A 63,646-nucleotide genomic window follows, 5' to 3' on the forward strand; every position below is an offset into this window, starting at 1 on the left:
TATTATTATTATTATTATTATTATTATTATTATTATTATTATTATTATTATTATTATTATTATTATTATTATTATTATTATTATTTATTATTATTATTTATTATTATTATTATTATTATTATTATTATTATTATTATTATTATTATTATTATTATATTATTATTATTATTATTATTATTATTATTATTATTATTATTATTATTATTATTATTATTATTTTATTATTATTATTATTATTATTATTATTATTATTATTATTATTATTATTATTATTATTATTATTATTATTATTATTATTATTATTATTATTTATTATTATTATTATTATTATTATTATTATTATTATTATTATTATTATTATTATTATTATTTATTATTATTATTATTATTATTATTATTATTATTTTTTATTATTATTATTTTATTTTATTATTATTTTTTTTTTATTATTATTATTTTATTATTATTATTATTATTATTATTATTATTATTTTTTTATTATTATTATTATTATTTTTTTTTATTATTATTATTTTTTTTTTATTTTATTATTATTATTTTTTTTTTATTATTATTATTATTATTATTATTATTATTATTATTATTATTATTATTATTATTTTATTATTATTATTTTATTATTATTATTATTATTATTATTATTATTATTATTATTATTATTATTATTATTATTATTATTATTATTATTATTATTATTATTATTATTATATTATTATTATTATTATTATTAAAACTATTTTTATAACACTTCATTAATTTATTTATTATAATTAAAAAATAATTAATTTAATTTATGGTTATCAAACATATTTTAAATTCGTATTTATTTTCAAAATTGATCTTAATATTAAATAATTAATCACAAACACTTAACTAATATATTTTACTACCAATTTATTAAATTAAGATAAAATATTTTATAATTTTTCTTACGTAGGATTTAGTAAATCACAAACCAAACCAAAAAAAAAAAAAAAGTTTCGCATCTATATATTAAATTTACATACATATATTTTTTTTAATTTATAAGATTTGTTTAAATCTCATTCATATATATTTATGAATATGGTTTAATGTTGTAACTAAACATATATCACGTATCTAACTTTCCGATCATCAAATATAACTTCTATTATCCAATAGTGACATTGAAATTACATACACCCCTCTTTAAAAAATATCATGTACACTCAATTCTACTTTAAAAAAAATATGTTTCATTACATTCATAATATTATGATAAACCTTAAACAACTAATAGGAACATATACATATCTAACCTATCAGATTGGATATATCCTTATAATTTATGAAATATAAATCTTTTTCACACTAGATCCTAAGTTAGGTAATAAGTTATAGGAATCAATTTCAACTCTCATTATCTCATATTTTTTTTGGTAGAGTTAGGATATTTCATACTGAAATTCAATAAACCACCTAAATATATCAATATTCTCTTCCTGACAAAAATAATCATGTTTACAATACATCACATATTATATTAAAAATATAATCATCATATACTTTTATTCATATACATACTTTTATTCATATATATTCTAACTCAATGTATATTTTATACCTATCATACATAATTTATATTGTATATTTTAAATTATACAAATTATCATCTAAATTATCAATTACATAATAACTCATTCACTCAAATATCAATTTTATCATTTAAAATCATATATTCTAACATAAAAACAAAACAAAATACTAGTAAATTTAATTATCACACGATAATAATAGTCAAGTATAATAGTTTGTAGGTATAACAATTTAGTAAAATATAAATAATTTAGTATTTAAAAATATTTTAAAACATGTTATTTAAAGTCTACAAAACATTGTTTTCACACCCAATCACTAGTTGTATTTGCAGACCAAATTACGCATATGTCTAAATTTATTGAGTGATATTATGCTTGTTCAACTAAATGTTCGTCTGTTCAGCAATCAAAATTTCTCAAATTTCCATTAAATTGAATTTTACTCAGTGAATAAATGGCACTCAAAATGAATTAAAATAATACTAAACTATTAACCTATTTCACTAAATATTAACTACAATTAAAAAGTGATATTGTAAAGTGTGGGTCATGAGCCAATCCAATAAGAGTGGAATTAATAAAAAATATGAAAGAAAACGATCCACATAAAGGGAATGAGAGTCGGACCAAGAAGGAATGACAACTAAGCTAGGAACCATTGTTTGGTGACTTTGGATGCTCTAGTTAAGACTGATCTATCTTGACTAGAACATAAAGATAATTAAAAATCAAAGAATTAACTTTTTATAATTAGATAAATAAATAAAATATTTTAATCTAAAAAAATCAAATATCGACCTACATAAATAAAAATAATAAATAATTATATTGAGAAAATAAAATAAAAAATATAAAAAATATGATAGTAAGTTACAAATCAACCTATCTCTACCCACTCCAACATGTGCTCCAACATGTTTAAACTTAGAGAGATATTAAGTGAGACATGTACAATTTATCTCACGTTTAAAAAAGAAAATTTATTTTTTTTAATCCAATTCAACTTGAAACAGTAATAAAGCAAATTGACTCATGGATATGAAATTTGAATCACTTATAAAATTTAATAATAATTATTTGACATCAATTTTTTTTCATATTTACAACTACTTTTAATGATAAAATAGGTAGTTAATGGGAGTATAAAAAATGACCGTGTGAAATTATTATAAATTTTCTATCCGTACTTTAAAGCATTGATTAGATAAATCATTTTGAACAACCTCTTCACAAGTCCAACACTATTAAATTTCAAGACGACAAAAATGAATAACTAAAAGAAAGATACACTTAAGCATGAGGACAAAAAATATGGTAAGTTTAACATCAATTGAGTTTTGATTAATTTGTAAATTCTTATCGGTTATAAAGGTTGAAATCTTGTCTTTCTTTTCTATTTAAAAATATTTTTCGGAATGACAATAGAGGCTAATTCTTTTAAGCAGCATATATCTTCTTTGTGTGTTCTCTGTTTTCTTTAATTTGATTTTGTTTTTTACTTTTCGTTCTCTCTGAGTAAAAAATGTGTAAAAATATACCATGTTTGACCTTGAACATACAACAACAATACGCTGTCTTAACATTAAAAACGTACCAAACACTATAAGCCTATTTTTGTTTTTAATTTTAATCAGACTCACATCAAACATTAATAAACATTTATAATCAGTAGATACTAGTTATATTGCTTTATACGTTTGATTAAAAAAAACAAATTGCGAGAAGCCAATCATGAATGATGAAGGTGACATTTGAGGAAAGAGGATAAACATTTGGTTGAGGAAGAAATGCAACATGACATATAATATGGATAAGGAGGAAAGAAATAACACACTTTATGAAACTTGCAAAAAAATATATTGACATCTTTAATAATATATATTAATAATTATTTCAATTTCAAGTTTCTTATATAGTATCATTAGGGTCAAACATTACCTTTGAGGTATTATCCGCTTTTGAGTTTCGTAACAGTTTTGTTCTTAAAAACGTTTCAAAGGATTGAGGAAGAAAAATGTATATGAACATTCATTGACCTCTACTCCTAAGAGAAGTGAAACTATTAAACATACCAAAACAGTAGTAAAAAAATATACAAGGTGATCTCTTGGCTTCCTTCTTGTTCATTATAGTAGTTGAGGGGCTGACAGGGGTGGTAAGGAAGATTGTATCAAAAGATATCATTCGAAGTGTGGAAGTTGGAAATAAAAAGATAAAGGTGAATATGCTATATTACGCAGATGACACTCTTTTTCTTTTTTGCAAAGATAGCACCCAAAATATAATGGCAATTAAAGCAATACTTTGTTGTTTTGAGATGACATCATATCTATGTGAATTTCTCAAAAAGCAAGATTGGTGTGGTGGGAATAAATCTACAAAGTTTGTGTAATTACGCGGCTATGCTCAATTGTGAGATAATGAAAATCCCCTTCACATATAGGGGGAATGGAGGTCGGAGGAAATCATAAGAGAGTTATTTTTTGGGAGGCAATGATTGGAAAAGGTTGGATAGATGGAAAGGAACATTTTTATCACTCACATAAAGGATTTGCATGCTTAGATCGATTTTGACTTCTACCCCCGTTTTATATGTATTTTTTTAAGATGTCGGTATCAGTAGTGAATACCATTAAGAACATACAAAGCAAATTGGGTGAAGGATACAAAGAAAATAGCTTGGGTAGCATGAGAATAAGTTTGTGACTCTAGGAAACAAGGAGGACTAGGGATCAAAGATATAAGGCTCTTTAACAGTCCTCTAATTGGGAAATGGCTATGGAGAATTCAAACAGTGAGGGGAGGTTTATGGAAAGAAATTATAGATTCAATATATGGTGGGTGGAGAGAGGTAGAAAGCAACCACATAAATACTAGGGAGTCCTTGTGGTGGAAGGATCTAAAGAGAATTTGGACTATTGAGGAATGGGGGAATAATTTTGAAGATAAAGTTACTTGGGAATTAGGAGATGGAAAGCTCATGAATTTTTGGGATGACAAGTGGATCAATGGAGATTCCTTAAAAACTAGATTTCCAAGGCTTTTTTCTTTATCTACAGCAAAAATGGTGAATTTTTCCTATGTAGAGTTATGGAACAACAACCAGTGAATCTGGAACATTGAGTGGATAAGAGTTTTATTTAATTGGGAAGTGGGGGAAGAAAGACAACTCATGGAAATTATTGAAGGTAAGAAACTGACAAAGGAACAAGGGGATTGTTAGGTATGAAAGCGGATGCGAAATTAGGCTACACAGTCATTTCAGCGTATAGGTGTTTAAGGAATGAGGTAGAAGGGGAACATAGATCCTTGTATGAATTCTTCTAGAGTATTAAAGCCTTACCATCGACACAAGCTCTAGCATGGAAGGTGTTGTTAGATAGGCTATCGACATGAGTCAATATAGAAAACAGAGGGTTAATATTGGTAAGGAAGTTATGCGTTATGTGCAGGGTGAAAGAGGAAACGTGAAATCATGTTTTCTTTAAATGCAACATAGCTTGGAAGGTATGGAACATTTGTAGCCAATGGCTAAGGGTGGAATATGCGTATCATTGGGAAGCTAGAGCACATTTATTGCAATTCAACTTAGGGTGGGCTTCAAAAAGGGTAAACAGAGTCTGAGGATGTATGTGGATCGCAATGGTAGGGGAAATATGGAATCAGGTCATCTTTAAGAATGGTAGAGTGGACAATATTGAGATTTTGACTTTGGCGCATCTTAAGGTGTGGTTCGGGATCACAAGTAAAGAAAACTTAGTTGATTTTGCATATTGACAATGGTGTATAGACTCAAAGTAGTGCTTGAAATCAATAAAAAAAAAGATGTCGTAGTAATGGACGAACAACTAGGTCACGATCTAGATCGTGTTGCAAGGAATGGACTATTTGTCTAGTAAACATTTGTCATCACAAGACTGGACAAGTGGTGGAGAGGTTTAGGTTTGCCATGTTCAAGAGTATGATTTGAGGGTTTAGGTGAGACAATTATAACTACAGGAATAGAAGTTCTAGGTTAAAAAAGGAAAGATTAGTTAATAGTAATGCTTTTGCTTGTTGTTTACTTGCCAATTATGCTAATTCTGTTAGGTGATCTTATTGGGTGAGTGATATGGAGTGCTTACTACTAATCTTAGTTTTTTGGTTGGAATGATGGTTTTTTGGTTGTTTTGTAGTGCTTGCAGATATGGCTTAACTCCATGAAAATCTTACAAGCTTGAGAATGTGTGTGCAAATGTGGGCGAATTGATGGTCACAGTTTGGGATTCAAAGACATATCTTAAGCTTAAGCTTGGGAAGAACATGAACCAATAGAAAAGAGCGGTAAAGTTGTTTTAATGCTGCAACAGAGCACTTGTGTGAAATTGGCTCAATTCTTAATAGTGGGTCCAATTCTTAATAGTGAAGGTAAGGGTTTTTTTTATAAAATTTTATTTATAATACCATGGACTAGGTACAAATGGGATGGTATTGGTTGAGATGGTTTTGTTGCATTAATGATGCATGTATGTAGAGTTATGCAGGTCTTTTTTAGGAGTCATCCTTTTTCTTTTGTTTCACAAGAATGTGTAGGCTTGCAAGTCTTTGGAGTTGCCTTGTTTGAATTCATGTTTTATTTAAGTTTTAGATCTCTATGTCTTGGAAGAAGGTACAATAGAATATTGGTTTTGCCAGGTATATCTTGAGAACTTTTCTCTTTCAAATGGTTTGATAGGTTTTTAGGAACTTTTGTCAAAAAGAAATGTTATATTTGATGTTTTGTAAAGAGTTGGATCATTCATGAAATGCTTTATTTATTTAATTCTATTAATTCTTTGTTGATAAAAATAATAATTAAAATGTTAATATAATTTGATTGTGTTATTTTGGTATCAAAATATATGTTGATTGTGTGTAGTGCATATAATTTGGGTGTCCCAACTAATTTTTTAGTGGAAATTATGAATGCATTCTAGTTTGAAATTCTCATACGTGAAAAGTATTTTGGAGAAGATTTCATTCCTAGTAGAAGACAAAAACCTAAGGGATTCTTAGTACACTCCAAACTGACCCACAAAGTGGAAAACAACCACAAACCAAAACCTAGTTTTATCATGTGTAGCAAAATGTTTTTCACTAATACTCGCAACTCGCAAGATATTTTTTAGTAATAAAAAAAGAGAGGAATCTTTCATTTCTAAAGAATACAATGGACCCCGTCATTACACCATTATATCCCATGAAAAATTTCACAATATTATAATTCACTTCTAGTTTTAGGATTCAGAGTCATATAATTCATAATGTCCACGTCATTTTAATTTTTATATACATGCTTCGGTAATTATTTCAATTTTGAAACAATAAAATCTTATGAATAATTATCAAGCATGTAAATAAGTCTTAAGGAACTAATCTCATTTAAATGAGTGTCAAATTAAATTTGGATGAAGAGTTTTATTACACACAACTATCCCAAGCTAAAAATTTTTTTTAATATTTTTAATTAATTAGTTATTTCATTTTATTTGAACTCAAAATATCACAACATTATAACTTTTTTTAACACAGAGTAGTTTCAAATAATATTTATAAAAATGAATCAAACTAAATAACGTCTCGTTTTTTCTGTTTCTATCACGGTACATATTTAGAAAATTATAAATATGATATAAAAATTCAAAATCTAATACACATTATATAGTTTTAAATTTCTGTAGGATAATTAAATTGGATCCATTGACTTTAAGTCTAACTCAACTCCATAGAATGGATGCTCATGAGATTGATGTTTACACCCACTTAAGTTGAAATCAAAATTTATAGTTTATATTTTTTTTGTCTAATCTATCGAATCGAAACATAAAATTATGATGAAATATCGACTTTAAAAAAAAAAAAATATCTCAATGCGAAATTGATTGTTGTAACTAGGTTAGTTTTCTGATTTAAGTGGGAACATGTAGGATTATCTTGTTGTGGCATTTCCCTTTGGTATCTGTTTCTTTCACCGACTTATCTTGATGTTTGGTCGTCCTCCAACAAGAACCTTACAATGTCAGAAAATTTCCACCAAACTCAAAGCGGACAACACTTCTGTCTCAACTCAAGAGATCCACATCCATCACTCCCTCACTTCCCCGCTCACACGCTTTCTCTTTTATCCTTCCCACTCAATTTTTCATTGCAATTATATAATTTAATATCTCTTTAATACTTACAATCTTTAACATACACATTAGCCTTCTTTTTCGAGTTTTTCATTAATAAATAAACCAATCAATTCATTTCGGGTAATTGGTCATTTTTTCCAAGATTTGAAAAATAGGTACATTTTGAGAAGCTTAGATAATTGGGCAACTTGTACTTCTAAATGTAATTTTAAAATGAAGAAATCATGTTTTCAAGTGTGACTTCATTTTATATATAATAATTTCATTTATTTTGTTCAAAGTCATGTTTGTGTTTTTTTTTTCTTCTAAAAAAAATTGAGGTCGTGCTTCTACGAAGCATGTTTTTATTTATTTTTTTAAATCGTGTTTGTTTAGATGTTTTTGATTTTTTTTTTCTGATTCTTGTTGAAATCGTTTTTGTTAGCATGTTTTATAATTTTTTATTTTTTAAAATCGTGTTTGTTAGTATTTTTATTTTTATTTTTTTAACTCATGTTTCTTAACATATTTTGTGATTTTTTTTTCATAATCAAATAAACAATTATGTTTTATTTCATATGCATGTGAAGTGAAACACCCTAATTCAATTTATGCAATTTCATTTTCAGATGTTTATCAATGTAGGGATATTACTTGGACACATATTTAACTATGCATTTTTTAAAAATGATGCTAAAGTTAGGTTAACATCAAACAAACCATTGGAATCTCTGAAGAAGAGAATTAGGTGGTTGATGTGATTTTTATCTATTTATTTTATAATTAAATAAACAATTATAAAATAAAAACAAACAAATAAAAATCACAAAACTTGCTAAGAAGCACGAGTTCAAAAAAGTTTAAAAAAAACAAAAAAAATTGCTTGATACAATGACTCCACTAAAAATTTAAAAAAAAAAAATCACAAAATATGTCTCCTTGCACAACTTCTAATGAAACAAAACTAGTTTTACTATCTTAACTACTTCTTTATTTTAAAGTCTTGCTTTCAACTGCCACTTCTCCAATAATTTTTTAAAAAATCTACCTATTTCTGCACCAGTTATGTAAAAAAGCCCTGTGGGTGAAATATCTTTCATATCTCTTCCAAAAATAAGAATGCGAGAGGAATCTTCTGTTTGAATGTTACATGTGAGGAGGTCCTTTTATTTCCACTACAAATCTTCTTTCTAAAATCTGCAATCTTTCATTGCTGAAAGGATGAGCCTATTCTTGGTTTTTTTTTATCTTACTTTTCTTTTCTTTTTCCGGAAAAGGGAAATATTCTCATTTTATGTTGTCTCCATCAATTTGTAGTTTTGTACCATATATTCTCACCTTATGAGTTCAAGTTCTTTGAACATGCATGAGCCAGCTGTCAGAGGTGGTTTTAATTTTTCATTAAATAAGCTCATTTTATCTCTTTAAAAATGGAGTCTGGTCCCCCATGCTATCTATGGGTTTCTAACACTGAGTTGTCATCCTTATTCGTGTTCATACGTATCATCATCATGTCGTGTCCCTTGTATAGTCCACACTTCATTGCAGCACTTCCTTTGAATCGGGCCAGAACACCATAACTGAATTTGAACATCAACGTAAGTTACTCAAAAGAAATGAAACATGACAACACAACCATCTATGCAGACAATAGAAGACACTACACTAATTCATCTCAGCCAAATGTAGGTTTTGCATACAAAAAAAAAACTTTATTTCCAATTTTCCAGAACTGTATAAAGATAATTTCATAAGTGTCATTCGAATCAGAATATTTTTTCTCAAAATCAACAAGGGATAAATTGCCAAGCAATTAAATATAAGAATGGTCGATGACAGCTACATTGCCATTAAAGAGCTTAGCCAAATTTATGTAGGGTAAGAGAAACTTACAATTGAAAAGCACCATAAGCCATCATGTACGAGTAAGATTTTCCTCAAATCTTCAGTTAAACCTGCAAGAAGAAATGTCAAAGTATCAATCAATACAAATTCGTAAAAAATTAAAATCTGTAAAAACAAGAAGAAATCAAGTGAAAAAGTTAGTAACGACAGTGGTGACACGGATGGAGCGTAAGACCGTAGTCAAAGTGAATACAGATTAATGGGTCCTTAATGAAATCACAGAACAAAGGAATTAGAACAATTTGACTATGAAATCAACCAGAAAACGAATAAAGGAAGCACGGGAAAAGGAAAAGAACCAACGAACTCACCATCATAGAAAAAGGGAGCGAAACGAAAGAAATTGGAGTGAAATTCATTAATGGGCAATGAAGGATCACAAGCTAAAACCGCAACCCTTGTCTACGATTTTTACAGTACCACTTTACATCACACATATACAGGACTCTTTCCTTTCCGTTCCTTTCCCCGTGTCATTCTCCATCTTCTTTTTTATATCTTCGTTTAATTATGTTCTATATCATCGTAAAAGTACTTTTTTATCATTTTCATTTTATAATAACACCTGCTTCTTTATCTTTGTCCACCCATTTCAGTATTCTTTCGAAACGACACCGTAACGCTATTGCCAGTGGTTCCCGTTGTGGACCAGGTAAACCTGGCCACCGCTCCCGTGGTACCCGTAACGCGGGAGAGGAATATTTCTCCCGGAGGGTTTTGATTTCTCCACTGCGACTCGGTACGCCTGCGCTGGCGACATCTGATGGACGCAACGGTCGACCACCGGCGCCGAAGTTCTGTCACTTCGCCCAGCTCTGCCGGTTTGGCTGCAATACGACGAAGACGACGACGATGATGAGGCCGAGGAGGAAGACAACGATGCCGATTTCGACGGAGAAATGGAAGCGTTGTTCGTAGACCTCGGCGGCGAGAGGAAGGCTCTGATCTTGAGCGACGAAAGGCGGTCGTATTCCTCGATGAGATTGGCGAGATCTTCGTCGGAGGTGATGGAGATGAGAGCATCGAGATCTTCGGAGGGTAATTGGCAGCGAAGGTGCCTCACGGAGGCACCGCAGAGCTCTTCCAGCTTCAGCAGTAGCTCTGCACGACACGCGATTAGGGTTATTCAAAGTATGACGTGTTGGTGAACGGAAAATAGACTAAGTGAGTGAGAGTGCGATTGAGAGAGAGAGAGAGCGAGAACTGACCGGAGAAGGGAATAAAGCGGTCGACGGCGAGGACACGGGTGTGGCCTCCGAGGTAGCGAAGCTTGCCGTCAGGATAACGAGGGAGGATTCTGCCACCGTAACTGCAGAGGAATTTGATGGTGGACTGGGGAGGTTTGGAAGCGGGTTGAGCTGATCTGAACATATTTGGTTCGGGTTCGGGTTCGGAAAAAAAGTGAAGTCCAAATTTGTAGTGTGCGAGGAATAAAGTGGAAAAGAAAAGAAGAGAGCGGTGAGAGAGGGTGAAGGTGCTTTGAAGTTTGGAGAAGCGCCTTCAAGCCTATTCGTGGTCAAATTTGTCCCTTATTTATAGGGATTTTTCTCACTGCGCCACCACCGTGTTCCCTCACTTGCGTATGTTCTTAGCATGCTTCACTTACTTCAATCATTCTCTCAATACTAAACTCATATATATGAGGGCAAATTATTAAAACATATAATAGTACATTCTAAATTCATAACATCAATTATTTTAGGATAAATTATAAAGTTTAAAACTCCATTTGGGGCTAAAGGATTAAATTGAACTAAGCTCAACCACTCAAGTTGTAAAGATAAATATTTTTACTAGTTTTTATACATTTATACATGCTTTATTAAAACATTAAAATAATAAACAATTTCCAAGCCATATAAGTTTAACATTTTATGAATTAAGATTTGAGTCGGATTTATTTAAGTTTAAACTTCAAGAATAAACCCCAACTTTATGCATGGGTTATTTTTAAGTAGGTTCCATTAGATGAAATTATTTTACCACCCCTACTTATAACAAGTGTGTTTAATGTTTTTTTTTTTACAAGATATTCTTAGACACGCAACTGAACAATTGAAAAAATGGTGGTGAGATGAGATGTATCTCGAAGTCAAACATCGTTATCATCCTAGGAATATGACTTGATAATTGTGAAATCTAATAAACACTTTGCCAAAATAAAAGGGTTAGAATTTTTACTTTACTTAAGTAAAAAAACGAATAGGTGGGGAATTGAATACTTTTCTACATTTGCTCTGTTCTTCTTTGATGCAATTTTTTTTTTCCATCCAAATTATTAGTTTTAACTATATTTTAATATTAGTTTTATATATTTAGTTTAAAATTATAAAATTAATTTATAAAATAAAATTTACATTCATTTATTTTTATCTTTAATGTGTGATTCCCTGTTTCGCTGTCGCTATTAGGAGTGCGTTAATATGTTCACATAAAATATGCTATTAGGAGTGCGTGATATTCTGCTCAAACGAAGCAAAACAAAATAAAATGTATTCTTTTCGTTATTTGGTCCCCAGCCTATGCTTACTTTTATCTAACTACATTTCTTTTTCATTTTTAAGTAATTAAGTCATACAAAAGCTTTTAAAAAACACACATGCACGCATCTTTCATCCTTCTTTATTACGTAACACCAGTGAACATCTTCATCCAAAGTGACGATGAATTAAGGGGCAAATATAAAATCAAATACACATAAATACTATTAAATCCGATAGATGTTTATCTTCTTTACTTAACTTAATTTATACCTAATTACATAGAGAACAAACATTAATATTTTACAATGTGTAGAGTAAAGAGTATGGACCCGACGCATGAGATTGTTGTTACTTAATTGGCTCAACTTAATAATAATAGTTTCAATAAGTTACGTTAAAAGTTGGGGGCATGTAGAGAAATGGGTCTAGACCGACTCATGATATGAGAATTAGAATCCTATCTTTAATATAATAGGAAATGTGCGTCATCCTTTATTTATTAGACTTAAGAGTTCATTAAAGGCAGAATCGGACTACTTTATGTAGGATATGATCAATATATATCAAAAGGAACGACAACAAGAAAATTTTATCTTTTACACACTTATCCTAAGCCAATTGGAGAGGTTATAGGGCTAGGTTACATTTCGGTTTACAAAAATGATAATCTCATATTATCTAATAAACAACACAGGAGTATTCTTAACTCATATTTTATATTATACTTACTGGTTGTAGAATATTATTCTCGTCAAACTTAAACCTAATTAAAATAACAAGAGTTTTGTTTTTACAAGAATTTTTTGTTATTAAGATAATATAATGATTTTACTATCTTAAGCGTCGGAGTGCCATCTTAGGAGAAACCCCTCGTTCCCAAAAATTCTTAAAAGAGAAACCATGTTGAACTCATCCAAATTTTCATTCATCTTTGACTAAAACACAATGAAGCATTTATTTATTAGTATTATTATTATAGAAGAAAATATTTACATGGCACACCACAGGAATTGGTTGTTGTCAGAAAGCCAAGTATTTTTTGCAGATAGATTCATAGGTTGAGAGGAAATTAACCGTAAATAATAGAGGATCACAAGAGTTTATATGGTGTAACTGAAAGACCACGTCATGCTTTGTCAAGTCCTATTCAAGCATAGCAATCTGAATGGAACTCATGGGTCCCACATCAAGTTGGTTTCAAGGATAACCTTGATCCGCATATAGGTTCCACTACAAGTCTATTTCTGAAATGGCATAATGTATTTGGACCTCTTCATTCTTCTTAAAAAATAATACATGGTGATTATATTAAAACCTATCCATATCTATTTCTACGTATGATCCTTCATAATAATTTGGATTTCTATGTGATTGGTGCCAAATATGTGTTTTATTAATAAATTTAACTTACATCTTTTATATTTGTTAAAACGGTGTATAACAATTTTTTAATATTTAAAGATAAATCTTCTCTTCATCTCATATATTCTTAATGCACCTCCATATCGTTACATTTGACATTTTTTTTAGCTTGGAGATAATTTTTTTTTTAATTATTTACTTAATTTTGTATTTCATTGATTTTTTTTCTAGATTTTGTGACTTTTAAAAAAATAAAAAGAAAAAAAACGAAAACATAACTATTATCAATATAAATACTACAAAACTTATTTTAATTACCAACATTTATTACTAATTACTACAAATAATCACTACCACTTAAAAATAAGAAGAAGACATTATATTTTATACCATATTCAGAAGGATATTGTAAAAATTAAAAAAAAAACGCATAAAAATATATAAAAATACAGGAAGAATTTTCCTATTTAAATAATATCTCTATTATAAATGAGCATACGATGTACCATTTTAAAATAATTCAAAAAAGTGTAAATATATAAAGAGTGTTAGATCAATATTTTCAATAATAAAGAGTTACTAGGATTAGTAAAAGACGAATCTCGTATCCAATCTAAAAGAAATAAGAAAAATGAATTTAATTTGGTATTTAAAGAATTTGAACTTTACGTTCAGTGTAGCCTGATATTAGTGTATTATGCCTAAAACTTCAAAAATACTGTGGAATACACGTGATTTTTTGAATAAAAGGATATTAAAATTTGTATTTGAGTAAATTTAAATTTAGAATTATATAAATACTCATATTAATGTTTATTTTAAAATAGGGCAATTTTAAATAATTTATATATTATATTTTGTTTGTATAGTTGTAACATCTTTCACCGGAATTGTTCTGTACTTTTCCCTTTTGCTTTTCTGGGGATCTTGTTGCTTTTCTTGTTTTTGAAAGATAATATTTATTTGTGGGCAGACGGATAATATTAATTTTGGAAAATAAAAAAATGTGGCATAATATTTATATTATGAGAAAGGGAAAATTGGAGAAGGGGCTTTGTGGTCCTAGGAGTGCCACATCGTCCTGAATGCAAAATTGGTATTAGCATGAATATATATATATATATATATATATATATATAGTGTTATAATCTGAAGCACTCAATTCTTGAATGAAACGTTGATGATACTTCTTCCCTTAACCAATATCTCTTCATTTTGGTAATTTGAGAATGGATATGAAGATATCTGGTGGTTTCAGCAAATCACTAATTGACACCTGTACAATGGAAGTGGTGGACCAGTACAGAGGATTTTTTTTATAAAAGAAAAATAAAATCTGTTTCATGTTATTCATTTTACGCAATTTTGATTAGTCCCAATAATCATACCTTCCACCATAAAAAAATTTCACATTTTTTAGAAAATTTAAATAGATCGAATCTGAGTGGTATTTATTTTTTAATTTTATTTATTTATTTAGCTAAAGTAATTTAAATTTTATTATTTGGACAAAGAATTTTAACTATCATTAAATACAAAAATCTATTAAAAAATTTAAAATGTTAATGGATAATAATTTTAATTAATCCTCATTGAAGTTAATTTTCAATCAAAATTTACAATATTTTCCCGGTTAAAGTCAATAATTTTTTTTATGAATATTAGTTAAATTATTTTTATTTGATGTTAACTATAATTATTTTAATTGATATTAATTAAGGTTATATTTTTGACACTGTTAACTTGTATTTTTTTTTACATACTTTTCACTTATAAGGTTGACTAAAACAGTTTTCATTCCACATTGGAAACGCAAATTCTAACTATTTTTAGATGAAAAATTGGCATTGATGGCATGCATAGAAAAAGTCTTTATACATGTTGTTGACTAAAAAATAATCATTAAAGTCACCAACTGAAATATAATTTAATTAATATTTATGAATAAAATCTTAAATAATGTTGATTGGAAAATAATTTTAACTTATTCAATGAAAAAATAATTTTAATAATGTTTAAAAGAAAAACAACTATTAACGTCAACCAAAAAGAAATTACTTGCATTGTTTGAAAATGGTTTCATTGTCATTGAAAAATAAACTTACAACTTGAAACTTGGTTAAAGTTGATTGAGAAATACTTTCAAGATCCCAATTTCTTTAACAAAAACACACAAACATTTAAATATTCTATCTAAATCGCTTTAAACCTTCGAAAAATTATACTATAACAACTTTTATATATTGTGGATATATAAAATTTACAATGGTATAATAAACATAACATGTCAGTTAATTATTGCAAAAAACAATTAATTTATAATTAGATGACGGTAAAAAAATTATATTATGACGCAAACTATTTTCTAAAACGTTTTTCTAACAAAAAATTTATTTTATCAGTAAAGATTAAATTAATTATTTTTTATCAGTAAAAAATAAATAAATAAAAGTAGAAAGTTCAGGATGTCCTAATTTTAATTCTAAAATTTATTTTGTCATCAAGTTTTAATTATACACACAAACCAGCACAAAAAGTTTATTAAAAATATTCTTTGGTACAAGGGGAAATGACAACTACCTAACATATAAAACAAATTTGAATAAAAAAATGTATATGACGTCCAAAAGGATAGAACCCCAATTTCAATGATGAGAAACTTCCATAAGTTAGTCATTATTTTAACCTTTTTTTTCTTTTTTTACAACATAAAATTCATGTTTTTTTTTAATATTAACAAAAAGAATATGAGATTCAAAATCATGGAAATTAAAAGAAAAATAATACCATTATTGTGGAATACTTTCATATTATATTTAACCCTCTCCACTCATTATCATAAAAAAAATAAAAAAAATTAGACCAAACATTCTACGAATATGAAAATACATTAGTAACCGTGGTTGGTGGTGACTCATTGTCAAAATGGTCAATCATCGGTTCTTCAGATACTTCATCATTAGTAGCCAGTGTTTTAGAAACATAATGTTTTAGATGTTTAAGACTCTCACGCAAAACTTGGAAAAATATATATTATGACCCTTATCACTATTGAACTCAATTACCAATTCCACGTATTTGCTAGATCATTGTTGGGCTGAACATCAACACCAACAACTAGATCAACTTTAATATGAGGAGTCACCACCTGATATCTTTCGAATATATCAACCATTATGCCTAACACCTTGCATACACTGGACAAAAAAAAAACTTCCTGAAGGGTTCAAGCAAGCTAGGTCAGAATCGACCTGATTGAGATTAGTGAAAGAGGTCGTAAAAGGTTGGGGAGAACAGTTGATTCTCCTTCACCTTCTCCATTTTCTACTTCTTCTTCATGTTAGTTTATATTACTTTTTTTCTTTTTTTTTTCTATCTCTGGTGTGTTTGTCAGAAAAGTTGCATAATTTAGACTAGAAATATAATTTCTATAAATAATTTACAGAAGGGTTAGATTGTAGCTCAGTATATATTGAGCTCATTTTCTCTTAAAAAGAAAAAAAAATGTGCTTAATAGATTTTTTTTTTTAAAAAAGGTTTTTTAGAAATCCTTTCAATTTAAATAGTTTTGAAAGAAAGAATTTGATCTTAAAAATAAGTTAAACTTGGAATTATTTTCTTACCCTTTTTATTATAATCCCAATATTTAAAACACACAGCTTACTAAAAGTTTTAACTTATAAATTATTTTTTAAACATAACAAAATATCAAGTTATAAAAAAATTATAATTTTAAAATTCTTGATTTTATTTTTAACTTTAAAACTATTTTTAAAGAGTACAAAAGTAAGTGAAATGCTACCCCAATATTTCCCTACATACGTCTAACCCTCTCCACATTATTTATCCACAATGATACTCTTTTCACTAAATTATGTATAAAAGTAGGTCTTTTTTTACTTTAATGATGTTTTTATTTTATCATATTATATATATATATATAATCGATAAACATTGTCTAATTTATGGTTGACTCTAATAAGCTTCCATAAACATAAAGACTGATTATGCTTAAAAGTTGTTTTTATGGATAAGTGTGGATATCTAGATAATATATCATAATTGATCCTTTTTTTTTTCACATATCGTTTACTTTGTCATGCATGCGATCGTACGGAACCCCATCATTATAATCAGTTTTTAACTAGAAGGTGCTTTTTAATTAAATGGTTTTATAATTTTTTATAGTATACTTAAAATTTTCAATTTATATTAATTTCACATAGTTAAAAGCTTAAATAATAAAATATGAATAAAATTATTAGTTCTAAATTTTATTATTTTTTATATAAATGTAGATATTTTAATTGAGTTTTTGTAACATCCCTATATTTTTTTCACATCTAAAAATTAAAATCTGTATAAAATATTAAAAAGAAAATATAAACATAATACAAATATGTCCACCACTCTTTTTTAAAAATATTACAAAACATATCTCCCTTCATAAAACTTTAATATCTACATAAAATTAAAACAAATATTCAGATTTTAATTAAAATAATTTCATCATCCAGCTTCTCACTGAGGAGGAGCTCAATCACCTGTAACATCATCGACTCCCGTGTAAATACATCATCATCACACATAAAGAAACAACACACACAAATAACAGGGTAAGCTAGCTATATAAAACAAAATTCTATAAAATTTCAATTTGAAATTAATAAATATAAATCATTAACTTTCATACAAATTCTCAAATCATCAAGTGTCATACAAATTCTCAAATCATCAAGTGTCATACAAATTCTCAAATTTCAAGTGTCTATTAAAATTCAATATTCATCTTTCACATGTCAGACTTCCACTAACTCATATAACATAGACACTTGACTCTACTTCCGGAAGACTCGTGTATTGAAATTAGCATCCAGAGACCTGCACCTGACTGTTGTGAAACCCACACAACCATGCGCATAATTATCTGAATATCTCATCATCTTCATATGACAGGGTAAATTCATATGACCTGAAAGACCAGGTTCTATTTCAAACCCTAGACAAAATCATATGAATCTCCATCAACTCTTACCAACTGAATAACTTCATCTATGTGATTCAATTATATTAGTAGAGTCAGGATCATCTCATTCACAGGACACTCACAAATCAATACACCCTAATAACAATATCAACACGGTATTTTCTTTCCTGAAAATACTATGTCTTGATCACACTTTCACATCATTGCACACTTCATTTAACACATCAATACACCATACAATCATAACATATAATTTAAACTTTCTAACAATCCAAATATATCCAATAAGTTATTTAATAATAGTAATCCAAAATAAACTATGCTAAAATAATAATAATAATAATAGTAATATCCATATATGTATACAAAATTTTGGATTGATCGAAAATATTTTAGGTTGATCTAAATGACACCAGAGGGCACCAGAAATTTTGGATTGATCGAAAGTATTTTAGGTTGATCTCATTGACACCAGAGAGCACCAGAAATTTTGGATTGATCGAAAATATTTTAGGTTGATCTAAATTACACCAGAGAGTACCCAGGAAATTTGGATTGATCGAAAACAATTTAATTTGATCTAAATCACACCAGAAAGCACACTTGAAATAACAAAGTCCATTATATAGCTGAAAATTTCTCTCAATCCACACCAAACAATCCAATACTCAACAACATTAAAATTGTATAACAACAACCATATATCAAATTTCACATTTAAATCTCAATCAATTTCTAATATATTTAAAACAAACAATCCTAAAAGAAAGTTTTAGACTGGTGACCACGTCACCCCCCTCATCTAGATCTTCTAGCCTGGTGTTCTATTAGAAGTTAAGACTAGCTTCCCTTTTCAAAATTTGACTCAAAGAGAAGAGCAAAAATGAACTTACTCTAGCAGAGATTCTGATGGGGCAGTCTTGTAGTACTCACTGCCAGGAGTCTGATGGTGGACCCTAATCGATGAATGAGGAAGTCAGAATCTTAGAGAGAAGGGAGAGGAAAGGAAAAAAACTTTCTAGAGAGATGGTGATTCTTTTTAAAATGAAACCTGAATAACATAATTTCTATTTATATGCTCTTTTAAATTTAATAATAAAATATTCAGGTGTCATTTTCATTTTACCACTTTTACTCGAAGACTATTTTTCTAAATCCTTACCCTTTTTATTAAAATAATTTGTTTTATGTTTTATATTTTCAATTGAATTCGTGTTGTTTAATTTATTCGTCAATTTAAAAGATCTAATTGTTCTATTGTATTCTTATTACTTAAGTGTCTTTATATAAAAGATAAATAAAAAAATAGTTTTATTAAATTTTAAATATTTTATAAATTTGAATATTTTTAATTGTATCTTTATTAAATATTTCTGTTCTATTGAATTTTTAAAATATTTATATTTTTTAATTGAGTTGGTGTACCGTTTAATTTTGTAGTCTTCAGCACAACATGAAAAACTTGGACAATAAAAAAAATAAAGTTTTAGAATCCTATTTATCTTTACCAAATAATATTGATATGAGTCCTCAAATAGTTTATTTGATTTTTATTTTAATATTTATTTTATAAAAAAAACAATATTGTTTTTTATAAAGATAATTAGAGTTTCAGATATTGTCTTTTACAGTATTTTGTTTGATAGTGCTAAATGAATGTAACACCTCGTAGTTAGATAACCTAAATGTTACATCATAACTAAATGTATATGTAAATATATCATTTAAATCCTCATTAAATAATATTATAAAAAGACATCCTTCTTTCTATAGATTTTTAAATATATACGTATGTCAAAAATTAAGACTCAGGAATGAAATATGAAAACTTCATATGCTTACGGAGGAGTCTTGTAACCTGCAACATCCTATGTTCTTATGTAATACACGATTATCAAAAATTGAAAACAACCACAAACAAGAAAAACAAGGTAAGCTGGAGATATTTAAAACTTTCAATATACCTCTATATTCAAATAGTTCAATCACAAACACAAGAATCACCACACTTCATCCATTCCAATATACTAAAACAGTAAAGTATCTACAAATACCTCATGTTCAACATCACTCATGCCAAGAATCAATTGATATTCACACATATACAATTGACTCTACTTCCAAAAGACTCCTGCATTGATTTAAGGTTTAAACTCAAGATTTGCATTTGTCATAATATCTCTACTATGATATCTCTTCACACAAACTTTATGTACATATGAATATCTAAATCAATTCACCTCATGTGACATGGTTAATCCATATGACCTATTAGACCAATTATTTTTCAAACTGCATACTCAATTATAAGAACCTCATTTTACTCTCACCGTCTGATAGTCTTGATATATATGATTTCAATATACCACTGAGTCATGATATCTCTTTTTACACGTATCTCTAATCAATACACACTTTATCAATCTCAACACGATATCTTCTTTATTGAAAATACTATATCTCGATCACATCTCCAGATGATTCATAGTTTAGCTCACACACCAATATACTACTAGTCAATCACAAAAAAAAAAAATTAGATTTTTAACACAATTCAAAATTATAAAAAAAAATCACCACACATAAGAAAACATGTTAACCTACAAAATTTCATGTTAAGATAGGAAACACATGGGAATGAAATTCTTAGAGATATATTACACAAAATTATTTAAAAATATAAAACACAAAATACCAATCTTAGCATTAATAAATCTAATTATATTATAATTTAAAAAATATAAATTATTTTTTATAATTAAGAATTATTTTCAAAATTAATTACTTAAAAGTAAAAAAAAATGTAATAATAAGTCCGAAAACCCAACCTTCTCATGAATAAAAAGAATTTTAAAAAAAGAAAAAGAAAAGTTGGCTTAGAAATGGGGGTTGGAGGAACCAGCTTCTCATGCGGTGAAAGTGTGAAATAGAGAAAAGAAAAATATAACATGTTAGAAAATATTGCAAGAGGAGTGTGGCAACGAAGGAAAATAACCTAGAAAATATAATTTATTTTCTTGTGACGTTATTAAGTTATGAATTTTTGAGTATATAAACAAATAATGCCACAAGAAGATAGGTTCCAATGCTTAACATGCATTGTCTAAAGTTGTATTTTGTCTTATCATTGATCGATGGTTTCAACCACAAATTTAATATGTTAAACTTAATATCTTTAATCAAATTAAATCTAAATTAAATCTAAATTTTAAATTTTAAACTTTAAATTCTAATCTCTAAACTTAGGTATTAGGTATTCAACCGATTAACTCCCGTTTTAACATACCAAAATTTGTAGCAGAGCAGAATTGTGTTAAATTAAATTCTTTAAAAATAGGTAAAAGTCTACCAAAATTAGAAATAATAAGTTAAACATTAAATTTAACTTGCAATAATGTAATTAGCACTACTAATTAAATGGGTTTTCTGGACTACCCTAGTCATGTAGGTTAGAAATGAAAATTAAATGACATTAATTTCATTTCACTTTGTCATTTTCATTCAATTAATTGTAGATGATGATAATGATGAGGAGGAGGTGATTACTTTCATCCCATAAACTCCCACAGATGCTCATGGGGTCTACACTGTTACGTTCTCTCACTCTCTCCCAATTTTTTATTTTATTTTATTTTCAAACGCATAATGCTTGCTATACAGATAATTTGGAAATAAAAGTGCCCTTTATTTAGAAATAATAGTTTTTATATTTCAAAATGTTAAAATTTTAAAATATTCTAGAAAATACGACTAACTTTTTAATACTTTGGATGAAAAATTATCAAAATGGTAAAATTGTAATTTCAGATTATTTTTTTCTGAAACTTAATTTTTATGGATTTTTTTTGTAAAGATAAAACATTTGCACGGTTCGAAATAGTAATATTTATTTATTTTGTAGTTATAAAGAATATGGAAACTTAACAACACTTTTTATCATTTTAAAAATTCACCCCACAGCTTACAGGTGACTTTACTAGAAAACACACATAATTCTTGTGAATATTTTTGTAATTAGAATATTAGTACATTAAAATATTCATATTTGTATACTTTTTTTAAAATCTTATAATCTCATTTTAAAGTTTTTTTAAGGGATGTCAATCCATAACAAACACACAACACCTTAAAATAATTGTTGCCTCATTCTTTTTCCTAAAATTTGACTTGGAGTATTTTCAAATTTTGTAAATTTAAAGTGTTTTTATAAAAAGAAAATATTTTAAAAACTATAAAATAAATGTATAGTAATAAAGGGGAAATGTGTGAACAGTGACAAAACTTGATTAAAGATTTTAGAAAAAAATCAAAAAGACTTTAAAGAGTCAACATATAATTATATATATATATATTGATTTTTTTTTTACTTTAAAAAAATTTGTTACATTTATACATATGTTGAAGTAGACTAAACTGTGCCTAATATCAATCAATTGATCTTTAGAGAAAAATTATTATTCGGATAAAAGTGCAATTTATGTGTATAAAATTGAAAGCAATTTACCCTATTATAAATAATAGTGCAACTAAGCCTTCAAAAACTAAATAAATGATGTTTAATTAAAAATCTTTAAAACTAATAATTAATTACACATGAGAAGCCTCAGTATTCACTTGACACTTGTTGTGATGCTGATGGAGAAATGAACCTCTACTGTTACAATTTCCTCATCCTCACATATTTCATACCAGCATATCCCACACACACTGAAAAAAAGAATGTTTCAGACTCAGACACAGTGACATAAATTATATTGAAAAACTTTAAAGTATTATATATATATATTCTGGAGAGTTGCTGGAATATACTTGGATCTTCCTTTTGCACCACAGATATGGGGAGCTGCAATCAGAAAAGAATTCAAAATCTTGGAGTGGGATATGGATACACGCACAACTCAGACATAGGATTTTAAATATTGTTTATATTTTTAAAATTAAAATTGAGTTATTTTATTAATACATATTAATATTTAGTAAATTATTTTATTATGTATATTATCAAAATAAAAGTGTAATCGAGTTTAGAGTGTGTATTTGTAATTGCGCCTATGATATGGGCTGTGTGATGGTCTTGGCCACACCCCTGTGGTTGGGTTCCTCGATGACAATGATTGAACTTCGTGTCATGTGAATTGTGATCAACTTGAAAGAATGAAGGAAGATAATTTAATTTAGTTTATGAGTGGAAATAAATTATTTAGAGAAAAGGTGGTCCAATGAAATTTGTCACATGCATACCATATCTCTCTTTCTATGATTGGCTTTGCTGAGTCTATATACTTGTATCTATCTTTATATGATTGCTTTTCTTGCCCTTCACAATTTCTAAGCAATGAGTTTTTATGTTATAACATGAGAGCATGGCCCTCCAAATTTTCAAAAATTATACATATGGCCCCTCCATTTTTTTAACATTTTTAAAAATTATATATTGAGTAGAAAATTATTTTTATGAAGGATTAAAAATAAATAAATATAATTTAGAAAAAAGCAAATATAAATATGTAAATATTGATAATATCAATTTTTTTAAAGGTTCCTTTGTTGATTTGTAAACCATCACTTAATATTTGAAACATATTAAATTAGTTAGTTTTATAGAGTTAAATTATATTTAAAGTTTTAGAGTTATTTTCAATTATTGAATTATTTATAAATATATAATTTTATATCTGAATTGATAATTTTATGAGATATGCATGTGTTATGAGATTTCATAGTTTATATAGTATATAAACGAGTACAAATCCAATTTTATAAATAAATTGATTTTGTAATTAAGGTTAAGTTAAACTTAAAAATTTATTTATTAAGATAAATGAAACCATTTTCTCTTTAGGAAGTTGCTCTTAATCTCTTTTCTTTCTTGAATGTGTGTATTATATATTTATTTTAATGGAAGTGCATGCAATCTAGATGGAAAACATCAACATTCAATGTTTGTTCTTTTTACTTCACCTCTTGTCAATGTCAACTGAGTTAGATGTATGGTTTCGTATAACCTACACATAGATACATGTATGATGTATCAGAAATACATTAAATGTAATAAGTATCATATCTAAAAATTATAAAAGTTCACAAAGTATAAAAAATATATAAATGTAAAATTTAAAAATTAAAATTAAAAGTGTACTTGAGAAACTCACAGTAATCCTATTTGAGTGATTTTTACGAGCATACCAATACAATTAGCACTTGAGAAACTCTCCATGCATTTAATATTTTTGGCAGACTTTTGTGTTAGAATTTCAAAGATGGTTACATTCATCTACGAGATTTATTTATAAATTATTAAATGTTCTATTCTCTAATCGCGATGTAGAATCTTTTTATTTTCTATCGTTCAAGGTTTGTTTTAGTCTACATCAGTTTTCGGCGTAATAATAAAATATTTTGTAAAAAAATGATATTTCATATGAGAAATTATGAGTAATGAAGAAGATAAACGAGATGAACCACATTATACCGAAGACAAAAGATGTACTGTTTGAATATAACATGTGATGGTAACTAGAAACTACTTTTGGTCTCTAATATTAACCCATAGTATTTTGATGTTCAAATATCATTTTCCATTCTTAATTTAAAATACATGCATATGAAATTAACTTGGTATCAAAGTCACCATCAAACATGGAATGGAGACTATTACACAATAGGTTGGGTAGCCACAGCAATCCCACATGAGGACAACATAAAAGTTAACCAATATTATTGAGATGTCAATAGTCACGTCACGTACATAATATTTTCTCAAAGGTAAACCAAAAACAACAGAAAAAGAAAAACACATTTTAGATTGCATCAATACACACGTTATTTATATCCTCTAGCATATAATCCTATGCCTAGTCCACCAAAGATCCAATGTATAAATTAGCAACATTAAAAAATGGTAAGCCTGCATAACACCTGACAGCAATAGCAATAGAAGTTGTAAAAGAGGAGCCATAAAAATATCATGGAGAGAGCTCTTGCACTCTAGAAAGGCTGGGTTGCCATCCCAAACTACAATATGATCTTCCTTTAGGAAGAGGTGGAGAAAATGGTTTCTTCACTTTTATTCCTTTTTTTCTTGAATAGTTAGCTGACATAATCTTTGCAACATAAAAATCCTTTGCAAAGCAATGAACTTCCTCCACATCCCCTCCACACAGAGACACATTCATCTCTGCATCCACTTTCTTTCCTCCTTGCCCATTTGCCTCTTTGACTTCATCATTCTCAAGGAATTTGCATTCACTGGGAGATAGAGTTATCCTTGTGTTCATCACATCATGGCCTGCTACCACATTTTTGTCATTCTCTTTTGGTTTGTGTCCTCTAAGAGACCTAATGATGTTTGGTTCCAATGTTACCACCCCATTGGTTTTGGCTTGCTGATGACGTTTACGCTTCAGTTTCTCCACATTTTTACATGAGATTGTGACATACTTGTGACCAAGCAGCAAATGCTCTTCAGGCCTTAGCACTGAGTGATGAGGAGCCGTGAAAACTTGTGCTCTTGCAACACACATTCCGGGGTACTTAATCATCAACTCAGATGCTGGAAATGCATGATGATATGTCTCTTGTTGTCCACCCTGATGAACTATCCTCACATATGGATCCTTTGTTTGCAAACCATCCTCAGGGAATGTCTTGGTTCCTCTCACTTTGTTCTTTCTTGGATTTTTATCAATGTTCTCCACTAGGCCAAATGAGTGCCCAACACGCTTCAGCATAGCGTGGTGCAACTGAAAATTGTGCAGTCAAAATGTTTCATCCTCGCCACAATAGATGGAACTATATTATGGCTTGGATGAATGAGAATAAGTGAAATACCCCTTAAATATTATATATTATTGGCGATTTTTTGTTTCTTATGGCCGGCTGTGTATTACTTGATGTTTTCACCACATGAGAGTGATGTAAACGAGGCTTTGCACATTCGAAATTAACTCCATGACTTGAAGCTGCACTATGCACATTCTTGTATCAGGAACTTGCTACTGAAAACCTGGCTACCTCGACATTTTCTCATGACATAAGTCTGAGGGAGGAAGCAACATTTGAAAATAAATAAAATAAATATCTGTCAAGGAAAGACATTACCAAGTTTGTTTCAGGTTGTTGCACAAATAAGAAATCACCAAGCTGTTGGGCTCATCGTATATATATGTCAAGGAGTTTTTGTTCGCTTTTAGATCAGCCTGAAGATTCTGCTGCCTTGTTGCTTTCAACATAAGAAAAAACATTGAATAGGCCACAGTTCAAGCATCTGAAGGGTTTTTGTTCCTCCAAAAATATTCGTTATCTTCGTATCGTATGAAGTAAAAAGGAAAAGAAAGTACACTTTTAGGTTCGATCTTCCAGCATTTATGCAAAATAAATGAAGATAAAATCGACATTACATTACTAGTGAAATGGATACAGTTATACAGTAAAGTTTTATGCTCTCCATTTTACCCATGTATTTTAAGATTATCAGATAAAATGTCAATTTTAAAAGAATTGGACGTGTGATTTGCATCATTCACCCCTAATAGTCTAATCCGTTCTGCATCTAGTGGGAATATTAAGCTATGGTTCTTCAAATAAATCAAAATATATTACAAGACCTAACCCCCGTTTATAGATTCTACTGTTTCTCCCTACAGAAGACAGGAATATTGTATGTATGTGTAATATATAAACCAACAAAAATGAGAAAATCATATTAACACTTGTCAATATGCATTAAGGCATTTTATATATTTATTGACAATTATTGGTGGTTGTATATAGCTAAATGTGTTGCCAACAAACCTACAAGTCTGTTTCAATCTCTTCACATTAAAAGTTCTCCATTTTTTGAAAACTTAAATTTTATAGACTTCAATATTATGAGTACAAAGTGTCATGAAACAGGGGCAGGTGGTATTTTTCAAAGAAAAAGCCATCAAGAGCTAAATATTTAAATTACATGTAAAAAATGAACAATCTATATGGTTATTGGCAGTATCATCTGACGTTTGTCAGCATCTTGAATATGAATACCCCCACTGACCTAGTTACATTTGCTTTTGAATCTTCCTTGGAACCTGATAGGGTGAAATCTTTCTGAAGCCGCTATGCATTTTAAATCAAAACTTCTGCAGCTTCCTTCTTTGCTGGATTTTTCCAATTTTCTTGTATAGTACTATAAATTCATTGATCAGCAACAGGGAAAAAAAGTAGTTGCTGCCTCACTGTACTGCCTTAAAATGAAGCCAGAAGAAATATAGAATATCTGCTTTTGAGACCCAAATCATGCCATGGCATCAGCCTGTTTCCTAGTTAGCCGTGCATACAAACCATCTTTTAAGAGAAGCTCCCTGTGACTTCCAATCTGTATGGACAGATGTCAACGAAAAATTATGTTTCCCATAAAGGCAAATAAAGGATGTGAAAAAAAAATAAGCATCGCCTATTATTCAAACACTTAAAGTCCAAACAGTTTCAATAATGCACGGGATGTTTAAGAAGCCTTATTCTATGAAACAGTAACGTAATTTTCAAAGAGAAACGCTGCCTATGTGATATATCTCTTTTAATCAGATAATGGTCTATGGAATAACAAAAATTGCTGGAACCGAACAATGGAGTTTTAGTAATGGGATTGGGATGCAGCGTTCCTCAATCACATAGGTAGCAGAAACACTTGCATAAACCCCTCATAGCACAGTCCTTCTATAAATGTTCTTTCTCCTATGCCTCATGCCTCCTTCTACTCATCTGATTCGGGTCATATGTTCCTTGGCTCCTTCACGTAACAAACTTTCCTTCTAAATCCAGCTCAGTATTTTCCTTTAATTTCACATTTTCTAAATTGCTACTTTGCTCACACGTTACAATACCCCCTCCATTGGAAACAACCTTGTCCACAAGGTTGAAATGAGAAAAAGAATGTTTAATTTTCTCCAAATCTTCACATGACACAGCAGAAGAATCCAACAGACCCCATTGTATTAAAACTCGAGGTACTGCATGAGGATTACCGATACGAGAATTCAAGACTTGTGATGAATATGCTAATGGACCAAATAAACTTGTAGTTAACTGCAGCAGCAATGTTTGGGAAAAGACAAGCCTTGAATACTTTAAGAAAGGAAACATGAAACACTGGATGATTTCTCGTTATAAAAAAGAACTACTAAATTTTTTATCTCGATTTGAAACAATGGACCTCGGCACATCATATAATTTCACAATATTGTTAACAAATGCCTCAGCCACTGACTTACTATTATATTAGCTTTCAATAGAATAAAGTAGCCAAACGTGGAGAGTCTATCCATTACTACCGTAATAATAGAGAATCAATGATAAGGTGACAAATTAGTGATAAAATACATAGAAACTTCATCCCAAACAAGATGTGGTAGAGCTTGTTCAATTTTGGCCTGTTGACAAATCTGACATTCACGCACAAAGGTTTTGATTTTTTTTGTTGCATTTCTGTCAAGAAAAAATGAGAACAGATTGTAGCAATAGCTTTTGAAACACCCCTATGACCTCCTGCTTTTGAGCCATGAAATTCTTGCAGTACTAGATTTGAGAGATCCTTATATCAGCTGGATGAGTCCCTTGGCTCAAGACTGCTCCCACACCAAATCCTGATGCATCTGTTTCTAAAATGAATCATTCTGAGAAATAGGGAATAAACAACACAGATGGTGTTGTCAAAACGTCCTTAACTTGTAAGAAATCAGTTGTTGCTGCCCCCATTCCACTTAAATGCATCCTTTTTAAGTAAATTAGTCAAGATGCTGCAACATGGGCATATCCTTTAACAAATCTTTGATAAAACCCAAATAGACCAAGAAAGCCACGTCACTGCTTCAGATTAATTGGTCGAGGCCAAGCCTTAACCGCTTCTAGCTTGCTATTATCCACAATCACACCTAATCCCAAAATAGTATGGCCTAAATATTCAATTTCCTTTACTCCAATGGAAAACTAAGAGAACTTTGCACAACAGATGTTTAAAATCTGCAACACATTGTCCAAATGATACAAATGGTCTTTCTATGTGGAGCTATATATTAGTACATCACAAAACCAGGACAAATTTTCTCAAAATGCTTGAAAAATATCATTTATCAAACTTTGGAAGGTGGCAAGAGCATGACAAGATCCTCAAAGTGTTCATGATGTATTCGAAAAGCAATTTTATGTCTATCCTCCGGATTTAACAATATTTAATGATAACCTGACCTTAAATCAAGCTTTGAAGTAGGTAGCACCAAATAACTCATCAATCAACTCATCCACTATTGGAATTGGAAAGCTATCTTTTGTTGTGATAGCATTAAGAGCCCTGAAATCCATACATTTTCACTGTGATACCACGAAGAGCCCTGAAATCTGTACATACTCTCCAATAACCATCCTTCCTTTTAACGAGAATAATAGGAGATGAAAAAGGACTCTCCTAGGTAACTCTAGTAATGAAACAGACTGAACGTTGTGACCAATCAACTTCAACCATTGCATTAGCTAAACCATGCGTCTTATGTAATGTAAATGAGCCAACAAAGGAATGTGTTTCACATCACCTTGTAATGCAACAAATTTGTAATTATGTAAGAATTTTAAGTGCAAAGCTTCAGTTTGCCAAATGAAGTTCAATAGTCTCTAACCAATTAGCTCCTAAGATAATATTTGCTCCTGAAATTGGAAGTAAATAGAATGACAATAGAAAAATATTCCCGAGCTTGGATTGCCAATTTCTAAACTAAGCCCTCTGTGGTGTAATTCCATTACCCACCATCACTTTAAACATGATAATTGGCCCTATCGGATTTTTGGGTCCACATGTTTAGTCATAATTTTAGTCTTGGTTTTGATAAATTATCTCCTAGGTCACAAAAAGGATATAAATGCTCATTTCCTTCTCTTAATCGCTATTTCATTTCAACAAATGTCACCTTCACTAAGTCTTCCCTTTACTTAAAGTCTCCCCTCCTTCTCATGTGTCTTCTCCTGATCAAGTCAATATCCTTGTTGTTTGTGATCCTCCTGTTGTGTCTAGTGCACCTAAAGATCCCCACCCCCACCTCCATTTCAGGTGTATAGTCAACGACATACTTCCCATCACCCACCACCGGATGACTCACTTCTAGTGCCAATTCCTCTATCCCCTCCGTTGCCCCCTGTAAAGTTATATAGTCTACCCATAATCCCTTTTCTCATTACACAACTTTGAGTTACCGTAGATTATCGAAACCTTTTTATACATGTTTTTCGTCTATTTCTTTTGTATCAATTCCAAAATATGTAGGTGATGCCTTAGTCCATCGTGGTTGACAACATACCATGCTTAATAAAATAAGTGCTTTTCAGTATAGTGGAACTTGGGAGCTCATTCTGTTACCGTATGGGAAATTTGTTGTTGGTTGTAAGAGGAATTTTGCCATCAAAGTTGGTCTTCATGGTACTATTGATTGTCTCAAAGTTTGCCTTGTGACCAATGTTGTTAAGATCGCGAGTATACTCACAAACTTGTACGAAGCGAGTAGGTGTGTTGCTAGGTGAATCGGGTTGGACTTTCATGATCCTCTTACTCATATCGCTCACCACCACTCGCTCTCGTCATCGTCGTGCTCGCCACCACTTGCGTTCATTGCCGTTCACTCTCTCTCACAGTCGCTCCCGCTCGCTATCACCGTTGTTTTTGTCTTAATATTTTCCCGCTCGCTATCACCGCTGTTGTTTCTATCTTAATATTTTCATTGTTCTACTCCTCGCTTTTATTTTCTTTGATCTACTGTGCTCCTCCTTTATTTTCTCTAGTCTGTTCTTCTTCTTTTTCTCTCTTATCTATTCTGCACCCACTGCCTTGTTTTATATAGACTGTTCTATTTCTTCTTTATTTTCTCTTAGTTCTTCTACTGTTGCCTTGTTTTATAAAGTCATCACCATTGTTTACTAATATAAAGCTTTATGTGGAAGGTTTATTTGTGCGAAATATTTATGAATTTATTAATTATTTTATGCATCAATCTTATGAATTATAATATATGTTTAGTTTCTTTATATATTGAATATTATTTTTCATATATCACATTATTTTTCATATACCACTAACTCTTACGAATTGAGTTACGATTTTTTATCTCCTTTCCGATCCTCCTTTGATCCTCGAGTTTAACAACATTGTTTGTGACCAAAGGTCATACACAAATTTTTAGTTTGGACTAGGGTGATACTTTTTCTTCAGTGGCAAAGATAACTTATGTTCGCTTATTCGTAGTCATGATTGTTCTTCAATGATGACCTCTTTATCAATTGGAAGTCAAAAATGCTTATGGGTTGGTAAGTTGTCTCCACAAATCTTTATATAGCTTCAAACAGTCTCCTAGGTCCTGATTTGGAAAATTTAGCAATGTTGTTCAACAATTTGATATGACATGTAAAGCAACACCCTTGTCACCACTTTCAAACCCATGGAGAAAACTGGGTTAATAAATTCAAAATTTGTTGTTGACACACCCATGGATCCTATTGCCAAACTCCTACCTAATCAGGGGGAGCCTCTCTAAGATCCTATGTTTTATCTTGCATATCATCAAATGAAAAAAGGTTCCAATCAAGTGGAGTCTAGGAATGGTAGATAAAAAGTCTTGTCCTATAAATGATCTCTTTCCACTCCAGGATTTGAATGACCGACCTCTAGGTCAAAAGGCAAAAACCTTTTTGACAAACAATGGCTTAGCCTAAGCTAAAAAGAAATATGTTAACAATTCCTGTATTCATGGTCCTAGCCAATGATATCCATCAAGATCTAGCAAAAGAGTTTGAGGAGTCAAATTCATAATCACAGGACATGTATAACCTTCCAAACCTAACCTTATGTATGAGTTTTACGATGTTCAAAATTTTAGGGCATTCAAAATGAATCATTTGTTTACCAACCTCAACAATTTGACCACCATCCATCACCACAATCCTGTCAGCTGCTTGTATGGTAGAAAGCCTGTAAGGCAGTTCATACACTTCAAAACTAATATTCAAAACACCACTTAATTCAGTTAATTGACACTGACAAGAAAATTATCACCTGTGTGCAATGACTATGACACTTCTGGTTGCAGAATCACTTCTCACAGATCGAAGAACACCCTACATATTACGGAAACTGAAGCATCAATATCATTGCAATCTTTCTCATAGTTAAATATTTAGCATGTCTAATTTCAATCTGGCTTCTAGTAATTTCAGTGGCACACCTTGACATTATGCTCACTTTCAGCATCAAGCGCACTAGTGGCTTCATCAAGGATCAATACTTTTGGGTCCCTAAGAAGGGCCCTAGCAATAGCAATTCGCTGCTTTTGTCCTCCACTTAACAGATCATCATCAACAAGTGTCTCATAACCATTGGGAAGTGCTGAGATAAAGTCATGGGCATAGGCTTGCTTTGCAGCCCATTCAATATCCTCCTGCTTTACATCTCTACATCCATATCTGATGTTTGAACTAATATCCATCCGGAAGAGTTTGGGTTCCTGTGCAAACAAATTTTTGGTAAGATAAGAGAAATATACATTCGCTAAATTTTATCAATTTTATCTATGCTGGAGACATAAACCTGGCCCACAAATCCAATTCTCTCTCTCCACCACATGATGTCCAAGTCTTTAATAGGGACATCATCTACCAAAATCTGCAACAAAACTTAATGTCATGATGATATTAAAGGAACATACTATCTGCTCTAATAACACAGCCTAACTGGTAATTGGTACTACACATCTAATTCTATGAAAGAAATCTCTAGTCAATATCCATTCTTAGAAAGCAGGAAATAAAAAACCATTAGCTCTCTTACAACTTCTTGTACCAAGTATAGAGGTTAATCCAATTATGTCATGTGAATTATCTAATTGAAGAGATGATGGTCATCTTACTAGGGCAGAAAGATAGTTTCCTTTTAGCCAATTGAATAGAGGTAGCAAAAACAAAATAGTCCCTCTTCCCTTCCAATAATAACAATATTAAAATTCAGTATCCTTTTTCTTTTTTCATATTAATTTCTTGTAAATCCAATAATTGTTTAAGCCAACCATACAAGTCCACTTGATTGTAATGAGATAAACTAACTCTACCTGACCATTTGTAGGCTCATAGAGACGGAGCAAAAGATTCACCAATGTGCTTTTTCCACTACCGCTAAGTCCAACCTATGCCACAAATCATAGGAAACGGCAGATTAATCTCATCCATAGTGCATGGAAGGAATGAATTGAAGAGATGAGATGTGGTTTCTTACTATTGCAACAACCTCACCAGGATGGACAACAAAGCTTACATGTTGCACTACAGATACCTGTTACAATATCTGCCACTACTTAAGCTAGTAAAACTCACAAATAACAATGACAATCTTAATCCCACGTAAATGCACAATCAGATTGAATATACTGGGCAAACTGCTAGTTGATAAATCTAGATAATCATATCCATAATATAACATGAGAAAATGCATTGAAGTTGCATGCATGCACAAGGTGTGTAGTATAGTGAGGAAGAATCATATAAACACACTAGAATCCAACCCGGCTAGGCTCCCCTGCTCAAAATAAATAAATAATTTCAGTTTATTTTAAAATTCAATCAGCACATTTTTCTGTTGAACATGCATTTTCCTAAATGTAAGATGCTCTACAACTTCACTGCATACATGCACAACTTCCATCATACACTACTAAAAAGAGAACAATGTATAAACCCACTTTGTTTAGGGGAGGGGAGTGCCTAAAATCTCAGCAATGAACTTTTTTATTCCTATTGTAGCAGGATTCATCCTTCAGTGAAGTGACAGAGGAACACTGACGGAATCAAATAACTTCAACTCTAAGGTAAAGTGAATGTGTGAGAAATAAAGGTATACCGTTGGCCTCGAAGGATAGTGAAAAGATACATTTAGAAACTCAATACGCCCCATTAACCTCTGCAACTTTATACCTGCAACAAAGTTACACCCAAACTTCAATATAGTAAAATTAAAACAAACAAAAAAGGTCACCCAGGAATTCATTATGTTTCACTTTCTCTTATTATTTTATTCATTGATGTGATGTTGTTGGTAGAGGAATAACAATAGATGCACATGCTGTAGTTGCATGATAAATGGGGGGCGGCACATGACACAACTGCAGGAGACAGCTTCATTTGATAACCCAGTCAGTTCACTACAGATGTTGCTAGTTTTTCTTAAAACAAAAATCCTATATTGCTTATGATGACCACCAGTGTCAAGCAAGTATCACTACTAAAACAATTATAGTTGGTACAAGTGTGAGTATCCTTATTCGTCACAAGTAAACTACAATGTTTATTTAATGCACAGTTTAATAAAATTGTAATTTATCCGTCACATTTCAAGGGAAAATGTCCATGCTCGATCTACAAGTAGAATAAGAATTGAACATGCAGGGACCAGGCAGTCTCTGAATAGGTGATAACTTGACAAAATCAAAAGAAGCACAAAAAGGACTAAGCTAGTATGAAGGTGTTTATTCAAATGAAATATTTGAATCTAAAAACACTTGCCTCTTTCTATGAATTGGCTACTAGGGGAGAGATCCATCAAATGAAATACTTTTTCACTAGCCCCAACTGATTGCATCAAATTGGATATATTATCTCCGACCCACCAGGTAGAGTAGATTAACCATTCACTGTATAGAATAAACTTGGTAAGTTTCTCAGCTGTGATATGACCCGCTAGAATAGACATTCCTCCAAATAGCACAGCAATAACCTATAAGATTTAATGTTTCAAGAAAAGAACAAGTCAATTATAAAGGTTTAACTAAGCTGCAAAAACTTAATTGATTATTAATCCTAGCAAACTTTCTTACAACAATAAGATTACAGGCTTAAAAGGGAAAAAAGAAAATAAATAAAAAAGATAAAGATTATGATTTTAGAAAACCTTAGCTATACCTGAGTTGAATGATAAAGGATGTTAAAGTTAAAATTCCAAACTCCATAAGCAGCACTTTGTCGCAAGCTGATGTCAGCTAATTTCCCCAGCCACCATTTATACCTGTAGATAGAAATGGACAGCAACCATGTTATGGCAGAGAAATAATAGGAACAAAAAATAATAAATGACATAAGTGTAATAGCATCATCACCTTCCATGTTCTTCTTCTTCTGTTCCATAAACTCGTACAGTTCTAATAAGAGAGAATGTCTCTTGAGCTACCTATGAGAAAAGTTGTTACTACTATCACATTTAGGAAAATATAAAACAAATTATAGTATAAGGTATCTTATTCTACATCATTTGCCGAAGCAGTGACTTCTTGGATCAACCTTGCTGCCTTTTTCTGGTAACTACACAAAAATATGACCAAATCAATACCAGTACAATAAAGGAGACACACAAGGAGAGCTGTAGAAGCCTTGACAAGAACTAAAAAGCATTGAAATTTCGGTTTTACAAGTATATAAATATCTCAAATTCTCAATAACACCATTGTAGCAGATTTTGGGGATAAGGCAGAACCCTTTAGCTTTTACAGAGACATATTTCTAGAGATGAGGATTATTTAGAGTCCTACTAATTGCAGGAACTAGAAATGCAAAATAACGTTTGTTGTTTTTGAAAGGATGCATTTAAAGAAAATCAACCATAAGTTTACCTTCCATAGCGTAACATAACTGCTGCTAATATGGAGCATATCACCAATGTACATAAACCAAGTGGCCAGGATAAAATCAACAAGTAGATTAATGAACCTCCACCCTAACAAGATGAGAAAAACATTCAATGCCTCTAATTTGTGAGATTAGTTTTACTTGCATTACATCTATCAAAACTAAATCAACCTGAAGAAAGTTGCGCAATATCAAGTTAAGATCATTTCCAATAACCCTTGACACTTGTTGACAATCAGCCCCAAGCCTACTTGTCAAATCACCAACCGTTTCATTGTCAAAAAACGATATATCCTACAACAAGGAGACTGCTGAATGAGTCATACACCAAACAGAGAAAATAAATGAATGAAGCAAGAGAATCAGTTATTAAGTGCAGGCAAACCTGCAGTAGAAGAGAATTGTATAGCGTTTCTCTCATTCTCTTAACCTGCACATATTTCCAAAGTTTGAAAAGTCAATTACACCCAAGAGTTGAAGAAAGTATCAGGAACGGGGAGGCTGCAAAATGGCCATTGCTGAAGGACAATTTTAATTTTATAACTACAGCTCTTATTCCATATGCTCTAGTGTATTTACACGGCCCATAGAACCCCCATCCCCAAATATCAGACAGATAAACTCACCAGAATCATGTTTGCAATGCCAAAACAGCAACCTCGTAGCCCACTGAAACACAGGAAAATGCTCGTTAGGAAAACTCATATCCCACTGGTAACATAAAAAGTTTAAATGAAACAGAACTAAGAGCATCATTGATCATGACAAAAAAAAGTTCAATTTTACTAACATGCTATATAAGTTTATAACTGCTAGCTTCTCGGTAAACCGTGAAAAGCCACTCAAAAGTGGAACCAACCACGCACGCTTAAAGTCAAACATCAGCTATATGCCTGGTCTCAATAACGATAAAAGGATAAAGGGCAAATCCATTGCGTTTTTTTATGTAAGGCTCTTTCAGCAACAGCAGCTAAGACTCACAAATCAAAGAAAAGAAAAATCATATCACTTTCAGCAAGTAGAAGGGAGATTCGACCATACAAGATTTTGACCTGCATATTCCCGAAGTCACACACAACAGAACCAACACGCGCACATTCCGATGAAAAACAGTAATGTCCGCAGCCTGTGCCGAGAAGATGGACGCCGTCAAAAAATGCGGAATAGAAATCTCCGAAACCTGAAACGAACATAGCAAAAGCTCACAACTTTGACCCCACCTTCGAACCACGCAAAATGGGCACAAACCGAATAAAAATAAACCGGCAAAGAAAAATAAAGATACTCACTGCAGCAACAATGAGAGCAGAGAAAGCAGCGAAGATGACCCATCTGTCACGCGCGACAAGCTCCCACATTTTGCCTAGCGCGCGCCACACGGTCACCGGCTGCGTCACCAGCTGAACGTCGACGTCCTCGGAGAAGTCCCACCAACGTCCGCCGGGAAGAATCGACGGTAAAAAGTCGAGCCATTTACGAATCCTCTCAAGTAAGTCAGCGGCGTAGACTTGTTCGCTGGAAGCTTGATGATTGTTATGAACGGAGACTCCGTTGATGGAGGCACACTTCAGAGGGTGTGATGCTAGAATGCGGCGGGGAGTAAAGAGAAGAATTGGCCCTGCAGTGAGAGGGAAGCGCTTCTGAGAGGGTGCGATTAGAAGGTTGTTGTTGAAGTGGTGGTGAGGGATTGGAGGAAATGAAGAAAGTGGGGTGCGAGCGAGTAGAAGAGACATGGCGGTGAAGCGCGTGGGAGGAGGAAGATGGGGTTGGGATAACGGTGGGAGCTTGAGAGGAGTGTGTATACTGTTGTGGACCATGAGTATGGAGAAGAAAGAAGAGGGAAATCAAATGGTTACGGTTGCTTCAGCTTCAGTGTTGAATATACTTGTTGTTCTTAGCTTCACCACAAACGCACGCCATCAAACGACGCCGTTTATCCTAAGTAATCTTTTTCTCAAGCTTGCACATGGCATTTCTTTGGTTCCACTTCCACATGTGCCTCTTTTAACTGTATACGTGAAACACGTGTAAAATTATTATTGTTAACATGAAAATGCAAGAAATTGGTTAAAGAAGATTCTACAAATGTTTTTATTAGTCTGCTGCGTAGGTTGTTTGTGTTTTTTCTTAAATTCACCTCTTGCAAGTAGAATTTCAGAGAGGATGAGGCGTGCACAATCCACAGTTGGTGGAGTTACCTTCTGGAACTCCTTAAACATCATTCAATGAATCACGTTACTCGCAAATAAATCACAAGTTCCCACTTCTGTATTCCATTTTGAAGCCAACAACATGTTCTTTGCAATTGGGTAAATTTTTTTTAAAAAAAGAACAGCAGAAGCTTCTTTCGTAAGATTCTTAGGCAGCTGTTTTCACAAATAAATTAACAAAACAAAAATGAGATGACGAAGAAATCTTTTGTTGCCTACAATAATACTTATTTCGTGTATTGATGTTCCACCAGCAAGGACTACGATGACACATGCATTCTACAATTTCAAAGAGTTATAAAACATAAAGAACAAAATGGATATTTCAATAAAAGTGGGTGAGGACTAAAACATGGGGTGCAGAATAAAATAACCAAGATGTTCTAAGATAAGGCCCAGTAGTTCTTATTCATAAAAGCCCAACAAACTCCAAACCCTAGGAGTACAGATGAAAAGCTCACTCAATAAATCCCATCTCACCAAACCCTAGCTTGTGCGGCCGAAGACAGAGGCAGAGAAATGACGACCCGATTCAAGAAGAACAGGAAGAAGCGCGGCCACGTTAGCGCCGGTCATGGTCGTATCGGAAAGCACCGTAAGCATCCCGGTGGGCGGGGAAACGCCGGTGGTATGCACCACCACCGGATCCTGTTCGACAAGTACCATCCTGGTTACTTCGGGAAGGTGGGAATGCGGTACTTTCACAAGCTCCGCAACCAGTTCCACTGCCCCATCGTTAACATCGACAAGCTATGGTCTCTCCTGCCCCAGGAGGCAAAGGACAAAGCCGTAAAATCCAAGGATACTGCCCCTGTCATCGACGTTACACAGCACGGTTACTTTAAGGTCCTCGGAAAAGGAGTCCTACCCCAAAACCAGCCCTTCGTTGTGAAAGCCAAGCTTATTTCGAAGATTGCCGAGAAGAAGATTAAGGAAGCTGGCGGCGCTGTTGTTCTTACCGCTTAGGTTTTTAATTAGTTTTTATTTTTTTTCATACATTGCAAGTTAATGTGTTATTTTCGTGTTGTTTCGGAGTTTTTTAACATTATATATTGCAAGTCATATATTGCGTTTTTAATTTGTTATTTTCGGATTTAGATAAAGTAAATGTTTGTTTCAAATAATTGACCTAGACTCTTAAAAACTTGTTTGACTGTTAGAAATTTTTTAAGGGTATGTTTTTGGAGCTCTCCTTGGTGAAGCGAAATTTGGTGCGTTTTATCGATTATGCAGTGTGGGATGAACTTCAATTTCGTTGAGCGAGTTGTGTTTGATAGATTTCCTTTTCTGATATTGAAGTCTTGGCACCGTTTCTGAATTTGTGTAAATGTTTGTGTAACCTTGCTTCGACGAGCTTAATTTTTTAATTGAATGAAATTAGTATTAGTATTTTGGGAAAAATTTTAAGAGTGGTAGCTGTTGCAGTCGCCTGAATGCTGTGTGATACGTAATGGTTGTGGTTGCAGAATTAGGGTTTTGCAATGCTGTGATACGGATTATTTTCTCAGTTCGAGAATTATTTTTTGCAAAGCTGTTGTAGATTAGGGTTTTTGCAGGATTAATATCGCAGTTGTAGATTGGGGTTTTGCAACCATAGGTTTAGCTCCCTAATTCATCTTTTGCTTTACGAAACCAAATTGAGGAAGTCCCCCATCAAAACTTTTGAAGAACAAAATTGGGAGTTGTTTAAGAAGATATATATTTTCAGTTGGGGTTGAAAATTTGATCTTAGAAATCCTATTTCCCTATTTGGGGAAAGACTAGTTCAATGTTAATGAAATAGACTTTGAAATATTGATATTGTCCTAGAAGTTCAATCCATTGATGAATAGTATATTTAGTTCGATGTTCCAAGCTGCCCCTCCATGGTTGGTGAAAAGACAAAATGGCTCTTTTTTCAGAATTATAAAATAAACCTAGATTCTCCTTTCTCTTTCACTTCATCTTCTTCCTCCCTACCCTCACCATTTGATGTGCCCTCTTTGTGTGAACGTTTCAGAACCTATTGCCCTTTGAGGAGGTTCGTTTTTTCGAATTTATATTTGTTGTTGGTGCAACAACTTCATTTCAGATTGGGTGATTTGGGAAGTTTTTGAAGTGCACCAGAAAACCATTTGGAAACTTGGTATACAAATTGGAATGTCTTTTGTAATATACAATTTGGAATGCCTAGTTAGGAACGTATTTTGGAATCATATATGTACAAAATTGTCCTATAATTGAGATATGCCACTAAGTGGACTCATCATTCAAGGTGACGATGATCTCACCAACTCAACCCGAAAGTGTTTTTTACTATAAATAATAACACATGACTAAATATAACTTCATCAACTGAAGTTTTTATTTCTTATTTTACACTCCCATACTAGGAAGTATGGAGCTAACAGAGGATTTGTCAGGTTCGAAGCAAATCTACAAAGGGCAACTAACAGAGGATTTCACACAAACACAAGGAGGATGCAAAAAATAATGAAGCCTGGTGAAAAGGAAAATCTAAGTTTATTTTATAAATTTGAAGGAGGAACAGTTTTGTCATGGGGTGCAGCTTGAAACATCCTTTCTTTGGGTTGGTTGGATTGTATGTCACTAGCCTATCTCGCAGGGAAAATTTTCCTGTATCCCATTTCTGCATCTCCATAGAAGCGAAATGAGAATTTTATCCTCTTCATCTTTTCCATTGAGCACACACCTTTCCCTTTTTAGTTACAGCAACCCTCACCTCCAATTTCCACAGCCGCAACAGTTCCCCATCTCCAATTTTCATCACTGCACCGCAATAACTCCCCACATCTAACATCACTACCACAGCACCTCCCCACTGTTGCTATAGCCCCTCACCGTCTAACCAGAAAAGTTCTGAAATATATATTCTAAAATCTAAAATACTAAATTTATATTATTAATCCTAGACCCTAGAATTTAGAATACAATATATTTCCGATTTTAAAATTCGAAATTCAATGTATTTTGGGTTCGAAAGACAATGTGTTGTTCACTATAAAATCAGGAATATCAAAGAGTTTGGATAACTGTATATATTTTTTAACCAAGTCTTCATTACCATGATCATTATGAATAAAACAGTCTATTCGAGCGTTTAATGACGAACGATTATTTATGGAACAACAATCATATGACCATTCCAAAGAACGTCACCTAAGAGATTTATAAATACCTACTCTTGAGGAAGTACAAAGTATAATCTATCTTATCATATGCTCTTAACTCTCACATTGTTAATTGTTAAGTACTTATTGTGCTCCCATTGACTTAAGCATTGAAGACTTTTTGTAAGTGGATCTTCATTCTCTCTTTTTGATCGGTCAACCTACAAAACTTGATCCATGAAAAAGTCATGTATTCTCCACCTCGAAATTCTCTTAAATTCATTTTTTTGTTAGAATACAATGTATTCTAGAATCAAGAATTCATAATACATTTTATTTCAATTGTAGAATTTAAAATACAAACCATAATTTATATTCTGATATAGAATTTATAATACAAATTTGTATTTTGAATTATATAATTGAAAATATAAATTTTGTCTTTTAAAATTTTTAATGTTATAAAAAAATATTCATAATTTTAAAACTTAAAATATAAAATTTAATTCTGAATTATACTGTATTCCAAATAAATATTTTTTAATTGTATTCGAAATAGATATTTTTGAATTGTATTCGAAATAGATAATTTTGGTTATTTTAAAATATATGGGATGTCAAAAAAAGTATGGAAGTCCAGGAAGAATTTGCCCACAGTCCATTTTTGACAGTCTCTTCTAAGGAGGGAATTCCTAGCAACTTTTCCAAAAAATCATCTTTTAATCTTTCATGTGTACAAGTTATTATATGTACTGTTGAAAGCAAACATTGACGTGAATTATGAGAATACTCCTTCTTCGTTTCTTCTACTTAATCTTCTAAATCATCACCCAAACAACTTATGCCTGCAATCTGGTCCCCAGCGTCATTCCACTCCTCATTCCCTGAAATCAATAATTATTGTCATGTTGGGATCAGGACTTAAATAGACAAATAAAATAAGTTAAAAGTAAAATGCAAAAATAAGGTTTTCATGGAAATGGTTCACTTTCATTATTATTTTAAGGATTTGGATAATTTTAAAAAAATAAAAATGAGCATGTCCACTTTGAATATACGACTTCTGTAAAAGAAATGTGAACCATATAACCATTTTGAATTTATTATTAAGAAGTAATCATCTTTATGTAGATAATGAGTTTTTCTTTTTTTACTAAAAGTCATTATTCTTAAGATGGTTTTATTTATTTTTACTTTTTAAATAGAAGTTTTTATATGACAATTTGAATTTTCTTTCTCAGTGTTTATGTATGTGATTATTTAACCTTTGTTTATTTATGTTTGTATTAACCGAGTTTGTTACATATTTAGTAATTTAGTTTTTTTATTTAAATTTAAGAATTAAATTTATAACTGAAAAGTTGTTTTTTATTTAAAAAAAACAATATTTCAGTGTTTATATTTCTTAAGATGTAGTTAGGTTATCTATATGATAAATTTTGAATACTTTTTTTTAAACTTAGGCTAAATTGAGTTTTATTCGTTGAAAGGGGTTCTCATTTAAGAAGAATCACGGAAAAAGACATAATGTGAAGAAAACATTTTCATTAAATAGAGTGCAATCTAATGATTTAATACATATTCTTGTTTTTCACATTAAAGCAACATCTTTAATATTCTAAATGATTCAACCATAATAGAATCTTCTACATTGGATCTTTATTCACTTCTTGAACGACATCCTCTAGAGATCCACCTCATCATCAGCACGCTTAAAAACACTCCATATTTTGATGAATGCACAATATATTATCTAAATAAAATATTTAAAAAAGTAAATTAATTAGAAATGCAAGAAACTCAAATTCAGTATACTTAAATTCCTAAAAATCTGTGAGCATAAAAAATTGGTAAATCTTTTTTTAGCTGAGTTCAAATGTCATACCATCTTATCTTATGGTACCAATTCTCCAAGTGCAGTATTCATGTTTCTGCTTCTGAGTTCTCTTTGTCGTCTGCTACTTTATGTCCACTCCATGTTTGTACCCTATTTTCAGCAAGGGAGGCCTGCAATTTTGTGTTAGTTTCAATTAATAATTAATTGTGTGTATGCTCAAAACAAAGAGTTCACTTGAACTTGCAATTGTTCATACACAATAAACTATCTGAATACTATTATTATTTTACCTCCTTATTCCAGTTAGTTTTGTAAATCATCACCAAAATAACAATCGTTTGTAGCATAGTTCCGGATATCATTCCTTGCCATATTCCCTATCATCCAACAATAAATAACTCAATATGATAAATCAAATTAAAAAATAAAAATGCTCTATTAACTATTATCTCCTTAATGAGATCCGAAACATCTTTCACTTTTTATATACAATAATTTAATCATATATGTTATGATTTACCTTGATACCTCGATCAAACTTATAACCCAAAAGGAGACCAAGAGGAATTCCAAAAAGGTAGTAGCATCCTATGTTTACATAAGCAACAAGACTCTGCCATCCTGCTCCAATGGCAACTCCTGCACAAAACTAAAAATCTGAGACATACACTAATCGAAGGAAAATTGATGTTTCAGTCTTTGAATTCACGTTACCTGAAAGAACAGGTTGAACGTTATTAATGACAATGCAAAAGCTCAACAATGGTGTGAGCTCCTTCACTAAGTTTTTTACTTCTGTGTCGTTTGAAAACAGAGAAGGATACTCATTCCGTGTGATCATCAAAACAAAAGCCAGAAAAAGTCCGATCAAAATGGAAGTGATGACAGCAACCACCAGAGCAAATAATGCTTTTCTTGGGTGATGTGCCCCTAGTTCATTTGATATTCTCACACTGCCAATTTTCATTCAAACCTTCCATTAACCAATTCTATAAATATATTACTTATAGATAGAAATATATACTTTAACTTCATAATATTTTGGTTTAGTATAAAGTAAGTGGTGTGGAATCAAACCTTGTGGCAGCGTTCAATCCGAAAGATACCATGATGGTCCACCCTAATATATTCATGCTGCAAAATAAAATATAATTAGGTCATTTACTTGATGATTTATTCTCGTTATTAATTTTCTAATTATTTTGTTAAATAAAAAAAACCATTCAAATTAAGCAAGAAGACAAGAAAAAAAGAACAAGTTACCGAGTAAATACATCTAATGCCTTGAAACAAAACAACTTATGGAGTTAATGTTGTAATAATTTAAAAAACAATTTTGTTTTTATTACTATGACCAATATTCTTTGGATGCTTCGATGTGTCTTAAATCCTGTGAGAAAATAAGGTTTAGGGTTACTCATATTTTTTGTGAAAGGAATGCATGTGCTGATAAGTTGACTAATTTAGAATTTATTCAAAGAGAATCTTTTCATTGGTATAATAGACTACCATCAGTTTGTTCTTAGAATTCTTTATGAATAAGTATAATCTATCTATGTATCGTTCTTGTTAATGTATGAGTTTTGATCTAGTCTCTCGTATTTTTGTATTTTTTTTTAATAATATTTTTTTTCATGACAAATAATTGTTGTTATTTGGGGTGTCAGCATAACTGAAATGTCAAATTGCATAATAATGCCTAACATGAAAGTTTTTATTTTAAAAAATTTAGTTAATTTGATTTTTTAATATATTTATTTTTTATGTATAATTTAATTCATATTTTTAAAAAAATTCAACGGAGGAATATTGTAAATTTTTTATTCTGCAAATTAAGATACTAAAGAGTGTGTATATTTTTAATACATTTTTCTTTCTTATAAAATTTTAAAAGTCTCCATCTTCACCAATGGCCTTTATTTATTTATTTTTTTCCTTTCATTCTACTTTGTATTAAATTTATAATCTAAAAAAAAATCATGTTTTCAAATATTTTTTTATTTTTTTTACTCTATCATTATTAATTTTGTGCATGTAATTCAATTATACACTTTTTTGTTCTTTTTTTATCGGCAATACACTCTTTTGTTGTTTCTTCTTTCTTTTCAATTAACTCATTTTGTTTTTCAAAAGTAACGATCTTATTCCATTTTTTCTTATTAATTTGTGATTTTGTTTTCAATAATATTATCTCTTATTTACCCATATTGAATTTAGTTGTATCTTTTTTTTTAACCATTTTTCTACATATTTTATTTTATTTTATTTTCATCTCTAATTTTGATTTTTTTTCAATAATATTGTTTATTTCTTTATTTATCTTCAAATCTGATTTTATTTTTATATACATTTTTCAATCGAAAAGTACGTTATATATAACAGATAAGTTTATGTGCATATGCAGTAATTTTTTAATTAATAAATTGTTGAATTATATTAATTCCCTTCTATTTTTATTTAGGCAATAAAAAATTCAACAAAATTATGCACATTCATGGTTAAATGCCTTTAATTTCTATTTTTCTTTTGTTAATCTTTTTATTATATGTCACCTAAAAAAATTAAGTTTCATTTAATTTAATTTTTCCTACTTGTTTCTGCATCTGCAATTCAATTAAACATGATTTTGTGTTTTTTTATTGAACCAATTCTTTTACAAGCAATTGTTACATTCTGTTTATTATTATTATTTATATATTTGAGATTTGTTTCCAATAATCTTGTCATTTTTTAAGTATATTTTTATACCTGTGTACTTTCAATTGAAGAGAATAATAAACACTTTTAGGGTGAGAAAGTTTCAATCTTCAATTTCATATATATATATATATATATAAATCATGAAATAGAAATTAATTTATAGATATCAAAATAATTAATTGTAATAATAATTAAATTAGAGACCATTTTAAAAATTAAAAACAAAAAATCTAAATTAGTTTATATTATTGTTAAATAATTTCTAAATTAATATCTAATTGATAGTTAAAATCTTAATTACTAATTAGATATAATTTAAAAACTATCTAATAATAATAAAAACTAATTTAGAAACCAATTTTTTTTTATTTTTAAAATGACCTCTAATTTAGTTACTATTGTAATTAATTATCTTAGTCTTTAAAAATTGATTTTATTTCATAATTTTTTTAATATATATATATATATATATTATCTATTATCTATTTGTTTTCTTGTCGATTTTTTTAAAATGAATATTTTTTTCTCATTCAGTCCCCTGGAACATACCGTATCTTATAAAATAATATGCAAGCATATTGTGGTTTGACATTCCAACAAAAAAACTTTTTAAAGAATAACTCTAACGGCAATACAACTTTAAACAATATGTGAATTATTAACAATTAAATTAAACTTTTATGTTTAACACGTTTATATTTTTAAATTTTGTCTTTGTATTCGTCTAAACCTATATACAAAAGAGATTCTTCTATATAACTGTTTTTAATTTTTTTTTATCTTTATATTAATATTTAATTTTTTTATTAGACATGGTATCATTTTTTATTTTTTTAAAATATATTAAACAGTTATAAAAACAATTTTAAATATAGAACAGTTTTCTTTAATTTAATTTTTTGAAATATATTTTTATTTATTTAATTTTTACAATTTGAATTTTTAAGATTTTATCACTATCTTTTTTCTTTCTCACTTTATATTTTTCTTTCTCAAATCTCTTAAAATCTAATAACATGAGTCTCATATACACCTTTCATACATACAGATACACATTAATTTATATTTCATTTAAATAAATATAAATATACATATAACAATAGTAAAAATAAAATAAAAAATGTGAATATACATGCGTTTCACCTTTGTTTCCGCTACTAGTCGTTAAATAATAATAATAAATTAAGTTTAACGTCAAAAATTTTGTGCTATGTTTTTAGTTTTACTTTTTCTATATATTTTATTTCTGTATTATAAATAAAGTATAATAAAAAAACAATTTCAAAATTTAAACTTCACTACAATTTTAATTTTACGCTTTATTGGTAGTTGAAATTTTGTTCCATTTGATACCGTAACAATTGATTATTTAAATTTTAGATATCATATTATAAATATTATATTTCAAAAGTCTTACTTTTTTCTTCAAAATTTGGATTTTAACGTTAAAAAATTTAAACAATGATAGTAATAAACACAATATATGTATTTAATTAGTAAATATTTTTTTTAAAAAAACATGTACTTTTAGTTATGATACAATTTTTTTTTATATAAGAAGTTTGTTAGTATCTTTTTTTATTAATAGCTTCAGTTTACATACTATTTATTATTTACACTTTTTATTTTATTTTTAAAAAATATTTTTATATCTCTACTAAAACATTATTAAATAAAAATTAATTTAAAAAATAAAAATAATTGATTATTATATTAACTAAGTTAAATATTATTTTATAGATAGTATCAAAATTTTAGGAATAATTTTAAAATATAAAATAGTTGATAATTAAAGTCTTAATAATTTTAGCTATTAATTTAAAAACTAGTTTATAAATTTATTAAAAATAAAAATTAATTTAGATGTTAATAATTTTTATATAAAAAATAATATATTAATTTAGTTGATATAATAATTAATTATTTTAACTTTTAAAATTAATTTTTTTATTTAATAATTTTTTAAGTGTATTTTATAGCATTTATTATTGATTTTATATTTATCCAACATTAAGTAGAAAAATAATATAGATTTTATATTTATCCAACATTAAGTAGGAAAATAATCTATACAAAACATATGGATAAAGAGATAGAAAAAGTGGCAATAATAGTTAGTGGCAAAATTTATACTAAAAAATCACAGAAGAAAGAGACCGAATTGTAGTTAGTGCCAACTGTAGTTAGTGACCAATTTATCCACTGCAAAATCCCATTAGAAAAGATAGAAAAAGTGATAGTTATAATTATAGAAAGATTGGTAATCATAGTTAGTGGATATGCCACTACTTGTTAAAGTTGATAAGCTATAAAGTTTACAACGTTGGAAATTGTTCTTTTTAGTCCCATCCCTTTACTTCATTATTAACTATTCTTGGGATTGGTGAAAGTAGTGAGTACCAGGCTTAAAATATAGCATTAAGTAATTTTTAATATATAAGTGTTATTCCACTTTTATTTTATTTTATGAGTTTTAGAATCATGTTATTTGTAAAATATTTTCTCAAATTTTGGTTAGATTATTATAAAATTTATATTTAATAACTTTTTCTTTGTATTTAACTTTTTAAGACCTATAACTTATATCTGATATCGGCGTGTTCTATTGAATATATGGGTCATAAGTTTAAAATTCTAAGCTAACCTTCATATTAGAAAAGTTAAGACCACTGTCAATATTAAATAAGACCTTTAATTATAAAAGTAAATAGATTATTTTTTAGATTTATAACATGATAGTCTTAAAAATCTTATTTAAAAACCTTAAAAATAAAATAAAAAGCAAATAAAAGTCTATATTAGTGACTGACCAGATAGAAAAGGCGCCTAAGTAGATTTTTGCATTTTTGAGGTATCCAGCGAACAAAAGCAGAGCCATAAAGTACCATGTTTCCAAACTGCATGCATCAGACACAGTAATATACACCAAATTAAATATCATAAAAGAAAATAAATAATATGATAAAAAACAATATCTAACAAATATTGTAAATAAAATATAATTTATTTGCTATGCCCCTCTTAAATTTTCCTCTCATGACATGTTTGTTTTTCAGTTTACTTATTTATTTTATTTTTAAACATCTCATTTTTAACATTATTATTTTTTGTATTCCTTTCCCTATGTACATATCATATTACTCATTATACATATATACTAATGTATTGTTTTGTATGTTGAAGTAAAAACCACTCAAATATATTTGATATATAGTGTTATAATGATATTTGTTGAAAGTTATTTGTAAGACCTAAAGTTGTAATAAATATGAGTTTTAAATGAATAAAAAATTATAATATTTATAAATAGGTTATGGGTAGTTATTCTTTATTTTCTTCTCTTCTTTGAATGTTTTGTAAGTGGAAAATGTTGTTGGTCCATGATTTGATATTTGAAAACTTATATGATTTGATATTTGAAAACTTATATAAAGATATGGTGTTGAATATCTGAAGGGCAGAAATTAGTTGAAGAAAATTATGAATTAGAAATTAATTTTATATAAAAAAATAATTAATTTTTATAGTAATTAAATTAGATACTATTTTAAAAACTAAAAAAAATAGTATTGTTAAATAGTTTCTAAATTGGTATCTAATTAGCTATTAAAGTTTTAGCTATCAATTATTAAAAATTTAAATTTGGTAACAAAAATCTTGATGACTAATTAGATACTAATTTAAAAATCATTTAACATAATAAAAATTAATTTAAAAATATTTTTTTTTCACTATAATAATTAATTATTTTTTTTCTATATTTGATTTTTATTTAATGATTTTATTGAGTTTTTTAATAAAATTTTATGTTGTCAAAAAAAACTAAAAGAAATTTGTGTATAATAAATTCATGCAATCTCTGAAAGATAAACAAAAGAAATGAAGGATGATTTTCACCGACAGTTTTGATAGATCAAATATTAGTGTTTAGTACAATATGTTTAATACAAAAATTTCAGAAGATATTAAGTATGATAAATTATAGTGTCTCATTACAATGTAGTTGAAGATTCGGTAAAATAATTTAGTTAAAATAATATATATATATATATATATATATTATCCATTTTAAAACAGTTTACCCTTACGTATTTATTTAAACTGTTATAATTAATTTTATTCAATGCTATTATAATTTGAAGTTACATGTGTTTTTAAATTCTGATATTTTTAGTACCATGAATAAATAAATAAAGATTAAAAAAAGTAAAAGAGACAAAAAGAAAACACGAGAAAAGAAACAAAGGTTTTTTCACCAAAATGGTGTATTTTTTTTTCATATTTACAAAAATGGGCAAAATCAGAAAAAATTACAGAAATGGACAATTCTTGGTCAAAGTTGCCAATGGTGTAGGCAACATCAATTAAATTTGTTAATCTCTCTACTTTTTATTTTTTAATTAAAGTTTTTAACTTGGTTGACAACTTCAGTGTAAATAAAATTGGATATTGGATTGGCAAGTTCAGTTCATTTTTATTTAAAATAATTAATTTTGTTAAAAATTAAAAGACATATCAACTCCACACGATTAGAAAGGCATATCAAGTTCAATTCCATCCCATTCGAAACGAGGATTATTGGTCTATTTATACCAGACCAAATTTCATACCTGACCCCCACATGCGACGTAAAAACTCGGGACGACCAATTACAACTCATTTGCATAATGAAATGCATCAACCAATTCAAAACAAGCCAAAAAAATGTTTTTAGTGTCGCAATGAAGGTCATAACAGAGGAAATTGTCCATTTAGACAATAGAATAATCCTTTGTAATGTTGTTATCAAATATTTTAATATCATTTTCTTTTAATGACTTCTATTCAATATTTTCATTTATTTTACATAAATACATGTATATTATTACTTTTTACATATTATATAATTTATACTTTTTGTTCTTACAACAAGGGCCAAGAACACTAGAATCAGGTTGACAAGATTATATACCATTTTCTTAAATAAAATTAAATTAAATTTTGATATTATAATTAAAATAAATTTTTTAACTATATACTTTTATTTCCAAAAGTATTAATTGTCATTTTTAGAAAAAAATGAACTGATCTTGCCAATACGGTTGACCACTTCAATGGAGTGAAATTGTCAACCCAATATCCAATTTTATTTACACTGAAGTTGTCAACCCAGTTACAAACTTTAATTAAAAAATAAAAAGTGAGAGATTAACAAATTTAATTGATGTTGCCTACACCATTGGCAACTTTGACAAAAAATTGCCCATTTCTATAATTTTTTCTGCTTTTGCCCATTTACTTAATAATGAAAAAAGAATACACCATTTTTGTGAAAAACCCATAAACAAAGGAAAGGAAAGGTTGAGGTGAGACTCACCAGAGCATAACAGCAGAGGCAAGAGAAAGGCGAAAGAATCCCCAAAGATTCCCAAATGCTTCCCAGGAGAACCCCTTCCACGCTGCCCCACACCTACCACTAAGCACATACCCCAACTGAGCCACCACTATGAACCACCACGACCCATTTAGCACCACCGCCGCACCCGGCAGACCCCACTCCGCCTTCATAATCAGTAACCAGCTCAAGAGCGGGTGCACCGCCATGGTCACCCCGGATATCGCAGCGATGACAATGACCTTGCTCTGCGTCTGCAGGAACTTGGCCACCGGAAAATTCACCGCGTACGCAAACAGCTGCGGAATCATCCATATGGCGAATTTTCCTGCAGCTCGAGATATCTCTGGGTTTTGGCCTATTAGAATCAGAAAAGATCCTGCGAAGATGTAGAAAAAGCATAGAACACAAGCCGTGCCGAAGAGTAACACCCATGATCTTTGCATGTACACGCCTAGCATGTTCAGCTTCCCTGCGCCCACTGCTTGCCCACACAGCGTTTCCAACGCGCTTCCCATCCCTAGCTGCTCCAATCAAACCGATTTTATTCTAACATCACCTTATACCATCTAATTGTTACCCTAATACCTAACAAACAACAAAGATAAAAAAAAAAAACAGAAAACACACACTACAAATTTATGTGTAAATTATCTATTTAGCATTATTTTGTTTTTATTTCTCCATTTAACATTTTTTATTTATTTTTCTATCTAATACTATTTTATTTTTTATTTATCTATATAGCACCATTTCAAAAATAAATAAATAATAAAAAGGAAAATAAATGTTGATCATAAAAAAAAAAAAAATGAAAAATTATCATTCATTTAATATTTTCTTTAATGGTACACTAAATAGTTTGTGAAAAATGAAACATAATTAATGACGAGAAGTCCATAATCCAGTAATATTGGACATGTTCTTTATTTGTGTCCTAATGCTTGACCATATAAACATTTTTTTTTCGATCATGTTGTTCTCTTATGTTCATATGAGTCTTTATTTAACTTGATTTTTTTTATTTATCATTTTTTTAAATTTATTATTTTATTTATTTATTTTTGAAATGGTGCTAAATAGAAAAATAAAATATAAAAAAATATTAAATAGGGAAATAAAATAAAAAATGTGCTAAATAAAAAAATAAAAAGAAATATTAAATTAAAAATAAAAATGTAAATGATGTTAGATGAAAAATTACCACAATTTACTCTTTTGAAAAAATATCTCTTCACAGTGCTATTCATTAACTATTTTTTATAATAGAATATTATATAATTGTAAAGTGAATGTACGTAACAAACTATGCAATATCATGGTTTTACTTTTTCGTTTAATATCCTTTTATACAAAAGTCATGATCGTACACTTTTACTTTTTTCTTGTATTCAAATTATAACATTTTATTTATATTATTTTAATATAAAATTTTATATTACATTAATATAATATTTTATTATCAAATAAATGTTGATAAAAAAGAGTGGTCTCAGAAGAATTTCTTTTCATACGAAGGGGTAAATATACAAGTGACTGAGGTAATAATTCCTTTTTTTAATCATCAATAATAGCTCTCTTTTTATTATTTATTGGTTTTAATGGAGGTTGTGCATGCATCAAAAGCTTCCTTTTTTTTTTACTTTTTTTTTATTCTTTCACTAAAAAAAATAAAAAATAATTAATTATTATAATAACAAAATTAGAAACTATTTAAAATATAAAAATTTTTATAGTTTCTAAATTAGTTTTTATTGTTGTTAAATGGTTTATAAATTATATCTAATTAGCTACTAAAGTTTTTCTACCAAATTTAAAATATAAATAATTAGTAATTAAATTTTTTATAGTTAATTAGATACTAATTTAAAAACTTTTTAATCATAATAGAAACTAATTTAAAAACTAAAAACAAATAAAAAATTTACTCTAAAATAATTTTTAATTTAGTCATTATAACAACTAATTATTTTTTTTTCTAAATTTAGTTTTTATTTCATCATTTTCTTATTTTTATTTTAGTATGCTTTCTACTTTCCTATAAGCCTATTTTTTTTTTATTAAGATGCTGTTTCAGATAATTTATTAAATAAGGATAATCAAAGCCAACTTTAGTCCAGCAAATTAGTTAATTATTGACATATATGACATATTTTAACTACAATGCAAAACAAATTTTTAATATTTTAATTAAAATCATAAATTTATTTGTAAATCTTGTTAGTAATGAATTAGTTAAGTATTAGAAAAAAAAATTATAACAAAAGTTAATCAAGTAATATTCTCAAACCTTCTAAAATAGAAATAGTTCAAGGTTTAAATAAAAATAATAACAAATTATTAAATTCTGTTTTTAGTTTCCTTCATCAAAAACAAAAGTTCAGCATATTTATAAAAAAATAGTAGATAAAAATAATCATTTAAATTATAATTTATTAATCAAATTATTGAAAGAACATCTCAAAATAAAAATATTCTTATATCTGAAAGTAAATAAATAGAAAACATAACAAAAAAAAGTACAGAAAGAAGGTCATGCATGCATATGCATGCATTTCCATAAAAAAATAAAAAATAAATAATAATAATAATAATAATAATAATAAATAGAGAAGTTTGTTTGAATATACAACTTCTGAAAAGCCTTGTCGTAAATTTTTGTTAGTAATTTTGGCTAAACATGTATCAGTTTGATATATCTGTAGGAGTTTACCATTATGCCGTAGGAGAAGCCGGCGATGAGGGAGTTCTCGACGGAGACGGCGGTGAGGGCGATGGTGCCGATGTGGCCGGCAAAGATTTGAGTGAAGGCGCCGAGGGAATACTTTGAGACAAAGGAAAAGATACCAGGGCCTGCGAGGTACCAGAGCTTCTTCGACTCCGCCACGAATTCCCTATAGAACTCGCCGGGGCTGGTAATAGGATCGATGTCAGCGGTTCCAGCGGTGAAAACTGCGGCGGTTCCTCGTTGTGAGTGGATTTGATGGGATTCATCTGCTGCGTGTGCCTGTGTGGTGCCATCTGAGTGCTCCATCAATGACAGTGGAAGTGGAATGGAAGTGGTCGATAAGTGATATAAAAAGAGATATAAAGGAACACAAAAGATAACATCATATTAGGTTAACCATATGCGGGAAACAAAGTTGCTATATACCATGATATTATAATACTTGTCAAATTATTTTACTTTACTTCAAACTTTATATCTCTTAATTATATAATTTATTTAAACATGCAGATAAATAGTTTTATTAAAAATTTATTGTCCTATTCTATTCTTTGCAAGACTATATAATTTCATACAATTAAAAATAAAGATATTTCATAATTATAACTTTTATTTTATAAACAGTAAGATAAAGTATGAGTTTCGGATACCGTTCAGACACGTCTCTTAAACAATATGTTTGTGTCAAACGTATGTATTGAACATCGACCTAAACATCAACCTTAAAACACGTATTAGTATTTGTGAAGTGTTCAATTCAAAAAATATTTATTAGATTTCTTATAATTCTAACACAATTTTAAAAATATAAATATATTAATTTTTTAAAACTCAAATTTATTATATAAATTTTTAATATAATTATAAAAATAAGAAACATGGTAACCAATATAAAATATTTTTTTACTAAAAAAAACTAAAATATACTTATCCACGTTTGTACTATTTAAATTTTAACTTATTATCAGTACTAAAAGATTTTTCCACGGAATACCCAAGAAACACTCAACTCCGTGTCCTAACAAATCCTCGAAAACTTTTTCAATCATCTTCTCGAAGCCCAAAAAAACAATACTATGCAAACAAAAACAAAACAAAAACTTGACAAAAACCAAAACAGAAACTTGACAGAGGAGAAGAAAAAGCATACTCAATCCAGCTTTACTAAACATTACATTTAAATATGCTTCTTTTTATAAAGTTGACTACATTATTAACACACATTATTTATATCCAATCGAAATTATACTTAATAATATCATTAAAAAATTCAAATAAATATAACATGCTTATATTTTTTAACTTAAACTATTTCATATTTAATATTCGTATATAATTTAAAGTTTTTGAACCACTTGGTGATAAAAAACAAGTTTATGGTCATCCTTATCCTATTGTGAAGAACTTTTTCTATAAAGGAACATGAAATTTCACGATATTTCTAATTAAATAATAAAATTGTTTAAAATCCTAAATATTTAAAATTAAAATATATTTTTTACAAGAAAATGTAAGTCATATATTTTAATGTTTATTTAAAATATTTAATATATTAAATTGTAAACTATTTTTAATAAAATGCTTATATTTAAATATGATAAAAACATGTTAATTTGTTTGTAATTTTAAAATCATGTAAAAATAAACAACATAATAATGTTAATTAGAAAAAGAAAAGACATTCCTAGTAATAACATTTTAATCCTTCTTGTGGAGACCTTCAAACGGTTTTCTAGAAGACATATCTTATTCTGTTGTATGATAATAATTGTATCTTTTTTATCGGTAACGTCTTCAATGCACCATTTGAAAAAATTACTGCCTAGAACCATGCCACTTCTAATCTGTTTTGAAGAAAACAATAAAATTGAACAATGAATAAGTTTAAAATAACATTTTTAAGTTTGTATCAAACCTAATTGAATAAATTTTACCTTGTAGTTGGGACAACTCCAAAAAAAATTTCCATCATTTTTTTTTGTTTTCGCTATTATCAAAACAACAAACTGTTCACAATCACAAATAGGAGCAACGAAGGCATTTGTGCTCCCAGTAGCATGGGTAAAAGTACCACGTTTTTGCACACTACAACCAGGACAACTAGATGACGACGTGTTCTGATACGTAGACATTGAATGACACTTAACCAATGCTGTCGAAGTTTCGTATTAGGGTTTAGGGACACAAATATGATTTATGCATAATAGAAATAAAATGGTAAAAAATTTGCATTCAAAACAATATGATTATGTAAATAAGTACCATGAAAAGTAGCATAAAACCTTAATATTAAATAACAATTTGTCAATGGTCAACGTCAAAAATAACAATAACAATTCATTAATGTTCAACATGAAAATTAGAAATAAAAATAACAATGACAATAACATAATGATAACACAATCAATGGTCTTGATGACGTCGAATGTCATTCAGAGTATCCTCAATTCGGTCCATCCTTTGATCAACCCTGTCAATGCAGGTATTCATGTTTTGTATCTCGGACAAAATTTGGGTTAACAATTCGATTTGATTAGGGATTGCTGCCTCAGGTTGACCACCTTCAACATCTTGTGCTGGCAATTCATCCTCTTCATCATCTTCTTCGTGTGCATGGTGAGGCCTACCAAGTTGCCATACGTCATTGACCTGGAATATATTTAATTTTTTCATACTCTTTTTCCCAAAGTAATGATTCCAACCTAGCATTATTGGTTGTTTATTCGACAAGTCGAAGCCATACACTTGCAAGATCCTCGTTATCAAATTTGCATATGGGAGATGCATCTTGTTATCCCGACATTTGATGATGTGTTGCATGATGTAATGAGGCCAATTAATGAGTACATTATTTTTATTAACCACAACATCAAAATATCTTCATTCAGTATTGTGCAAAGTTGCTTCCACGAGGGCACAAGATATGCACCCATGTGTAATGCAACAGTCGATCATTCATTTTCAGACTACCGACATTTCTAAGATTTTCACCTTCAACATCTTCACGAATCATGGACGATAATGCCAGTGCTCGATCAAAATTCAGTTCCTCAGGGATCGTCCCAGGGGTTAACTTAAGACCGTCATACTGGAGATGAGCAATGGTCATCCAATCCATTTCTTTAATGTGTATCATCATTCCGCAAATCTCAATGGCAAAGTGACCAACATGTGTGATTTTTACATTTGTATAAAATACTCTTACCAAGTCCTCATAATACGGAAGATTAATTCCAAGGAAAGGTTGTAAACCTTGCCAATTCAGAGCATTTTGGAATTCAAATCCTGGAGCAGCAAAAATGGAGTATGCATAACTTTTGGTGGTAATACTGGTCTTGCGTGAAACTTTTTTTCAAACACCACCATTTGACGTTTTGTACTAAACTATATTGAATAATCAAGAACTTGTTCAATCCTCGTTGCTGGCTGAGGAGGAACGACAACATCTTTTGCTGGAGATTTACCCTTATGGGTTCTGTTACATTTCTGGGATGATGATGCCATGTATAATGCAATTACTACAATAAATAACTAAACAAAAGTTAACATAATATCATAAACATAATGTTAGGTCTTTTCAAACCCAATAGTACAAGTTCACAAAGCAAAATATTACATGGCCTATGAAAGTACAAGTTCACAAAGCAAAATATTACATGTCCAATAATAAACAAACACGGTCAAATATTACATGTCCAATAATTAAAGGTAACGCCGACGCAGAGATATGAAATCAACGCCTAGTCATAAATCCAAACAACTTTGTCATGCGACACTCATATGGCATCCCAAATAGTTGCTTAACTCTTCCGGGATGGTCACATAAAAACTCGTTGCATTGATCCATGAGCTGTTCATCCTGAATGTTAAGCTCCATGAGCATTGCCCAAATATCAGACTTTGAGTATTGGTATGAGGCATGGCGTTGATGGTGGTGTACATGCTCAACATATAGGTTGTTTCTTCGCCTAATTTCGGCAGCTATATCTTGAGTTGTCGTTGCTTGTGCACGAGCAATATTCACCAAATGAGAGGCATTTTCATTTCCATCCTTCATTAATGACACGCATTGTTGAAGATTAGTATTCAACATTGCAAAATGTTCATCAATATCGTCCATAGTAGGGCCTTTTCTCTTTGATCCTCGAGATGAGGATGTGCCCGCAGAGCCAGTAGACGGCATAAAAGGAGTGTTTGACGGTGTTTCTGAAGGAGTGTCACTAGATTGGAAGTGAGGAGCAGGTGATCGTGGGACGTAGTCATCTGCCTCCTCATAGTTCGGTTGCTCGGGGATATAATTCATATTATTGTTCCCAAGGTTGACACTGAAATTGCTCATGTCAATAGGTGAATTGATGTCACGGGCTGTCTTGACTCGACTTCCCGTGGCTCTATCATTAGACCACAACTCCTCCATGAGGTTATAATGGCGAATGAGATTCACACGCCATTTCGCCGCAGATGGTTTGGCCTACATAGATGTCACATATTAGTATTTTATGCCAAATGTGAAGTCAAATGTATTTGTTAAATAAAAAATACTTATCATCGTACCTTAATCAACTCACTCCAAACTTCGTCCTCGGCTTCAAAATGTTTGGTGGTCTGGTTCCATGCGAAACCACTCAATCCACCAAACAAATCATGGACTTCCCTCCACCTGTCCTTGAGGCTTTTCTGACAGTTCTTGACCTGATTTTTCTTAATACCCGATAAGCCAGCCTATCCTTGAGTGGTCCAGCTAGCATCAATTCTACACCCTTTTCGTACCTCGTCAATCATTGCATTGAGCAAAATTAGGTCCATCTCTGTCGTACACTTCGTGAACTCTCGATAAGAACCTGATGAATTTGAAGCAACATTTTTCCTGCGATCCATCTAATTAACTTAAATAAAGTTAGGATGACAAACATTGAAAAATAGGACAAAATATATCATTTCATGAAATTAATTGTTTACATAATCTTGCCACATTTCGTTTGCTATAGTGTCCCTAATATGACACCCTAGCCTATAGTCATGTTCACGAGCATGGGTGGTGCTTGGTTGGACATCTTCTTGTAACAATTCATTATGTGATTCATACAAGCCTCATTTTAACACATATGCCATAATCGATTATGTTCCAAAAACAATACCACACAATCGATTATGCAACGAAAATAATCGATTATCTGCTATGTTTTACACTATAATCGATTATTCAGGCCCTCTATTTTCAGTCATAATCGGTTATAAGAAAACAAAAACCATGGCAATGCTTACCTCATATCAATGAACCACTGCGAAAGTCACCCTCTACTACTATGATGCCTAAAAAAGCTCTCCAAGCCCAGTTTAGTTTGAGTTTCTTTCTTTCACTGATGAAGTTTCAATGCACAGGTCTTAGTTTTATATACAACTCAATAAGCAATTAATAGGAACTAGCTACCTCAACTGCTGTTGCATTCATGTCATTGAAAGGCACTGCTTGGTCAAACGATTCCTAAACCAAAGTCAGGAATCTGATGCCATGCGTAACACTCTAAGGTCACCGCAAAGGTGCATGCAGTTTTGTCGTTTGCATGAAAGGCACACACGTGAAGAAGAAGAAATGAAAAAGAGAAGGTTACATTGGTAACTTCTCAAATATGACGTGACTTTCCTTCCCCACTCTCTCCTTTTCTCTTCATTCCTGAGAAGAACCACTTACCCTTCTACTTTCTCACCATCTCCTCCCTCACTCGCATGTGCCTATGAAACCAAACGGGATGACCCTGCAACATCCGTCGTCGACTACCGTCCACCCCAGAACCAAACACTGCCTAAAGGTTGGTGGGAAAAGATAAGTCATGGGTAAAAGGCATGGATAAATTAAAAGAATTCCCCCCAGTGCCCTTAAAACTAAATTTCTCGCCCTTTTTTTTTTTGAAAATTATCAAAAATATTTTGGTTTCAGAAACGAATGCCCACTAATTTATATATTATTTTTATTATAAAAATTTATTAGTCATGTATTAGATAATAATATGAACTACAAGAAAATATAGAAATGACTTCTAAAATTTAGCGATGGCGTACAATATTATTAGAGTTGAATAAACCAATCTAACGCGATATTTTTTTATAATTTTAATAATATAGAATAAATAAAAATATTATAAAATTTTAATAATATATACAAATATTTCAAAAATATTAAAGTTGGCTTAACTGATTATAATAATATTAAATGTTTTTTAATGACTACAAATATATTAAAAATATATATTAACCTTCTCTAACAATATTAAATATATTTTAAAAAATATTAAAACTAACTTAACCGACCCTAATAATATTAAATAAGCTAATAATACAAATATTTTTCTAAAAATACATTAGAATTAACTTAGTTCCGACTCTAATAAAATTAAATATATTTTAATATTTATTTAAAATATTTAATATAATTTAACATTTATTTAAAATATTTAATATAATTTAACATTTATTTAAAATATTAAATATATTTTAATATTTGTTTAAGTTAGCATTTGTGAGTCTTCACAACAATAATAGAAATCATAAACTATTTTTAGTAAAATATTTATATTTAAAGATGATCACAATTTTTTTTTGTTTACTTTTATATAAATTTTATTATATTCATCTCTTCATATATATATACACATTTTTTCATTTACATTCATCATCTTTATTTATACTCATCTCATTCTTTCAAATTGATCTTCTTAATTCATATTCATTTCCTTCATCAACTGTAATTTATTTTTTCGTTTGTATTTTATTTTATTAAAACTGTACGAGAAACTTTTTCTTATAATTATTGTCATTAGTGTCAACCAAATTAATACAAATAAAATTAATGTTAAAAATATATTTTATTTAGAGTATTTTTAGCCAACATTAATATACTTTTATTAACGTCTTAATGAATTATCGTTGGATAACCACCACTATTTAGTGTTGACTTTTGGTCAACATTAAATATTTTTTTTTAGTGTTTGTGCTTTAATTAAACATATAATAAATCATTGTCTTCCCACATACATGTCTGTGCTTTAATGTTTTTGGTTTATAGTTATGTCGTTAAATTTCATAAAATAGTATTGTTTTAAAAATAAAGTCTCAATTAAGTTGATTTATTTAGATTTTTAATTTGGTGATTAGTTGATTTTTTATATAAATTAATTTAGTTATTTTGTGTTAGAACTTAAATATATGTGGAGAAACTTCATGTTAATCATTGGAACTGAAAGCGATAGCGTACCTCATAATGAGATGACAATGTAGTGTATAATTTGGGAATTAAAATATTTATGGACAAATAAAATGTTGTCCTTTATTGTTTCTATTTGTCCATAAAAATAGACTTATCTTTTAACCACCACAAATTAAAGATTCCATAACTTTTTAATGTCATTGGATTTGTTTTTAAATTGACATAACAAAAAGAAAAAGAGTACGTGTACTTAATATATTTAATATATAATTATTCATATATATGATCAATGTGTCTCCCGTGTCACATATTTTATTATAACTATTTGTGCCATGATTCTCAAAAATTAGTTGTAATCCGTATGTAAAACATACTAAAGTTGTAAGTGTTAGAATGTAACAGTTGAGTTGTAATACTTGAAGTCTTTTTAATAACTCTTTGAGGTAGAGAAAATTATTCATTGTGGATTTCTCATAAACATGCACCACCGTGTTATGTTATTTTCTTCTTGATTATTATTATTTATCAGTTATTTATGATACTTGTTGTTTAGATATTCTTCTATTAAGATTACCAGTGAATATTGTTTAAATCCACCACATCTTATTTGACATGAAAGATGAATATAATTTTAAGTAAATAAAATTAAGTTGATGTAGTTTACTTTAAACTTTTTAGAGAATAATTGATTTTAAAATTGACGAGACTCCATATATTTTTTTATTTAATTTAATTTTTTTATTGTTTTTTAATTTTCACTTATTTTCCTTAAATAATTTTTTAATTTTTATTGGTTTGTTTCTTCTATCTTTGTTAATATATTTTGTATTTTATTTTTTCCATATTATTGCTTTCTTCATTACGAATATGACATAAATAAATGAGTATAACTAACTTATGTAAGAGGTATAATGTTATTTTTTAACTTATGTAACCGGTATAATGTTATTTTTTATATTATTTATTTTATTGATAAAAATAATGATGATTTGGTGATTAGTGCTTGAATAAAATGAAGAAAAAAAAGAAGGAAGGATATTTTAGAAAAGTCATAAGGAACAAGAAATTATAACCTATATGCTTATAAAAATATTTCTTTACATTATTTCTTTTGTATTGTATGGATTTATAAACATTAGTAGTTTACTTTCCTTTAATTGTATCTCTTTTAAATTGTAATTGTAATTTATAACTTGTCACCAAACTTCAATTGAACACATTCAATCAAAGTCCATGTAGTGGTAATTTTCAGCCAAGGAAAAAGTAAGGAAAGAAAGGAAAACACAAATCCATGAATTGGAAGCATGATTGTATGACCTTCCAAGTAAGCCAAACAAGCATTTACCACATCTCAATTTGAGCATTGTAGATTTATTTTTGAATTTCAAACTTGGAGTCAAGTTGCTAAGAATAATTCCTATATAAGGTACCTATATAGTTTTGTCTCACTCTTTTGAATGAATTGAAATTTCTTTGTGAAAACAAAAGTATATACTCTTTGTTTGAATATTATCTTCAATTCTTATGAATTCAAATGATTATTATGTTCTTCTTAAGTGACTTGAATTTTTTTATCCTATGTACTTTTTGTTATATGATCTTATTAGTTGTTTATTTATATCTTTCATCATCAATTTTGAATTTCTTTAGTGATGTTAATTTGTTACTCAAAGTCTATATGCAAATCCATTTTCAATTTGAGTTTCATTGTAAATTAGATATAATGAATTGTTGGTGAGGAACCACTTTATAGAAAGTCTCCTTTTTTTTTTTACTTTTTCGTAAGACTCCATCATGATTTTAGTTAAGAATGAAGGTATTATTGTACAAGATCATGTCCGAAGCTAATGATAAATGTATTATTGTTATGTATTCAAGGCTATGTAAAAAAACTTAAATGATATAATATATTAAATAAAAAATTCTTCTTGTCCCCTCTTTAAATAGTTTTTTTTTAAATTATTGATTATGATGATATATATTTATGCACATATGATAAGTGTCATACTTAATATCTTATTGTTATATTTTACAATATTGCATTTTGGTTTCTAAATTGTTATTATGTATTTTAAAACTTTCAAAAATAAAATTTTTGGAAGGGAATTTGTCTCCTTCATATGGGTCCTCATTGTCAAGTCGTTCTCCTAGCACTACTTGCCCCTCCATTTTCTCCTCATAAACTCTTTGAAGTAACAAGTTGGGTCTAGAATGAGGGGTTGAATATAGCCAAAGATCGTCTAATATAGAAGAAAGGATAACGTAGATGTGTATTTCACCCCAACTCATGGACTATGTCTAATTCTCATTTGAGAAACTTTTCAAAGGTTCTACTAATAAAAAAAAACTTCATTAC

At 29.6% G+C, this 63,646-nt stretch overlaps 4 protein-coding genes across 7 annotated transcripts; 1 reads left to right on the forward strand and 3 right to left on the reverse strand.

Annotated features, from left to right (window-relative positions):
* Positions 1-9,946: 9,946 nt before the first annotated feature.
* LOC137811342 (protein PAL OF QUIRKY-like) lies at positions 9,947-11,123 on the reverse strand. Its single transcript, XM_068613032.1, has 2 exons — positions 10,825-11,123; positions 9,947-10,717 (listed from the first exon to the last, which is right to left on the reverse strand). Exons 1-2 carry the CDS (start codon positions 10,985-10,987, stop codon positions 10,239-10,241), a joined length of 642 nt encoding a protein of 213 aa, XP_068469133.1. The 5' UTR covers positions 10,988-11,123; the 3' UTR covers positions 9,947-10,238.
* Positions 11,124-27,330: 16,207 nt separating this feature from the next.
* Positions 27,331-38,231, reverse strand: LOC137811343 (ABC transporter B family member 26, chloroplastic). 3 transcript variants are annotated; one of them, XM_068613033.1, is made up of 18 exons: positions 37,417-38,231; positions 37,180-37,307; positions 36,754-36,796; positions 36,513-36,557; positions 36,299-36,421; positions 36,112-36,215; positions 35,749-35,803; positions 35,602-35,672; positions 35,408-35,510; positions 35,012-35,222; positions 34,350-34,423; positions 33,729-33,785; positions 33,565-33,639; positions 33,048-33,122; positions 32,686-32,964; positions 32,517-32,578; positions 32,372-32,432; positions 27,331-27,803 (listed from the first exon to the last, which is right to left on the reverse strand). In XM_068613033.1, exons 1-18 carry the CDS (start codon positions 37,942-37,944, stop codon positions 27,723-27,725), a joined length of 2,175 nt encoding a protein of 724 aa, XP_068469134.1. In that variant the 5' UTR covers positions 37,945-38,231; the 3' UTR covers positions 27,331-27,722. The 3 variants fall into 3 exon arrangements, with proteins under 3 accessions (XP_068469134.1, XP_068469135.1, XP_068469136.1); XM_068613034.1 differs by having other exon boundaries at positions 37,169-37,307; XM_068613035.1 differs by having other exon boundaries at positions 36,918-37,307; positions 37,417-37,983.
* Positions 38,232-38,801: 570 nt separating this feature from the next.
* On the forward strand, positions 38,802-39,415 carry LOC137811344 (large ribosomal subunit protein uL15x-like). Its single transcript, XM_068613036.1, has one exon. It carries the CDS (start codon positions 38,857-38,859, stop codon positions 39,301-39,303), a length of 447 nt encoding a protein of 148 aa, XP_068469137.1. The 5' UTR covers positions 38,802-38,856; the 3' UTR covers positions 39,304-39,415.
* Positions 39,416-42,147: 2,732 nt separating this feature from the next.
* On the reverse strand, positions 42,148-54,490 carry LOC137811345 (protein DETOXIFICATION 29-like). 2 transcript variants are annotated; one of them, XM_068613038.1, is made up of 9 exons: positions 54,072-54,475; positions 51,341-51,882; positions 48,795-48,881; positions 44,362-44,418; positions 43,999-44,237; positions 43,805-43,923; positions 43,575-43,661; positions 43,333-43,454; positions 42,148-42,331 (listed from the first exon to the last, which is right to left on the reverse strand). In XM_068613038.1, exons 1-8 carry the CDS (start codon positions 54,390-54,392, stop codon positions 43,371-43,373), a joined length of 1,536 nt encoding a protein of 511 aa, XP_068469139.1. In that variant the 5' UTR covers positions 54,393-54,475; the 3' UTR covers positions 42,148-42,331; positions 43,333-43,370. The 2 variants fall into 2 exon arrangements, with proteins under 2 accessions (XP_068469139.1, XP_068469138.1); XM_068613037.1 differs by lacking the exon at positions 42,148-42,331 and adding an exon at positions 42,978-43,200 and having other exon boundaries at positions 54,072-54,490.
* Between the last annotated feature and the right edge of the window lie 9,156 nt (positions 54,491-63,646).

Source organism: Phaseolus vulgaris, chromosome 2 (assembly GCF_000499845.2).
Source record: "Phaseolus vulgaris cultivar G19833 chromosome 2, P. vulgaris v2.0, whole genome shotgun sequence".
Lineage (NCBI taxonomy): Eukaryota > Viridiplantae > Streptophyta > Magnoliopsida > Fabales > Fabaceae > Phaseolus > Phaseolus vulgaris.

What these genes read in the sequence shown, in the direction of transcription:
- LOC137811342 (XM_068613032.1), bottom strand. Translation starts at nt 10,987, where the DNA reads ATGTTCAGATCAGCTCAACCCGCTTCCAAACCTCCCCAGTCCACCATC. An exon ending in CCGCTTTATTCCCTTCTCCG is followed by an intron (nt 10,718 to 10,824) that starts GTCAGTTCTCGC and finishes CGTGTCGTGCAG; the next exon opens with AGCTACTGCTGAAGCTGGAA.
- LOC137811343 (XM_068613033.1), bottom strand. Translation starts at nt 37,944, where the DNA reads ATGGTCCACAACAGTATACACACTCCTCTCAAGCTCCCACCGTTATCC. An exon ending in TAGCCAATTCATAGAAAGAG is followed by an intron (nt 34,424 to 35,011) that starts GCAAGTGTTTTT and finishes ACTTTGTTGCAG; the next exon opens with GTATAAAGTTGCAGAGGTTA. An exon ending in AAAGTGAGCATAATGTCAAG is followed by an intron (nt 32,579 to 32,685) that starts GTGTGCCACTGA and finishes CGTAATATGTAG; the next exon opens with GGTGTTCTTCGATCTGTGAG.
- LOC137811344 (XM_068613036.1), top strand. Translation starts at nt 38,857, where the DNA reads ATGACGACCCGATTCAAGAAGAACAGGAAGAAGCGCGGCCACGTTAGC.
- LOC137811345 (XM_068613038.1), bottom strand. Translation starts at nt 54,392, where the DNA reads ATGGAGCACTCAGATGGCACCACACAGGCACACGCAGCAGATGAATCC. An exon ending in GGATTGAACGCTGCCACAAG is followed by an intron (nt 44,238 to 44,361) that starts GTTTGATTCCAC and finishes GAAAATTGGCAG; the next exon opens with TGTGAGAATATCAAATGAAC. An exon ending in AGTTTGATCGAGGTATCAAG is followed by an intron (nt 43,662 to 43,804) that starts GTAAATCATAAC and finishes GTTGGATGATAG; the next exon opens with GGAATATGGCAAGGAATGAT.